The following is a 72,089-nucleotide window of genomic DNA, read 5'->3' as shown; positions in this document are numbered from 1 at the left end:
AAAAAAAAAAAAAAAAAAGAGTATCCCTTGTGTTTGGGAGAAACGTGTGGAATTTAATTCTTACTATTAGCCTGAGATCATTCTGTTAGAGGCATTAGATTTTCTTTAGTAATTGCACATACATCAGAGTTGACAATTTTTTGTCACACTTCCAGCTCTACAACTTTGTCTCCAGCCATGTGAAAGATTGAATTCATTCTCCAAACATTGTAAACATTTTCCTGTGAACAATATGCTATCAATTTTCTGCTAATGTTACGATTATAGTGCAGGGTTTCTTAACCTCAGCACTACCAATATTTTGGTTGGATAATTATTTGTTTTGGGGGCCACCTGTACATTGCAGAAGGTTTCACACCATCCTTGGGCTATATAGCATTGTTGATTATACTCACCACTGGATGGCAGTAGTAACTTCCATCCCCAAATGTGGACGACCAAAAATGTCTCCGGACATTGTGAAATGTCCTCTGGAGGGCAAAATGCCCTGTGTTGAGAACCACAAATTTGTTCTGGAATAGTAGCAAAGGGATCCTCTGGATGCTTGATACAAATTGAGATTCTAGGGCTTCACTCTGATTCACTGCATCAGAATATAACTTTTAACAAGATCCCCAAGGAACTTAGATGCACATTCAAATTTGAGAAGCATTGATCTATAATTTGCAAACGGACCTTTAACTGTTCTTCTCTCATTCAATTTCCAACATCTCTAGTCCATTTGACAGACTGCTGTCAGATTAATCCACTGGTATCTTCTCAGTGCCTTTACAGTAAAATTGAAACTATTTCCTCCACCTGGTTTGTTTTTTGAGGATTTTCATGATCAAGATCCTGAATAAGTTTTTAATACAATTCCATAAATATCTCAATCAAAAACTCTACATTCCAATCAAACTCTATTTCTATTTATTAGTGACTTGCATGTTACTATATTTCCTATTGAAATGGTATTCACAATCAAAGGCAATCCAACAAAAGCTACTTCTTCCACAAAACCTTCCATTTGATTCTTATTTAACCTTTCATACCTCTACCTCACATATTTATTTTGTGCATGTGTGTAGTACAAGTTAAAACAGTATTGAAGCCATACTCTAAGGCAACAGGGTTAAAATGTGATTTTGCTACTGGACGTGATCTTTGGCAAAGTAAATAGCTATCTTAAGCCTCAGTTGCCACATTCATAAATTGTATTTACTATAAGTACTTTCATCATGATTTTCTTTGACAATTAAATAAGATAATGCATGTAAGGACTGCCATATAGAAAACACAGAAAAAATCACAATTATTACCATTATTAATGATAATAATGAAAAATAAAGTAATTCATATACTTAAACAAACTAAATAATGCAGAAGTAGAAGGTAATACATTTCATATTGTCCCATCATTTCACTTAAGACCAGAAAGGGCTATGAAATATTAATATTAACTACCACTTACATATTACTTTAAAAGTGCCAAATTCATTTTTGCATCTTCATTGTATTTCTTTCTACTGGTATTTCTGCAAACAAAGTAAGCAGTTAATAAATATTTGGTATTGAACAAATTCAGGACATGCCTTAATTTTACCACCACATCATTACAGCCTAAAAGTCAGAATTTATGTCTGATTGCTTTCTGTATCCCCACAGTGACAAGAAAACAGGGCCGGAACACAGCAGAAACTCAATAAGTATCTGCTGAATATAAGCATAATTGACTAATCAGTTAGCTGTGGAGAGATATTTAAGTTAATGGGTGCTCAAAACCCAAAGGGAAGTGCTATCCTGGAAAAATCAGTCTATTTATGTTTATTTTTCACTCTTTGCTCTTCCCAGTGATGAGAAAGACATTTTTCCTACAACTAGGTAGTTTATGTTACAAACTTGACAAAATATTTTTCTTTAGCCATCTGCTTTCCCATTTACCACAAATGGAAACTTAATATTTCAGCATAAACAGTCATCTTAAAGAGAACTATTTGCATCCCCAAATGTTTTTCTCCTATTATAGATCCCAAGTAAATCACCTTCCTCTCAAAGATGCACACATTATAGATAATATGTCATAATTATTTTCTTCACCAAGAATCACTTGCTATTTGCCAATTGATAGGATACTACTTAACTTTTCCCAGTTGGAAATAGCAGTCAGCACTTGCTCTAGCATTACGTGAGAATGCATAATGACTTTCTATTAAAGACAGATAATTTTGAGGTCTGCTTCAAAGTGTATCATTATTTTCATTTTTTAAAAGCTAACTACCTTGTTTTCAAGAATCGTTGATAGAACCTACCTTTTAGATATAAAAAATGCCCACAATTATTCTACTTATCTCAGAAAATAAGCTATTTTCTTTGGTTGTGTTTAGTACCTGAATTCACTCATTATATTATTTCCAGGCATTAAGTAAATTATATTCACAGAGCTAAAGAGTTTCAGCCTCATCAGAACAGGCAGATGGTTTCTAAAGGGAAACACACGCAAGTTCTTGGTTTCATCTCTAAAGCAATAACTATTTTCTCTTCAGGAGGTAATAACAGGGACCAATTGTTTAATAAAAAGATGAAACAGAAGAATTGTCTTCCTCTTTTCCCCATGTCAACTGCTAACCAAATTTTGCCAATCATAATAATTTTTGTTTGTAACTTTTCCTTAAACCCTGCATATATCTGCTTATTTTTGCTGCTCAGTTTCTCTGCCTTGAAATACTGTCTTCCTTTAGCATTCAGGACAACATCTGCCCCTGGGTTCTTCTGACATTACTGGCTATTACTGCTATTTCTCTTTACGTTGTTCTCCCTAAGCGCCTTACCTTTGTATCACCTTGGATCTTTGTCCTTCGATGATGTATCTTTTCTGTCAACAGACAAATATACACAAAGATGATTTCAGTTTGTGTCTCGAGGTCAATTTCTATCCTGATCTCCAAGTACTTAAATACAATTGCCTGCTCTACATTCTTACCTAAGTTTATAATAGATGTCTCAAAATGACCATGGTGAAACTGAGCTTCTGACTTTTCTAACTAAATCCTCTAATTTCACAGTCTTTTCAATCCAAGTTGATGCCAAGTCAAACTTCCATGTGCTAAAACCAAACTTTTAGGAATCATTTTTGATGCTTTTCTTTCTTTTGTATCCTGAATCTAATCCATTAATCTTATGCCTCTACCTTCAAAATATATCTTTCTACATGTACTCTGGCATGCTTTCACTAGTGTCACAGCTAGCACCCTGGTCCAAGTCTTCATCATTCTTGGTATGACTAGTATTATAATAGCTTCCTTATTGGTCTTATTTTCCTGCCTTCTTTCACTCCCATCAATTCCCAATAGGGCAGCTAGGATAATCCATAATGATCTCTGGTTACATCCATATTATTGCAAATGTCTGAATCTCATTCTTTTTTATGGCTAAATAGTATTCCATTGTTTATATGTACCACGTTTCCTTCATTCATTCATCTGTTGATGGACACCTAAGTTGCTTCCACATATTAGCTATTGTAAACAGTACTGCAATACATGAGTGCAGATATCTCTTCAACATACTGATTTTCTTTCTTTAGGGTATATGCTCTGCAATGGGATTGCTAGCACATATGGTAACTCAAATTTTAGTTTTTGAGGAACCTCCAAACTGTTTTCTGTAGTGGTTTTACTAATGTACATTCCCACCAGCAGTGTACAAGTGTTCCCCTTTCTCCACAACCTCACCAGCATTTGTTATTGCCTATCTTTTGGCTATAAGCTACTTTAACTGGGGTGAGATGATATCTCATTGCAGTTTTGATTTGCATTTCTCTGATGGTCAGTGATGTTGAGCACCCTTTCATATGCCTGTTTGCAATTGTTTGTCTTCTTTTGAGAAATGTCTATTTAAATCTTTTGTCTATCTTCTGATCAAATTATTATTTTGTAAGAGTTGTTTGAGCTCCTTACATATTTTGATTATTAATCCCTTGTCAGATGCGTAGTTTGCAAATATTTTCTCTTATTCTGTCAGTTGTATCTTCACTTTGTTGATTGTATCCTTTTCTGTGAAGAAACTTCTTAATTTGATGTGATCTCATTTGTCCATGTTGCTTTGGTTGGCTGTGCTTGAGATGTATTGCATAAGAGGTCTTTACCCAGACCAATGTCCTGGAGAATTTTTCCCAGATGTTTTATTTTAGCGATTTCATAATTTGATGTCTAGATTTAAGTATTTAATCCATTTTGATTTGATTTTGTATACGGCAAGAGATAGAGGTCTAGTTTCATTTTTTTGCGTATGGATATCCAGGTTTCCCAGCACCATTATTGAAGAGGCTGTGTTTTCTCCAGTGTATATTCTTGTCATCTTTGTAGGTATGTGGATTTGTTTCTAGTTTCTCTATTCTGTTCTAGTGGTCTAGGTGTCTGTTTTTACACCAGTACCATGCGGTTTTGGTTACTATAGCTCTATAGTATAATTTGAAGTTAGGTAATGTGATTCCTCCAGTTTTGTTCTTTTTGCTTAAGATAACTTTGGTTAATCTGGGTATTTTGTGGTTCCATATAAATTTTAGGGGTTTTTTTTCTATTTTTGTGAAGAATGACATTGGTATTTTGATAGAGGTTGCATTGAATCCTTAGAATGCTTTGGCTAGTATGGACGTTTTAACTATATTCATCCTTCCAATCCATGAATATGAAATATTTTTCCACTTTTTGGTGTCCTTTTTCAATTTCTTTTATCAGTGTGTTATGGTTTTTATTACAGAGATTTTTCACCTCTTTGGTTAATACCTAGGTACTTAATTTTCTGTGTGGCTATAGGATTTTAAAAATTTATTTTTCACATTGTTCACTGTTGGCATATAGAAATTCTACTGATTTTTGTTTGTTGATTTTGTATCCTGCAAATTAACTGCATTGGTTTATAATTTCTAATAGTTTTCTTGTGGATTCTTTAGGTTTTTCTAAATGCACGATCATATTATAAGCAAATGAGAATAATTTGACTTTTTTCTTTCCAATTTGGAATACTTTTATACTTTCTTTTATCTGATTGCTCTGACTAGGACTTCCAGTACAATGTTGAATAGCAGTGGTGACAGTGGGAATCCCTATTGTGCTCCTGATCTTAGAGGAAAGACTTTCAGTTTTTCTCCATTCAGTATGATACTAGTTGTGTGTGTGTCATATATAGATTATGTTGTGTTGAGGTATGTTCTCTCTATTGCCAGTTTTTTGTAATCTTTTTGTTATAAAGAGAAGTTGAATTTTATCAAATGCCTTTCAGCATCAATTGAAATTATCATGTGATTTTTATCCTTCACACTGTTGATACTATGTATGGCATTGATTAATTTGTGTATGATGAACCATTTTTGCATCCCCAGGATAAATCTGACTTGGTCATAATGAGTGATCTTTCTACTGTATTGTTGAATTCAGTCTGCTAGTGTGTTGTTGAAGATTTTTGCATCAAAGTTAATTGGAGATATCGAGCTGTAGTTTATTTTATTTTATTTTTTCTTTCAAATGGGTCTTTGTCTGGTTTTGGTATCAAAGTAATACTGACCTCAAAGAATGAGTTTGGAAATATTTCCTCAAACTCTATTTTTCATAATAGCTTGCATAGAATTGGTATTAACTCTTCTTTAAATGTTTGATAAAATTCAGCAGAGAATAGATCAGGTCCTGAGTTTTTCTTACCATGAAATGTTTTATTATACTTTGTTCTTGTTACTTGCTACTGGTCTGTTTTGGTTTTGGATTTCTTCCTGATTCAATTTTGGTAGGTTGTACATATCTATGAATTTGTCAATTTCTTTTAGATTTTCCAATTTGTTGGCAAATAGTTCCTTATAGTAGCCACGAATGATCTTTTGAAATTCTGCGGTATCTGTTGTAAAGTCTCCTTTTCCTTTTCTGTTTTTATTTAATTGGATCTTGTTTCTTTTTTCCTTAGTCTTCCTAAAGGTTTATCAATTTTGTTTAACTTTTTGTAAAACCAAGTTTCATTGATCCTTTCTATTTTTTTTTTTATTTCCACCCTGATTTTTATTATTTATTTTCTTCTACTAATTTTGGGTTTGGTTTGCTCTTGCTTTTCCAGTTTTTGAAGATTCATTGTTAGGTTGTTTATTTGAGATTTTTCTTCTTTTTTGATGTAGGCACTTATAGCTATAAACTTCTTTCTGAGTGCTGCTTCTGCTGTATTCCATAGGTTTTGATATGTTGTGTTTCCATTATCATTCGTTTCAATAAATTTTCCAGTTTTCTTCTTAATGTATTCATTTACCTGCTGGTCATTCAGGAGCACATTGTTGAATTCCATATATTTGTATAGTTTCCAAAATTATTTTTGTTATTAATTTCTAGCTTTATTTCATTGTGGTCAAAGAAAGTGCTTGATATCATTTTAGTTTTTTTGGAATGTTTTAAGACTTGTTCTGTGACCTAACATATGGTCTATTCTTGAGAATGATCCATGTGCTGAGGAAATCAACGTGCATTTTACAGCTCTTGGATGAAATGTTCTGTAAATATCTATTGTTCCATTTGGTTTATAGTGCTGTTTAAATTCAATGTTTTTTGTTGTTGTTGATTTTCTGTCTGGATAGCCTGTCCAATGCTGACGGTGGAGAGTCTTGAAGTCTCCAGCTATTCTTGTATCAGGATCTATCTCTTTCTTTAGCTCTAATCATATTTCTTTATGTATCTGAATGCTCCAGTGTTGGGTGTGTGTGTGTGTGTGTGTGCGCTCGTGTGTATAATTGTTATATCTTCCTGCTAAATTGACCCTTTTATCATTATATAGTACCTTATTTGTCTCTTCTTATAGCTTTGTCTTGAAATTTATTTTGTCTGATATAAGTATAGCAACTCCTGCTTTATTTTGCTTTCCATTGACATGGAATATCTTTTTCCATCCCTTTAAATGTAGTCCATTTATGTCTTTATAGCTGAAGTGTGTTTCCTGTCAGCAACAGATCAATGGGTCTTTTTTTAAAAACCATCCAGTCTATGTCTTTTGATTGAAGAGTTTAGTCCATTTACATTTCATTTTGTAATTGATAAGTAAGGAATTACTCCTGCTATTTTGTTATTTGTTTTCTGGTTCCTTTGTGGTCTTCTCTTCCTTCTTTCTTTTCTTCTTGTATTCCTCTAGTCAAGATGATTTTCTCTGGTTATATGACTTAGTTTGTTGCTTTCTGTTTTATGTGTAGCCTTTGTGTGTTTTTTGATTAAAAGTTACCATTACACTTAAAAATATTATTATATAACTCGTGATTTTAACCTGACATCAACTTGACACTGTTTGCATAACACAGACACACAAAAAGAAAACAAGTGCTCTATGCTTTAACTTTGTCCCCCTGCTTTTTAACTTTTTGTTGTTTCTATTTATGTCTTATTGTATTGACTTTGTTTTGAAAAATTATTGTAATTATTATTTTTTATTGGTTTATCATTTAGTCTTCTATTTAGGATAACAGTAGTTTACATTCCATAGTTATGGTGTTATAATATTCTGTGTTTTTCTGTGTACTTAATGTTACCATTGAATTTTGTACCTTCAGGTGATTGTTTATTGCTCATTAATGTTATTTTAATTCTGATTGAAGTACTCCCTTTAGCATTTCTGGTAGAAAATGTATGCTGGTGACGAAATCCATCAATTTTTGTTTGGGAAAGTCTTTATTTCTCCTTCATGTTTAGAGAATATTTTCCCTGGATATACTATCCTAGGGTAATTTCTTTTTTCCTTCAGTATCCTAAATATGCCATTGATGCATGCTAAAATTTAAGAACTATTGTACTGTATCTTATATTCATTTATTTTATTATATTATAGTATATTTTATCACATATATGAACATGTGGTTTATTAATAGAATACATATATACATTTACATAAAATGCCTTCTTCCTTAAAAGTGTAAATATCATAAAAGAGGGATTTTTAAATTACTTTGTTTACTGCTGCTCCCAAAGCATCTTGAACAGTGGCTGGCCTATTTTGTAGTGGCTGGCCTCTACAAATCTTAAAATGAATAAATGAATGTAGGATTTTACATCTCCATGTCCCTGCTCCTGTTATTCTTCCTGTCTGGAATGCACTTACCTGATTAACTCAACTGCTTTTCTATACCTAATTTAGGTAATATCTTTATTCGTCTTGAAACCCCACACTTTCCTTTTGCAGCTCAGTCTTAGTTGGGACTTCACTATTTGCCTATGGAAGATTTTATGTCATATATAACAGAAAGCACAACACATATATTGAACTTATCTATTTGAATTTGTCCTTTTTCCACTACAAAATTATTTTTTTTTAGCGGGGGGGCAAGTTTCTTTTTTATCCATACCTACACCTTCCCACATACCAAATATAGAGTATGTCTTCAATCAGTATTTCTGAACTTACTGAATTGAAATTGAAAGATTGTTATCAAGGCAGTATGACAACTGAAGACCACTCAAATTAGCTTAAGGAAAACATCTTGATTGTTGTCAGGACACACAGTGTCCAGGAAACTCAAGAGCAGGAAGCCAGGCTTCCAGAAGGTCCAGGGTCAAGACCCAGATGCCTTTCTGAAACAAAGCAGCTCTTCCCCACTATTGATCAGTCTGGGCTTGTATGCTCTTCACAGGCAAGAGTCCTATCTTTTCCATCTCAGTGGTGACACATGGGAAACCAAACATATGAGTTCCCATTTCAAGTGCACCACAGTGAGGACTGACTGGCATTACTGTATTTCCTTTTCAGTTTTCCAAATGAGAGAATCTGATTCATCTGCTTCAGTTGGGGACTCGTCCATGATAAAATAAACTATATGCTTAAAGTTTACTCTCTGAGAATGGATGAGGGAATGGCAGGACACCAAACACATCCTTTGCCTACACAGACACACACACACACACACACATACATACATGTCTATACCCATATATATCATTGAATAACTTGTACTTGATAAGATTCTACACAAGTGTTATTACTATTAGACTCACTATGTAATCACTTAAACAAATGTAAGAGAGTTTTCATAATTTTAGCATACATGTAAGCATTTTTCAATATTTGTTGAAGTTTTAAATCTTTATAAAAATTGCATATAGAGGAATATGCACTCTTGAAATATTCTAGTAACCAAACAAGTCTAATTTGATGTATCTATGACTTCAATATAACTGTAAAAAAAAAAAGTAGATTGTTTCATTTTCCTCTGCATCTAATAAAGGATATTTTAGGAAATCTGGTTCCAACAATGCTCTAATTCATGGAACAAACACTTGTTGATTGTTGATTATCTCTGTTGTGCTAAGCAAGGGGCCGAGTATCTACCCTCAGATAAATTGCATCTTGCGTGTGGGGAATAAAATAAAGAGAAAGTAACAATAATATGAGGTTGTTAAGACTCTATGTATTGAAAAACAGTAGAAGATAGAATATTGGCCATACAGTTCTGCTGTTTTGGGGATAAGAGAAAAAGTCCCACATCATCTGCCTATTTTGTCAACATTCTTATGTAGGAAAAATAACCTCCTAGTCCCAGTGTGTTCTGTAGGTAAGGAGAAAGAACCAGTGGCTACAGAGAATCTCCTTGCAGCATTTTGCATCAAAATGCTGTATGCAGCTCACCTTCCTGGTGTTGGTAGTAATGCTGACCATGATGAGTCTCTGTGCAATGAGTGGCTGCCTTAGACAATAAGGGCTGTTCTAAATTCTTCTAATACTAGCATCTACGAGAGAATCAGGTAAAAAGAAAGTAGGTCAGTAATTTTCTTTTTTCTTCTCTGCTTGTACTCATGCACGTCTCCCTTTTAAGCAGGACAAAGTCAGAGATCAGGAGCAGATTTAGGAAAATGCTTTATTTTCTGGGCGTCTATGGCAATATGCTCGTAGCTTTCCTGGCAGAAAGATTAGGATCACATAAAATATTTCCAAATATATCTGTGCTACTGAATTACTTTCCAGATCCACTGCCTTATTAAAATAATGAATATGTTTGAAAGATTAAATATTTGCTAACCTTCAGTTGGTTAGTTTGACCCTCCATGATGTAATCTAAATAAATAATATTAAACATGTACATCTGGAACAGAGCACGTTTCTTGAATATTTTCATGTCCTATATTATCTAGATTCACTTGTCTTTAAGCTCCCTGAGACCAGGGACTATGTTGTAATTTATCTTTCGTGCAAAGCCTAGCCCAGTGCCTGGCATGCAAGAGGTCCTCAGTGAATGTTATTTAAATGAAATCGTATGTTGTGTTATTGCAGTTATAGAATTGATTGCATAAAAGATACCATCTCTACAACATAAACAAGAGGAGGAGAATATAATATTGTGGTTCTCCTGAAATGGGCTTAAATTCAGACATTTCCCTGGTTTTGTTTTTCAAAGAAGAGAATAAAATAAAATAATCATAGATTGTTCATTTACCTGTCAGTTCCTCTGACATTTCTCTGAGATCATTTAGTTCTAATGCAGTTCTTCTATTTCCTTTATAGATGCCGATGCTTTTAATAGAAAAAAAAAAAAAAAGACTCTCTTGAAGTCTATTTGGATTTTTCTGCTTTCTCTCCGACTCTTTGATGTATTTCAAGAAACACAGCACTTAAAAAGTGCATTGTGTCCTCATCCACATTTCTTCCCCCACCTGCCTTGTCAAATGAAAGAAAGAAAAAAAAAAAAAAAACGACAAGTGTGGGTCTGATATATTTAGTTCTTATTTCTCCCCTTTACATACCTTTTCACAGCCTCTCTGATGTAGTCACTCGTCCATCTCACACATACTAGGACTCTGGAAATTGTTCTCACTCCAGCAAAACCCCTGATGAAACATGCTTCACAGCCTGCTGAACTCTCTTTGTGGCTGTGAATATACTTTGTTCACTCAATAATTTTCCAGCAGGAAACAGTGAAGCATGTGACCCAGGAGGGTGCAGGCCTAACACTGCTCCACACAAACAGTTTTTATTCATGTACCAACAGGAAAACTAACACATTCACCCTTGGTGTAACATACTTTGAATGACAGTCAGATGGTCTCTGTGGGTAATAAGGCATTCTAAACATTTAACAACAGAGTTTTCATTCTGAACCTAATATTAAACTCTTCTTACAAAAGGGTAATTTCAAGAAACAGTACTATATATCTACTCTAGGTTTAATGTATAATCTTGAAATTTCTTGAATTACAAATATGTCTGAGCATTCTTGACATAGCTGTGGTCTTATATTTTCTTTCTTCCCTCTGCCAATGTTACTATTGAGTTTTCTTCATTTATTACTACCTGCCACTTTATTGATATGTATAGTTTCACCTTCAGTAAGTTCTCTAACTATGCTGTCTTCAAAATGTCTCTTTTTACACTGAACATCACCACACATACCAGGAATTATTTCTCAACCTTTCCTTTGCTACCATTTCCTTCATATCCAAATTCCAAAATCTCTGCGTGGCATACATTATGTTTAACTTACTGGGTTAAGTACCCTAGGATACATCAATGAAGGAATTTAGAAGATAAACACCATTTTAAAGCTGTGTTAAGTATAAGAAAACAATTTCTTTCTTTTTCTTTTTTTAGTTTTTCTGCTTATGTAGCACCAAATAAACATTTGTTAGTATAACAAGGTGTGAAATTTTATTACTTAGTATTTTTGATATAATATTACAGCTCAAGGTAGCATAAATATAAATCTGTTGGTCTAAGTGCCTGAAAAATTAAGGATACTTTAGCCTCAAGCATTGCTGGATCCAGGGCTCGAGTGATACCTTTAGAACTCTTTTTCTTTTAATCTCTTACACAGACTCTCTTCTAATAAAGGAAATGATGGTGGGCCATGACCTTCATCCTGACATTGTAATAGAATCTCAAAGCTTAGGCAGAAAACCCACGGTGGGACATTTCTCGGACCTATGTGTGTAGCATACCTATCCATGAAGTAATCTCTGTGCCAGGATGATAGGGTTGTGTGATCAGTCAAGCCCGGGTTATGTGCTCATCAGTGTTGCTCCCAGTAGAAATACATGTGTTTTCTAAAGGAAAGAGAGGTTTGTGACCAGAGAAAAAAAAGGCATCCTACACAGGCAACAGCAGCAGCAGGTGTCCACAGCTGACAAATAATACTATGCCTATTTTAAAGATGAGAAAACCAAGACACGAATTTGTATAACTAAACTAAGATTACACTGGCCTCAGATATCCTAGTAAGCAGTAAGATGAAAGAGGAAAGGTCTCAAAAAGCAGCTGAGATTTGAATAGGTACTTTCTCATACACATGTGCTTTCTCAAAGTCCAAAACCTGGTAACATTTGTATTTCAGTGACTTTATCAATTTCTTCATTGCTTTTCCCAAAGATTCACCCCTGCTTATTTTACATTATGCTGTCGATGGAGGATGCATGGAGAATAGTGAGGAACTGCACCTGTGTCTAACAAAGACTCTGAGGGGAAAAGGAATCATTAAGGACACTTGGGGTACACAAATGATTAATTATGATGGTTTAGATCTTACGTTCATGTATTAATTTCTTTTTAAAAATCTAATGTAACCCATACTTCCGGAATGTAGAATCCTGGGATTTTTTTAAAAAAATAGGATAATGTTAACAGCAAAAAGCTTTCTTTTTATAGTTCTTTTTTCCCATATACTGCCCCCATCCTAATACATGTCATTGCATATTAAATTCTAATTATTGGAAGGAAGTAATGTTCATATTTTCAGGTACTCGTAGTCAACAGTAGTGTGAGCCCCTCTCCTTCTCTCCTATCCTGGACTGTTTTGCTTGTACATGCATTTGATTTCACTGCTTAGGAATATTTGTGAAAGCTCCTGCATTGATCCCTCACTTGTTGTTTGCCCTAACAGAGAAGACATGAGAGAGTCTGTCTCCCCAAACTCCAGAAAGAGCACATTACTCTTCCCACGCTTTCTGTCTTATACATGCACTGAGATTTATTCCCATTGTCTGTCTTTTTGCTACTGAAATGAAGGGTATCAAGTTGCATGAATGTTACCAATCCCTTCGATAAAATCCCCTCTTACAAAATCAGCCAAAGCTTTTCCAAGTTTGCTGCCACCCTGATGGTGCTGATGTTAATATTTTATGTGGATAGCCCTCAAAGTCATAATGACTTGACTGTAGAGAATTTATTTCCCCAACTGTTGGAATAATCTCTATATTAGTTCTCGAATTCCCAAGGAAATAACTTTGTATTTAATATGTCTTTCAAATGTTAGCCATAACAGTCTCCATCCCAAATCACATTTACTTCCCAATGACTTCTTTTCCTTGGAGACTGAGCCAGATATATTCTAAATTCTCAAGCATTTATCTTTCCCTCTAATATGAGTTATCTTCTCTAATCCATCCTTCTGTGTTGGCAGGCCTTCAGTCTTGAATACCATAGTAAGCATACCATATGCCAGAGCCAGGTCAGGTACTACTAATACTACTATATTGTTTCTTCTAAATTCAATTGTAGCTGGGACTGAAACAACATAATGGAGTTTTACCCAGTTTCAGAGTTTTGTGCACATAATATCCATTCATTCTCAGAATAGCCATGTATGGAGATTCTTTAAACAATTCTGCAATTGCTTAAGGCTTTGTATATGTTTTAGCTTGTAGGTATTGTTTTAGTCTTTGAAAACAAGGAAAAGTAAAATATTGTTCATATTATTACTATATTGGTTATATAATTGATACACAACAAAATTTAAAAAGTTTGCATGCCATTTCCTGAGGCTGATTCAGGAGTATTTTTATTCTTTGCCCCTTTCTTCACCTCCAGTTGCAAATAAAAAAACAGATGTTTGGTTCTTTGTGACAAGTAAAAGAATGATTTATTTTTATCCCAAAATGTTACATGCTTTCATATAAGACTAGTCTTGCTAAATGAATGATATAGTCTAATGACAATGTGTTGAGTATTATATATGTACATAATATGTAATATATGTATCTAGTACATAGCCATATGGAGTCCAAATTCATTGTAGCTAAGGAAGTATAGAAAACTAAAAGGTTAGGAAAAGGAACTTAGAAATTAATAAGATGCACTTACCACAGGCGATTTTAGGTCAGTTGATAAACTATTTAAAGGTTGAGACCACCTAGTAGTTACCAAAATCTACTACATACTGCTACATATACTAATTCATAATATATGTTTTTGATGGAGTAATATAATGCAATCTTATGATGAGTCCCATCTTATATTTCAAACAGATCTTTGAAAAAAAGGAATATAGTAACTTGACAATATTCTATGGAAGCAATCACCTAGTGAAATATCATAATGCAATGCCATTAGTGTCACAGTGATAAAGATCCACTTTTATGAGGAAAGTGCTTGGTTTTGCCAATAAGTCTTGAGATATCTACATTAGTTACTTTCCCTTATAACCACCTGTTCATAGTTTTAGACAGTAGAACATTTTTTTTTTAACCTTCATTGGTAACAGGAGAGAAGAGAGTTAGAAGCCTCTCCTGCAGTGCTAAGAGATCATATAATTCTATCAACATATCATCATCAAAATCAGCATGAAATTGAAGAGCTAGAAACAATCATCGACTATTATTTATGAAGACAGCTTGGTGGATCAGTGCTATTTCTCAGCTGCGGCCCTGGAAATTATAGAAAAGAGTGGCAACCCTAACTGAAAATATAAATGACAGAGGAACTTTCCATAATAGTTATAAAGGTTAATTTTATGTGTCAATTTGACTAAACTATAGTATCCAGTTTTGGGTCAAACATTGACCTAGATGTTACTGTGCAGGTATTTTTTTCTTTTGTTTTAGATGCAATTAACATTTAAATCATTAGACTGAGTAGATTATCTTGCATAATTGGAATAGAACCCTTCAAATCAGTTGAAGATCTTAAGAGAAAAGACAAAAGCCCCTTGAGGAAAAAGAAATTCTGTCTCCAGACTGCCTTCAGACTGAACAGTGCAACATCAACTCTTCCCTGGAACTCCAGCCTGCTGGCCTGCCCTGCAGATTTTAGACTAGCCAGTCACCACAATTGTGTGAGGCAATTCCTTCAAATAAATCTCTCTCTCTGTATTTATATATATGTATACATATATAATGTATATATAATACATAGAGTAGTATATAATCAATATAAGTAATGCAAATATAAACGGAACTTATTTTACAAATGTGTATATATTACATATACACACACATCCTATTTGTTTTCCAGAGAACCCTAATACTAATACAATAGTTCTTAGTTTTGAACTATCTGTTGAACAAATAACAAAAAGTTGTGGATTTGCTGTGTTTATATTCTAACATCCAATAACACTGGATTTATACCTTTCAAATATATTTTTGGTATCCTTGTGTAGTAAAATATTTTAGTTTCTTATACAAGCTATAATAGTATGTACCATTCAATTTCTTCTTTAGAAAATGCGTGTTTTCTTTTTCACCTAGGTGTGTAGATGCACACTAAGATGAACCCTAGTAACTCATGCTCTTGTACAATCTCTTTCCCTATGATCTATGGCTTACTTCCAGTGAATAGAATATGGCAAACTTGATAGGATGCCATTCCATTGATGATTACCTTACATGGTAGAAGTAATATGATAGTCACAACCATGAGTATATGTCCTTGCATGACTTTGTCTTAGCAGACAATAGGCAGAAATTCTCATATGTGTCTCAAAGAAGTAAGCTGCCATGTTGTGAAAAGGCTTGTGAGATGGCCACATGGCATGAAACTGAGAGTGGCCTCTTGGAGCTAAGAGCAGAACCCAAACAATAACAACTAGCAAGAGAATGGGACATTAGTCCTACAATAACACAGAACCAAATTCTGCCAACAACCACATGAGTTTATAACAGGACCCCAAGCTCTGGAAAAGAATGAATCCTAACATCATATATGATATCTTCCTCTTCAAACTTTTAGCATAGAAGTTGATTAAACAGGGCCCAGACTCCTGACTCACAGAACTATAAGTTAATAAATGTGTGTTGTTAAGCCCCTATATGCATAGTAATTTGTCACTGAGCAATAGAAAACTAATATAGTAGATAGTCACTTTGTAATATAACAACACTGTAATATATTTATATACTGATAAAATAATTCTTGATTAATGATGGATAAAATGAATACAATTTTAAAAAGATATATATTTTACAGATTCTCCACTCACAAGAGTATAAAAATATGTTTAATTAATGTTTAATTGTAATCTAATTTAATTTAACAAAGTTTATTAAACACCTACTATGTATCCAAAACTATATTAGGTACAGGAAACGTGATTTTGACCAACAGGATCACTGTCCTCTGGATCTTATAAGGAATAAAACATATTAAATGACTGTCATCCCTATACCCTAATCAAGCCAACTAGTGACAAATGTGGTATTTACCTTTTTTTTCAGGAATATTGTTCCTTAATTCTGAAAATTAAAATCTTCAAGTCTAAAATTGCCCAAAAAATAGGAAATGAGTAACTATTAAGATCTGTTTTGTGGAATATTTCTTTCACATTTCCTAATTTAGTCTCACATTCAAAGATACTTGAAAGATTGAATTTAAAATAGACCCTAAAAGATTAAAATTTGAAATTTTTTTTGATCGTGTCTTTACAAATTTCTTATGGTTGGGTCCCATGTTCAAATATAAACCATTCAAGAAATAAGACAAAGAAGTTCTCATGAAATTAACACACATGACTTTTAGCACTGACAAAGAACAGGTTAAATAATTTCACCTATTTTTGTAGGCAATTATCTTGAATGCATAGTTAAGCAAACTTTACCAATCCAGTTGCAAGCAATACTGGACTCGGACAGGGCTTCTCACCTGCAAGACCAACTCCTGTGAGATTATGATACAGAGGAGAAGTTGGAAGCACATATTCGTGTGGCAGTGTAATAAGAAGTCTGACTTCATTTTCGATGATGGCTAAACCGCTTTTAAGTTCCACTCATTCCTTTTCTGTTCTTGTTCCAAATCTGGGAAAGCCTATGGCAAAGCTCAGATGCTCTATCCTTTGGCACTGGTAGACCATGCCTGCTCTGGCTTGTACATGTACACAGAAAGTCTCGCCCAAGCCCACCACTGAATACAACAAAAGTCAAAGCCACTCACTCAGCCTGGCTCTCTCAGGCTACTTAAGGAATTACTGAGGAGGTTGCCCTGATCTCCACAGAAAGCCTCATCATGTCAGTAACAATCTTTTTCATGCCCTATTGGTGTATGTGTGTATGATTTTATAAATTTCAACATTCAAACCAGATTTTATATAGGGGTCCATCCTGCCTCTTTGGACTGCCACAGCAGGCCATGTTCCCTTAAAAGAAAAAGAAAGATAAAGAGGTGAGATTTGCGCCAGGAGCAGTGGCTCACGTCTGTAATGCCAGCACTTTAGAAAGCTGAGGCGGGTGGATCACCTGAGGTCGGGAGTTCGAGACGAGCCTAACTAACATGGAGAAACCCTGTTTGTATTAAAAATGCAAAATTAGCCAGGTGTGGTGGCACATGCCTGTAATCCCAGCTACTGGGGAGGTTGAGGCAGGAGAATCACTCAACTTGAGCGGAGGTTGTGGTGAGCCGAGATAGCATCATTGCACTTCGGCCTCTGCAACAAGAGTGAGACTCTGTATAAAATAATAACAATAATAATAAAATGAATAAATAAAAAGAGGTGTGATTTGGGTATACAAACCCAGTTTTTTCTTCTAACTCATATGTCCCATTCTGTTGCTCTTTCTAACTCACATGTATTGTCAATTTTTTCCCTCTAGGCAGTGGCAGCAGTGAGTGAATTGGTAAAGAAAAACAAAAACTTTGAAGACATTGGTTGAAAAATTCTATATGGAAGGACATTTCAGGAATGGAGAAGAAGCATTGCCTCTATCCCTAAACTTTAGTTTTTCTTTCTGTGACGGTTAATATTGAGTATCAACTTGATCTGATTGACGGATTCAAAGTATTGTTCCTGTGAGGGTGTTGCCAAAGAAGATTAACATTTGAGTCAGTGGACTGGGAGACCCTGACCCACCCTCAATCTGGGTGGGCACCACCTAATCAGCTGCCAGCGGGGCTAGAATAAAGCAGGCAGGAAAAGTTGGAAAGAGCAGACTTGCTGAGTCTCCCAATCTTCATCTGTCTCCCATGCTGTATGCTTCCTTCCCTCGAACGCTGGACTCCAAGTTCTTCAGCTTTTGGATCCTTGGACTTAAACCAGTGGTTTGCCAGAAACTCTTGGGCCTTTGGCCACAGACTGAAGGCTGCACTGTTGGCTTCCCTACTTTTGAGGTTTAGGGTCTGGGACTGGCTTTCTTGCTCCTCAGCTTGCAGATGGCCTATTGTGGGACTTTATCTGGTGAAGGTGTGAGTCAATACTCCTTAATAAGCTCCCCTTTATATATACATCTACCTATTAGTTCTGTCCCTCTAGAGAACCCTGACTAATACACTTGCTCTTCCTAACTATTTGAGTGCCATTTTATGCCCCTGTACTCCAGCCACACACATACAACTTCTCTCGGAATTTTAGATTTCCATTCTCATATCCCTAGTTTTCCACACTCTTGACTATTCCGGCCTCTTCTCTTCTCAATAAATCTTTCTGTATGAACCTTTGTATGATCAAAGAATTTAACCAGTAAACTACATAATCCATGCATTTAGATAAAAGTATTTTTGCTGTAGAACTAACAGAGCGCTATTTATCCTAAATTTGTACATTTCAGCCTTATTCTTGGAGATCATGCCCACGTCAGGCAGGAGACTACTTTGGTAAAGAGTTTATGCACTCTACTTAATCAGTGGAAAGACCTTTCTCTGTTTCTCTGATCAAAACCTACCAAAAAGGATTGTTCTGCCCAAAAAAATATATTTCCTAAGCTCTGGGGTATATTCAAAGAGATAAATCAAAAACAACTGGCTTCTAAAGTTACTCTTGAAATGAGTGTCATAGCTATTTGTTAGCAGTTTAACAGAGCAAGAAATAAGATACCAAATAAAGTGTGAAAAATAGTTTTAAAGCTCTCATATCCTAGATTTAACACTTTCTGTTAAATATACCCAAAGGGAGTTTACATGTAATTTTAATGTATTTTAAGTAGCATTTTTTAGACTATTATGCTTTGTAAAACTTAAATATAAAATTTCATAGCTCCACTCTAAGAATTTGCATGTATCTTTTACAGGCAAATACATGAAACTTATTTTAATGTTATTAATTTTTTGTGATAAGAATGTGAGCTAGTTCAGAAAAAAGTATGATGTGCACAAGTTTTTTGTTTGGTTTTGAGTCACAAATATCGATCCTGAAACAAGCTACAATTAGTCATTTATTTCTGTTGTGTAAGTAATATATTATGCCCACTCCATAAAACATGAATCCTCATATGGTTCCTTCAATTTTTCTTCTAAAAGCTGTGTAATGCTTTTATATTTTCCTTCTTTTTCATGCCTGCGTTTCTCAAAAAAAAAAATATATACGTCAGCTAGTCCTCAAATAGATGACTAATTATTGTCTTGGCTGACAATACTTACTTAGCAGCTATAATATTGAAAGCCCAGTACAATTCAATGAGAATTTATAAACTACCACTTAACTGAATATTAGGCTTCCACAACCCTTTGATGGTGTTTCTTGTCATGATAGACTCATGCCTGTTGCAAAAAATCTCTTTTGCAAGCTTCTTTTCTTCATTTGCTTGCCCTTACAATGTTGCATTTTGCTTGGATTTTCCTTTTATGAAAGAAAGTCTAGTGTCTTCTGGAGATTTTGTTTCCAATCAAGGTTTCAACCACTGCCAATATGCTGATAAACTGCAAAAATTTACCTCCAGCTGACTCTGATACACATACAGATATGTAAAAGCCTCCATGCAGGACAGGTAAATGTCATATATTAAATTTGTTTTTGATAGATCTGACTTTTAACTTTGTCACAAAAAAATTGGTCTAAAACAATTTTTATTCACAAGATGATGGTGGTTTTGTGTTGGGAAGGCACTCTTTTCCAGGTCCTTTGTCTATGGGGAACAGGCTTTATTTAAAGCGTTTATTTGTCTGTTCTGATTGGCAATTCTGGATTTTAGGCTTCTAGAGCTCCCTTTCTGGCATATATGAGAGCATAAAGAAATCCAAAGAATTCACTATCATTTTGTTCTTCAAGTAAATATGGAGAACCCTAGGCAATGCGCTTTCTTCTTTTTCATCTTTCAGAGCAGTTTTGTTTGTTGCATTATGTCCAGGGTGTGTGTGTGTGTGTGTGTGTGTGTGTTTGTGTGTGTGTATGTATTTTCAATTATAAAATGAAGACTTAGGAGGAATGGATTTACTTCATCTTTGGGATTATATTTTTCCTCTTATTGGAATATATGTTTTTCTTTTATCACGATACTCTGTCCCCCTTCTATTGATGGACATATAGTCCCTTCTCCACACTTTCCTTTCTCCCAGCATCTTCTTAAGTTTTTCTTTAAGTTTTCTTAAGTCTTTCTTTAAGTTTTTAGAGAGTATTTCTTTCTTAGGTACTTTCAACCACCATGGGCTATCAGTCATTTTACCTTCCCATGAAGCCTTGTGAAAGTACACCCTTCTGCTTGTGCTAATTTTGATGACAGATTAAAAGAATCACACTGTCGTAGTTCTATCAATCCAGAGAAATTGTGCGAAGTATGGAAAATTTCTACCGCTTAAACCTATGCCTGTGTAGGAGTTACAGGAATTATGCACAATGTTAAAAGGAGTCACTTGAATTTCTAAAAGCTCACAAGGTTTTGTATGACACCTATAGTCAGTTGAAGAGTATCTTGCAAAACTTACCTTTTCCCAGAACCTATGAATATGATATTACATAGAAATAAGGTCTACTCAGGAGGCTGAGGTGAAAGGATCTCTTGAATCCAGGGAGGCGGAGGTTGCAGTGAGCTGAGATTGAGCCACTGCACTCCAGTCTGGGTGACAGAGTGAGACCCCATCTCACAATGAAAAAAAAGGAAAAGAAAGAAGGTCTCTGTAGATGTAGTTAGGTTAATGTGACATTATAGTTTGTTAAAGTTGACCCTAAATTCAATATGGCTGCTGTTCTTGTAAGAGGGAAATTTGAATAGAGAGATACGAAGAGAATGTGCTATTAAATGAAGACAGAAAACATTTAGTTAACTTCCATCCTGTGTCCAGGAAACTGAGTCTTGAGTTTATAATGCTTAGTTTTTATTGAGTAATATGTCTTTAATCTGGGTTGTTTGAGTCAAATTCTACAGCTCTTTTTTTATTACTTCTTTGCTTGAAATTGTTGTCACCTAGGTTTATTCCCTTGGTTATAATATATCTTTCCACTGTTTATTTCTGAGAAGTCAAAAGGGAAAGCACATAATAGAACTTAGCATCTGAGTTGTTGAGCTTAACAAATGATTGGAATGAAAAGACATTGAAAAGACAGAATGAAAACGCAAATGGTTTATGTCTGAGCCAGTGGGTGATCTTATCTTCTTTCCCACATCTCTCACATTTATCAGTTTATGCATTAAGACTTTGCCTTAATAGCAGCACATATTCCAGAGCATGCTCAATAGTTTTCTGTGGTTTGAACACAGATAGCTCTTTTATCATCCTGTCATGCCAGTGTTTGGCCCAGGATATGATTAGTGTGAAGACTGAATATCAGAATCAACTGTCCAATACAAACTAAGGAGAAAGCTAAGTGTAAAGTTTAGCATTGCACCTTTAGTAGATTTAGTGCCTAACTGAAGGCAAACCACAATTTCTAAGCTGTAGGTGAATTGAATTGGGGTGTGGGCATGAGATTTTCTTGGGGGAGGGTAAACGGGCTGGCCATGAGAATTGAAAAATGATGATTGATCCTTATGATTGAGTATGGAGCATAATGTAGATGAAGTTATGTATCTAAAGTTCATACATTTATGATTATGACTTTCTTATGGGCCTATTTATATAAGAAGTTTTCGGTTTGGTACAATATGTATGTGAAGATATATTAGAGATACAGAGCCATTGTCAGGCTGCCAGCAAGGGCCAGAACTCATCCATTCTGCTTCACTTAGACATGGATATGAACATAAAATCTCAGAACACTCCATAAGGAGTGCTAGCTTTGAGGAATCCCAGCTGTGTTCAGAGTTCAGTGAATTGTTTTCTCTTGATTGACTACCCATTGCTCACTATGAATTTGTTTTAACACATCAAGAGAATAAGGCTCAGATACTGTAAAAAACCCAGGTAGCTTTCAGAGAAAATCCCATTAGCTAAACACTGGGAAATAAAGGAGTCTGGTGAATCGTTTTTAACAGAAAGTGGTGAGATTTATACAATCCAAACAGTGATGATCCCACAGTACCCAAAACTTTGCCATGTCCCCTGTGGTCTTACTTGTCAAACAGAGAGAACAATCAAACTACTGACAAATTGATTCTTCGGGGCTCTCAGGAAAAATGGACACAGCTGCCAGAAATGTTCTAACATATGTTATTCCAATTCCAGAAAAGACAGAGCAGATTTAGACCTCTATACGAACTTATCAATGGAGCAAAATATTGATAAAGGAGGGGACTAAGAAAGAAATGCAATTGACAAATACCTATACACACATAGTCTCCGTGCAAGTAATGGGATTTCTGGCAGGTTCTTCTTAAATTACTCCCATTTTTCCTGCTTGGGATCTAAAGCATGTGAGACATAAAACATCTGGATGGCATATGGAGACCAAAGAACTCCTCTCTTACTGGTAGAGGCCAGGCTGGAAGACATGACGGTGTATGTTAACCATATGGGATTCCTAACAATGAACTGCAGAATTAATCACACTTCTCCATGTGGACCTGAAAGTGCTGATCTTGGGGCAGACTTCTCCATATGGGAGGAGTCATGTTAGCCTTTTGGAAAAGTGAAGGAGATTTCTGGCTCCTTGGAACATCTCACACACCCACCCCTGGACCCACTCTGAGAGAAAGGGGTAGGAGCTCAGCAAAGCATGCCTAGTTATTCTGCCCAAATTTATCAGTCGTACAATGACAACACACATCCACTAGGGAGGAATGACTAAATGAACAAAGAAGTTAGAGTAACAGTCTACAGAGATTCAGAAACATGGAACAACATCAAAACTGAAGATTTCCCCTCAATAAATTGTTCTTTCATGTCTCTATCTCTGTCTGTCTGTTCATCTGTCCATCTGTTTGCTACCTATTTATACTTTTGGTTTTCTCTGTTGTAGTAGGTGCATTCCAGAGAACTATATTCTAATTTACCAATTCTTGCATCCAGAAGTCATAACAGCTATTGAGTTGTATATACTAATTCTGTAGTTTGAATGTCTCCTCCAAAACTCATTTTTAAATTTAAGTGTCATTTTAACAGTGTTTGGGGGTGGGGTCTTTAAGATGTGATTAGGTCATGAGGGTTCTGCACTCATGAATGGATTAATGCCTTTTTCATGGGTGTAAGTTAGTTGTCTCAGGAATGGGCTCCAAACGAAAGAATGAGTTTGACCCCCATTTCCTCTTTGTCTACTGTGCTCACTTGTCTTTCTGCTTTCTACCATGGAATAATCCAGCAAGAAGACCCTTACCAGGTAGCCAAGCAGATGATGGCACAATGCCCTTGGACTTCCCAGCCTCTAGAACCATGAGACAAATAAATATTTCAATTTTTTGCTTTTTAAATGATAACATCATTGGTATTCAGTTAAAGCAGCAGAAAATGAGTTAAAAAATTAGTGACTGATTTTTTTTCATTTCAAGAATTTCTAATTGATTACTTTTTATATCTACCTACACTGATGTATTTTCTGCCTTTATTTGCTTGATAATATTTTGGTTTTATTTGTAAATATTCTTTTTTGTCCATTTTGCCTATACTATTGTGATATCATTTTTAAAGTTATTATTTTATTTTCTCTTTCATTTGGAGTGGTCATCCACTTAATGTTTACCTAGTTTCATCAAAACTTTATTTTTCCTCATGGGCTTCGGAATTTCTATATGCAGGCTTGACTTAAGGGGGGATATATATTCAGTTTTTGTTCTATTCTTCTTGTGTTCCTTCCTGTAATAATTTTGTGTTTGCCTCCTTTGGTCCACATGGACTCTAGTCTGTATGAACTCTCATTTCAGTGGCTCAAGCTACTGTCCCCATTGTGTTATTGAAAATGTTGTAAATATAGTCTCTGAGCCATTGGGAAACTTGGCCCATATTATAGCCAAAGATGTAGTAAATTTTTCTCTACCTTTTGAAGTGTACAGTATTACACAAGCTATAGCTAGAGACAAGGATCATTTTTAGCTATTTCCAACTTCCGTTCACAGCATGAGAATCCCATTATAGTCTCTAGATTAAGAAATAAGTTTGCCTCTGATATCTCCTTCTCTTGAGGTGGGTTTAAGTTAAGTTCCCTAGAAGACACACCTCCTGGGCTCCACCATCTACTGCTAGCCAAGAGCTCATCAGTTTAGCAACTATAGCCCCACTCAGTGCTTCAGGTTTACTCCTCCCACTCTTGTACCTTAGATATTGAGGATCTGTGGTCTGGGTTCTGAGATGCAGTTTCCTTGTACCCCATTATGTGTGTTACGAGTATGGGGGACTGGGAGAATGGGAATGATGGTAAAAGTTATTTTACATGCCTGGTAACCTTTTGATGAAAAGCTTGAATTATTCTTTGTTTGCTCAGTTAGTTTCTATTTGCTTACAGCACTGAGAGCCCAATCTAGAGACATTCTTATGTCCAAAGTGCATACGATTTTCCTGGACAGTATCTATGTTGGTCACACCTTTTGCCAAGAGTTCTCTCAGGTAGTCGTACCCATTATCTCATACCAAGAGTTCGTTTTTCCAATGCCCTGATAGAAAGAATCATAGATTCAACTGGCTTGGAACTATCACACCAGCTTCTTAGCTCCTGGCCCTTTTTAACTCCATGATTGTTCCCATGAAGCCAAATGAACCATTGTTTTCTTTTCTATAGTTGCAGAAAGCTGTGAGAAACTTATGTGGGAGTCACTTCATTTTTTTCCTTAGGCACAATAAACCGATTACCCTACTGACTGCTCAAGCAAATCTCCTGCCTTTATAAGTCTGCATTGATTGACGTACAACACACACAGTCTCTCTCTGTCTCTATCTCTGCATCTCTGCCTCTCTCTCTCTCTTGCTCTCTCTCACTCTTCATATATACCTCAAACTCTCCCAAGATCTTCATGACCATGTTTACTTTGCTTCATGACCAAATCAGGTTCGACTATGTCTTTGCTCTTCAGCATGCACCTGGGAAGTAAAAAGGCACCATCTCCTTTCTTGAGACCCTCTTATCTCTTTAAAAGTTTCTGTTGGTGTCTTTTAACCCATTTAATTCTTTTGGTGAAGGTCAGTGTGGAGAGCTATTATAGTCTCCAGGAGGCTAACATACCAAGATTCTGACAGTTTTTTTTTTCTTTCTTTCAAAAGTTATTTTTATAAATGAACTGGAAGGTAAATGTAAGTTATAGTTGAAAATAGTAGAGATAGCTAGGCTGCTTCTCAGTAGGGATGAAGGTAGGGTCTAGTTTCCATTGTTGGCAAGTATTTTGGAATATAGAATACCAAACAGCATCTTATCTTTTCTTGAGACACAACTCAGCAATTCCAAACAACTAGAAAATTTTACTCAATATCTTGTTTCCTGTATCTGAACCACATACTAAAACATGAGATAAATAGTTGTAGAAGTATGTCTTATTTACCTTTGAAGTGCCTGCCCATTGTCAAATGCCCAACAACACTTAATGAAAGTATCTGAAATATGTAGGGTAATTAATGTTAACTATATAAGCAGTGAGTTTGATATTTTATTATGAATTTGATTGTCTTGAATTATCTTACTTGAAGTTGATTATCTTCCAGGTAGAGGCAGAATAATTATTTCAGTTGGTTCCACTGTAGATCAGAACATAATGATGTCGTGAGATTTTATTCTGAGTGGCCATGCCTGATCACAAAGATGATGCCACAGGATTCCATCTCTACATGAAAGTACCTTTATTCTGTCCAAGAGGATGGTGAGAAAATAACCACCTAGTCTGTTCTGTAAGCCATAAACATTTCTTATATTTTATATAAACAAGATGTTCAGGATATGGCTAAGTGATAAAAAAAAGTTTAAGAATATAGAAGTCAAAACAGAAACATTTGGACTACATTTCACAGCAAAAGATGACTAAATCTGGAGGTTGGAAGGAGGGAGGAGATCAGGAAAAATAACTGCTGGGAACTAGTCTTAATAACTGGGTGATGATATAATTTGTACAACAAAACCCCATGACAAAAGTTTACATATGTAACAAACCTATACATGTACCCATGAACTTAAATGTTTTAAAAAATCAATAAAAATAAATCTCTAAATGTAAATCAACTGATAAAACATCATTGATTTATATCTAAAATTCTTGATACATGTTTTAGACACTAGGGGCAAATATATTTTGAGAGTATGCTTTCTCCAAATAAGAAATAAAATCATTTTAAAAAGCTGATCTATATACTCGCATAAGCACATCTGTGATAGTTATCTGTTGCTATGCAACAAATTACCACACAATTTAGCAGATAGATCAAAAACTATTTATGATCTTACATTTTTTGTGGATCAAGAATCCAGGTGTAACTTGGCTGTGTGCCTGTAGCTCATGTCTTCAGTAGTTTGTAGTCAAGTTGTCAGATGGAGACTGTATTAGCCTGCATTAGTCAGGGTTCTCCAGATTGACAAAACCAAGAGGGGGTGTGTGTCTATGTTGGTGCAGGTTGTATGACAAGAGAGGGGGGTGAGGATAGAGAGAGAGAGAGAGAGAGAGAGAGAGGCAGAGACAGAGAGAGATTTATTTTAAGAAATTGGTTCATGTGATTGTAGAGGTTTAGGGACTTCAACTTCTGATGGGCTAGGCAGGCAAGCTGGAGATTCAGAGTAGAGCTGCAGTTTGAGCCAAAAGGCAGTCTGCTGGCAAGATTTCTTCTTGCTTGGGGAGGTCAGTCTTTGTTCTATTAAGGTCTTGTACGGATTGGATAAAACTCACTCATATTATGGAAGGGAATCTGCTTTATTTGAAGTCCACTGACTAAAATGTTAATATCATTCAAACAAACAAACAAAAAAAGAAAATACAAAACACTATTACAGAAATATTCAGAATAATGTTTGACTGCATATTTAGGCACCATGGCCCAGCCAAGTTGACACGTGATATTTACCATCACAGGTCTGTGGTTCTCTCAAGGCTTGACTGGCAAAGGCTTCATTACAAAGTTCACCCTCGTGTGTTTTGGCAAGCCAAATTGCTGTAAGCTAGAGACCCAATTCCTCACCACACAGGCCCCTCTATAGGTCTGTTCACAACATGGCAGTTTATTTCTCCAGATCAAGTGAGCTGAGGGGAAAAAACAGGAAAAGACATCCATAATGAAAGCCACAGTCATTTCAAAACCTACTTTCAGGATTGACATCCCATCTCTTCTTTAATGTTCTAATTTTTGGAAATGAATCAGAAAACCTAGTACACATTTCATGAGAGAGGGCAGCATGAACTTGAATTCCAGGAAGCAGGGATCACTTGGGGGGTGGGGGAGTCACTGTAGAGCCTTCAGTATGTGTAGAAATTTGAATATCGCTAAGTATGTATTTTCAATGGCAGAAAATGTAAGTCCATTCAGTACATATTTTTTCTTCACTGTTTTCAGCATCAGAAAAACAAAACAACAAGTTTTATCTCTTTCATGTATCCCATTCCCTCTGCATCTTCACTCTCAGCGTGCTTGTTTTCAGGTGCATGTAGCATCTAACTTAAGAGCCAGCAATTTACAGCCCCAGGGTCACATTCAGCAGCAGCCTGTTGTTTTTTTTTTTTTAAGACCAACTTGTTAAGAGTGCTGCTTACATGTTTAAAGGGTTGTAAAACAAACAAAGTGAAAGAAACAAAAATAAAACACAGAAGAATAAATATGTGACAAAGATTAGATGTGACCCACAAAGCTTATACTCTCTGGTACTACAGAAAAAAACTTTGCTAACCTTGGTCTAACTTTCTTTTAGAAAAATAATGAAATTTATTTATGTGTATATATATATACACACACATACACACATATAGACACATACATATATAATAAAACAATGAAATACAAAATTTGTACAAAGTATAATTCACCAAATGTCACTTTGAAATTAATATTGAATGATAGAAGAAAGAAAACCATCATTTTTTTTATTAGTTTTATTCCAAGTTACATAAGTTCGCAAATAATCCAACATTCTGTTTTTCCCCTTTTTAGATTCCCCAACAGTGCATTTAATTTAATGAAAATTATACAAGATGGTAAACTATCTCCATTTGATGTTTGTATGTATGGAACACCAAGTGGAATAAAAGTGAATTCAGAAATCCCAGGATAAATAACTGCAGTTGATATTTGGGCTATACTAAGAGAAGATTGGATTCAGACATTTGTTTCTGCAGGTTCTTCAGCTTTTTTGACACAGCCCAGTAAGTGAATCCTTCCAATATGAACAGAGGGCTCAAGTCAGTAGGTTTCTGAGAGCAGGTTTCAAGGAACCCCTGCATTTTGTCCACAGGGTAGAGAAAGAAAGAGGAGGTTAACAGTTTATCGATTGTTTAATATTTACTGAGTAGTTACAAACATGGGGGAACTGTGATACTTTTGAACAAGCTCTGTATTTAATGAAAAGAGTTTGAAATCCTACACTAAACTCTGCCTCCTGCTTCAGGCCCTTGCAAGATCCATCAAGCTTAAGAAAGAAGCAGATCTGTTCAGTTTTCTGTCTCCTTTGTCTTACTTTGTCATTCCTAAGGATGTACACCTATGAATTCAGAGTAAACAGCAGAATTATCTCTTTTTTTTTGTTTGTAGATTAATCTTTGTAGTTTAAAATTACAATGCTCACAAAAATCTCAATAGCAATATCAGCTAATATTTATTGAGTTCCCATTATGTATTTGGCATAGTGCTGTTTGGTGGCACAGCTGGGTTCCAGAGTCCCCACCCTTCAAAGCATCGTAAAATACTGCTTCCTACAGCATGACATACATGATGCATTAAAGCTAACTTCCTTAGAACTGAAAATTGTTCTCTGGAAACAATTTTTGTTTAGAGTAAGAATCAGGGGCCGAGCATGGTGGCTGATGCCTATAATCCCAGCACTTTGGGAGGCCGAGGCAGGCAGATCACAAGGTCAGGAGTTCAAGGCCATCCTGGGCAACATAGTGAAACCCCATCTCTACTAAAAATACAAAAATTAGCCAGGAATGGTGGGGCGTGCCTGTAGTCCCAGCTACTCGGGAGGCTGAGGCAGGAGAATCTCTTGAACCTGGAAGTGGAGGTTGCAGTGAGCCGAGATGGTGCCACTACACTCCAACTTGGGCAACAGAGTGAGACTTCTTCTCTAAGAAAAAAAAAAAAAAAAGAGTCAGGGCTTAAGGTTTTCAGGTTCTTATTTTATTATCACTGTTTATTTTTGTTGCTATGATTTTGTTTCCTCCGATTTCTTTCTTTTCCTAACTGTTCCTTCTAGTTTTCTGGTTGAATGGTTTTTTTGTTTTTGTTTTGTTTTGTTTTGAGATGGTGTCTTGCTTTGTCGCCCAGGCTAGAGGACTGTAGTACAGTGGTGGGATCTCGGCTCACTGCAAGTTCTGCCTCCAGGGTTCACACCATTCTGCTGCCTCAGCCTCCCTAGTAGCTGGGACTACATGCGCCCGCCACCATGCCTGGCTAATTTTGTTTTTATATTTTCAGTAGAGACAGGATTTCTCCGTGTTAGCCAGGCTGGTCTCTATCTCCCGACCTTGTGATTCGCCCGCCTCGGCCGCCCAAAGTGCTGGTATTACAGGTATGAGTTGCCACGTCTGGCCGAATTGCATAGTTATGAAATAATTCTTATATTCTTGTTTTTTTCAATTAAATTTACTTTTATCTGGGATTTTTTAAATGGTACAATAATATTGTTTCAGAAGAAGGCTTGCTATCCCTTGTCCAAAGAAAATACTCTGTGTTTTCACATACAAAAGTAAATTATCTGCCTTTATTAGCTAGTTCAGGAAAACTAACAGTGCTTGTATTTACTTAACATTTCCCCAAAATTACATTTATAATTTATTTTTTGAAACTTTATTATTATATTTTCAGGGAATTATATCTTTAAATATCTATTATTTATTGAACATATATTTAATTTTTTAACACTTTTTTTTTCATTGCTCCTTTTTATGATTGTTCTTCAATGGGTAAAGGGGTTCAATGGTTAAGTAGCTTGTATTGCAAGGAATGCAAGTCTATTCTAACTGCTATGATACTTCAGTGATAATACGGTATAAATAACTTTATATTTATTTTTTGTTTTACATTATCTATTATACTACATTAATTCGAATAACTCTATTGCTAGTGATTGGAATGAATGAGCCAACTGTTACTAAATCGACTTTTGGAAAAAAAAAAATACTAAGGCTCAAGAGAGTCTTACTTGGTCATAGTGACCTGACTAAATCGGGCAAGATTTGGAAAAGAACTAGAGTCTCCCGAGTCATAGTCCAGTGACCTTTCTCTGGAATTGAATTATACAGCTGGATTTATTCGGGGGAGAGTTTTAATATATGAATAAAATCAATATATTTCTGCAAAAGTGATGAAGTAAATATTTTTCACAGTAATATGACAAAAACTATATTTTCAGGAAGAGGAGAATTCAATCTTTCCCAAACAGTTTTGGGTTTCTTTGGGACCCATTAGATTCACCATTGTTTGCTTGATCTTTTTTTTTTTTCTTCAGGGAATGCTGAAAGCTGTTTGCAGTTAAAACTGAAGGTTCTTGAGTTGCTCGAAGGCAATCTAGGTTGAACAAGAGTTTGACTATCCTCAATAATTTCTCTTATCTTTACTTAGCAATGGCATTTTTTAAAGAAAAATTATTGCCTTGGGTACCCTAAAATTGATATATTTTATACAACATGATTTTTACAATACTTTCAAATTATATTTTATGATGCTATGAAGACAAGAGAGTCATTTTCTCATATTGGAATAAGGAGAAAATATGGATAGATCTTTAAGTCAGTGAATCATCAGGTACCTGGAGAGGCAAGAGGCTCTTGTTTGATAGAAAAATAAGGGATTTTTACATGTTCCATTGTATAATCTGACTTAGTGGGTATTTTGTGTGTTTGTATTAAAAAAATGCTTAATTAAATCGTTTCACATATGCTAGATTTTGTAAATATAGCAATAAATAAGAAACTTCTACTGCCAAGGGCCAGTCATCAAGCAGAGGCAAACTATTGACTTTCACAATACCAAGTACTAAATGTGAGATCTATGTACAAGTTATGATAATGGCACCAGAGGGGAGCATCTAATCAAGTCTAAAAAAAAATGGATCAAGATGACTTTATCTAAGAAGTAACGTATTAAATTAAACTTAAATATGACTTAGTCCTGGAAATAAGGAGAAAAAAGAATAACCCACAGGAGTAGATACTACTAGTGCTCACTAAGAGTTCTAATTCCTCTTTTCTTCCAAGAAAATGCTATGCTGGTTAGGCCACAACCATGTAACTTGTTTGGCCAAGATGTTGTGGCCAATATGAGTGGGAAATGATGTATTTTATTGTTGGATAGAAGCAACTAAGGGTCACGTTGCCATGTTCCATGTTCTCTTCTCCTGCCACTCTGAAACCTGAAGACTCAGCTTGAAATAAAAGCTTCTTAAGATGATAGAGCCTCCATTTGCTTGAGTTTCTTTCAGTACAATGAGAACACTCTTATCAATATACCTTGGGCAAGTAGCATAAGAAATAAAGTTTGTGACTGTAAGCTACTGTTACTTTAGAGGTGTTTCTCCATGTGGTAGAGCTTATCTCATCTTGACAGATACATGCATGATTTTTATAAATAGCAAATAATTTAGAACAAAGAAGTAGAATAACAACAAATAATGTTGAGGTGTAAGCAGGGATTAAATTATAAAATATTGTATACATTAATTTGGTCAATTTTGTTTTTTTTTTCTGGTGAACAAATCATAATACTGATATAAATTAGTTGACATATAGTTAAACATAGAAGATGGTTTCACTATCCTGGTACTGTTGAGATATGGGATCAGATAATTCTTTGTGGTGAGGGACTATGCTGTGCATTGAAGGTGTTTAGCTACATCCCTGTCCTATACAACTGAATGACTGTTGCAGCCTCTTCCCTAGTTATGAAGAACAAAAATGTCTCCATACATTGCCAAATCTTTCCCAGAGGGTGAAAAGCACCTCCAGTTAAAAACTTCTGGCATAGGAGAAGGGAAAAATGGATGCAAGGTAAACAATAAAGGGTAGCCATCCTGGCTAGGAAAGAATACTTAACATTTTCTAAACTGGAGAGGACGTAATCTTATTTGAGTTTTAGAAAACCATCTTAGATTATTGCATCAAAAATGGGTTAGAAGAGACCGTTATTGATTGTAGAGATACTCCTTTGGAATGATATGAATATCATTTTGTTGCTGAAAAACTCAAAAGTTTCTATTTGTTACATAACTGCTCTGACTTTTATCTCATGTGTGACAAAGACTTATTTACAAAAGCTATGAGATTCACAGGCCTGAGAATGATACAATGGACTCTGGGGACTCCAGGGAAAGTGTGGGAGGTGAGTGAGGCATAGAAGACTACACAATGAGTTCAGTGTATACTGATTAGGTAATGAGTGCACTAAAATCTCACAAGTCACCACTAAAGAACTTACTCATGTGACCAAACACCACCTGTTCCCCAAAAACCTATGGAAGTAAAAAAGAAATAAAAATTAAAAATAAAATAAACGCTACTTGTTTTTAAATTTTTAAGCAATCTAATACTCTGTATTTAATGAAATTTTTTCTAAATATATTATGAATGATTATACCATACAACTAGGACTTTGATGTATGAATCATAAGTGGAGAGAACTGAATAATTGTCAAATCCAAAGTGACTAGGGCAAGTTGGAAATATAGTCCATTCCAATTAAAAAAAGGCTGATGTGGCCGGCCCGGTGGCTCATGTGTGTAAGCCCAGAACTTTGGGAGGCCGAGGCAAGTGGATCACAAGGTCAGGAGTTCAAGACCAGCCTGGCCAAGATGTTGAAACCTGTCTCTACTAAAAATACAAAAATTGGTCAGGTGTGGTGGCGGGCATCTGTAATCCTAGCTATTCAGGAGGCTGAGGCAGAGAATTGCTTGAACCCGGGAGGCAGAGGTTGCAGTAAGCCAAGATCACACCACTGTACTCCAGCTTGGGCAAAAGAGCAAGACTCTGTCTCAACAAATGAATAAATAAATAAATAAATATGCTGATGTATCTTACTGTGACCAAGAATGAAGTTAAGAACTGTGGATCTGAGTGTTAATGCTTCCTCTGCATTTACTGACTCCATAATTTCTGTCAAGGTTTTACCCTGTGCTTCAATTTTGTCACTTACATGATAGGGCTAACAACATTCTGTCATACACGGTTTTTCTAGATACTAAATAAAATAATGTTTTAATTTATAAAATCATGCCAAATTAAATATAATACAGTTGTTTATCTGTAAGACTCCTGGGATTTTAAAAAATAGTCATATTTCATTTCTTTAATATTTGAATGAAATTAAATTTGTAAGTTTTCTTATTTGTATCTTTTGCTTTGCAAGTCTTTGCTTTTATATCATCAATATATCTGGTTCTGCTAAAATTCCTTCTTTTCTCTAATTTTTCTGAAGTCTTTTGCCCCTCTTTCTTCTTCTTTCATAAAAATGGAGGAACATTGTATGTTTTCAAGGCTCTTAAATATTGTAACAAATTGTTTCAGAAAATACAGGATGACCAGAGGGAGTAAATAATATAGGGACCTATCGGCTAATCCTTTCATTTTAAAAAATAGTGTCTCTAGGTTTCAAGACAGAAGAAAGTATTTCATTAGATTAGTTTTCATGTGGGAAAACTCTAAAACATATTTTAGTATATTTATTAAACAAATATTCACTGAGTGTGTGTGTGTGTGTGTGTGTGTGTGTGTGTATACACTTACATTCCTAAGGGAATTAAAAGGTGTCAAGGCACTGAGCTATTACAGTGTAATAGTAAAGTCAAATAGAGGATTATTTTTGATGCATTGTCGGGAATGAATTGGAGAGTGCTGAGACCAAGACGGGCAGGTTAATAATCACACTGCTGTCACGTACAAAACAGTTGCTAGTGTTTCACTAGGTAAATTGGAAATGGAACTGCGAAATGTAGACAAAAGTATGGAAGATTCATATTGACTTGGTGGTTGATTTGATGTAAAATTAGAGAGTAGGAGCAATCAATGATATGTCCAAGGTTTCTTAATTCACCTGGGTGCATAGTGATGACGTTAAATGACAGAGAGCCTCAGAAAAAAAAAAAAAAAAAAAAAAAAAAAAAAAAAAGACGTGGTAAAAAATAAACTAAGTGAATATTAGAGTTTTATTTGAATTTCAAGCTGAATTATCTGGCTATTTAAGACTGAAGCTCAGGTAAAGAAATGACCTGAAGACACAGATTAAAATGAGTATGTCAAAGATTGTAATATTAATATGGGAGATTACCTGAGCAATATATAAAGTAATAAGAGGAGATAGAAGAAAGCTGCAGATAGAAGAAATTCTGAAAGCTGCAGATAGAAGAAACTCTGAAGTTCAAGGTGCAGCCGAAGAAGAATGCAAAATAAAGGCTGAGGGAGGAAGAAATAAAAATTGGCATATTGCCACATTTTGAAAGCTGAAGTAAACAATCATACATTGAGAAAGGAAAAAAAAGATCTAAATCCATAGATTGTAATACAGTAATAATTTTAGTCATAAAAGAAGTTACAGTACTCCTCAGGTAAGAATAAAGCAACTTCAGGAAATACTCCTAATGACTTCCTAATTAGAAAGTATAATTTCCCTTTAAATTATATTTAGAAATTCAAGATAAAAGGCTTTGGGAAATTTTCTGTATTATACCAACTCAAAAGTAAAGTGTATAATAACTTTTCATAGATCAAAGATATTGGATTGGGAGTCAGATTTTGAATTAAGAGCCAGATTTTGAAGACGGGTGGGGAAAATCATTCTATCATGTTTTGGTTAGATGTTTATTATTCTTAATGTTTCCTCACTATCACAGGATCTAGGAACACTGTACCATCATCTTTTCTGATGGAGACACATTAAAGAGATTCTTTTTCCCATTCCTCTCTGTGTGGTTCTTTAGAGTGAAATAGTGCACATATCTTCTTGATGCTAATGGTCCAGTAAATTGTAGCTCCACAATTTAAGCATAAAGAGTAAACTGTATCCTCAGAAACCTTGTGAAATGGGGTGGGAGAAAGGTAGCAAAATGTAAATATAGGCTGAAAAGTTCACTAATGATGTTTACTTCATTACTTAGCTGCTATTAGATAGATTGAATCATTTAAAAATAGCATTTTCTGTTCAGCTTTAATAACAGGTTTTGTGTTCCTTATTTTATTGTATGCATGGTGCAAGAGTGTCAGTTTCACAGTAAGCAGCTGGACTGATGCTATTCATTAGCAATTGGACAATGTAACATAGGAAAAAGTAATGTTCCATTTTAAGTATGAATTTCAAAACTTAAATTCCTCACTGAATCATTGTCTTATATCCAATATAAATAAATAGTATTTCTATTAATAAGATAAAAATAAAAACATTTTGAAATAACTTTAAAAACTTTAGGATAAACCTTTAAAAAGACAGCTGTGTGAAATCCTGTATATTACACTTCATGACTAGAGGGTAAAAAAAAATCCCTCTCATTAGCTAGATTTCCTACTTAGCCCAGCTGGGCCATTCCAAGTGATCTGGGGAGTCGAGGTGATCATGAGCCAATGATTATTCATTTGTATGAGCCGCCAGCATAACCTGCCAGTAATAGTTACCCACATTGAGCATCTGTGCATAGATACTGATAGGGGTAGTTGTTACGACAGCCAAAATGGCAAATCCCAGCGTGCCCTTTACTTGAACACAGTTATTTGAATGAAAGAACATTTTCAAATTTCCTGAACTGGCACAAATTCCCAAGAGAATTTGAACTATATAGTCAAGGGCAGATTATGGTTTTAAAGTCTGGCTCAGATCTACTCCAAATGGACTACCAATCTTATTAAGGAAAGTTGGATACAAAAACTAATGCAAATTTTGGGTCTGTAAGCAGCAGACAAAAATCTATGCTATTATGCTAGCCTTTAGTCTTGCATGCATGCTGTTCATCTTCTTTGTTAGGAACAAGGGAAGTTTCTCATATACATATATGCATATACATTACATATACGTGTATGGTCAAATGTGTATATATAAGTATATGTGTTAATGGGAGATTGATAAGTAAACTTGGAGCTCTATTACGGTTTAAAATAAGATTTTTCCAAATACTTATGTTTTATTTATAATGGTTTTTTTTTTTTTGGTAGTCTTGATTTCTTCTACCTATCCATTCTTTATGAAGTAACACCACCCATTAAATCGTTAATCCAGGTAGCCTTTAAACAAATGTTTATTGAATAATTATGATGTTTAACCAATGTCAAAAATGGTTGACAGCATCTCTTGAAGAAATTGTGTCCCTGAGATTCCTGTGACTCGGACTTCATGTGTCCCACAGCTTAAGTCTATCGTTTTCAAAATACATTTTTTAAGAAACATCTGGGTTGTTTCTTCAAGATATATATTTCTAGGCTCTATTAGAATATTTTCTCATTCAGTAATTCTAAAACACAGTTCAAGTATCTGCTTTTTTCAATGTGTATTCCCAGATGACAGTGACAGACTTGTTTGTCTACCTTCGGAGACACATTGAGCTCATTAATTTCTATGGTTTGTGTCCCCTCCAAAATTCATGTTGACACTTAATCCCCATTGTGGTGGTATTAAAAGGTGAGGACTTTTGGAAACTGATTAAGTCATGAGAGATCAGCCTTCATAAATGGATTAATGCCCTATGAAAGGGCTACAGAGAAGTCTCTCAGGCCTCTTTTTGTCCTTCTGTTCTTCCATGATGTGAAGACACAGTGTTCAAAGAACCATCTTGAAAGCAAAGTCTGAGGCCCTCACCAGACACTACACAGGCCCACAATTTGCTCTTGGACTTCTAAGACTTAACAGTTACGAGGAAATTGATTTCTGTTCTTACATTTAGTCTCAGGTATTTTTATAGCAGCACAAACAGACTAAGACATTAAATAAATTACAACACCCAGACAAAAGATAGTGAAAGAGAAAGAAATAAAGATGGGGAAACATCATCTTAGGTTTGCATGAGATCAGGAGTTAGAGATTTCATGTAGTATTTCCAGGACTGCCTCACTCTTCTTATTATAGGCACTCACCCAAATGTATTAAATATTTGTGTTTTTGAGTAAAAATGTTTGTTTTGTATATGTTTTAATTTACACATGGATTTATGCTGAAGATTGAGTTCATTTCTACTTTTTTGTTCAACAATAAAAATGAACATAATAAATTGCCTAACTGTTCAAAACATTTCTTTGTGTGCTCCTACTATATTTTATTTATTCATTTTAGATATGTGGCCTTCAACATTCTTCTGCACAAAGATGCTATGTAGAGCATGTCCTCCTATAAAGAGTTTGAGAGTTTCTCACTGTAGGTATGGAATGGATGGTCATAAGATATTATACTTTATCTACTATATTTAACAATACCCTCATTAAGTGAATATGGTTGATGCATGATGCCATGTTTGATTTTTCCCCCAAAAGTTCATGTGTTGGAAACTTGAATGGCATGGTAAAAGAATTAAGAGGTGGGGTCTTTGAGAGGTTATTAGGCCGTGAGGGCAGAGCCATCATGAATGAATTAAGGCCATTTTTGTAAAAGTAGGCTCCTGATAAAAGAACAAGTTCAGCTCCAATTTTCTCTCTGTCTTCCAGGCCCTTCCACTTCTTCCATAGAATGACACTTGCCAAATGCCAGCACCATGCTCTTGGACTTCCTGGACTCCATAAATATGAGACCAATAAACGTTTATTCTTTGTAAATTACTGTCTGTCATGTTCTCTTATAGCAGCAGCAAGATGACTAAAACACAAAGTAAGTGCCAATCCTTATCCATTGTGCCATAATTTATAAAATCTAGCATTTAAGATCATTGTTAAAGAATGAGTAGAAACTTATATTGTAGGCCGGGCGCGGTGGCTCAAGCCTGTAATCCCAGCACTTTGGGAGGCCGAGACGGGCGGATCACGAGGTCAGGAGATCGAGACCATCCTGGCTAACATGGTGAAACCCCGTCTCTACTAAAAAATACAAAAAACTAGCGGGCGACATGGCGGCGCCTGTAGTCCCAGCTGCTTGGGAGGCTGAGGCAGGAGAATGGCGTAAACCAGGAGGCGGAGCTTGCAGTGAGCTGAGACCCGGCCACTGCACTCCAGCCTGGGCGGCAGAGCGAGACTCCGTCTCAAAAAAAAAAAAAAAAAAAGAAACTTATATTGTTATGAAAGAGAGAAGGCAGCCGAAAACAGGAATTCCATATACAAAGGAGAGAAAAGTGAAAGGGCATGACTTGGGTCTCCAACATGTAAACAATAATTATATCTGAAAAACTGGAAATGGTTAAAATTTCAAGGATGCAGTTGAAGAGGTAAGTGGAAACTGAATTGTAAAGAGCCTCATCAAAAAAAAATGTAATAGGCATGTAATTCTGCTCCACTAGAGTAAATATATATGTTATCCATGTTATATATGCTATATATTCATGTTATATATTCATATGTGTTATATAAATTTAGCATATATAATATATAAGTTATATAAATTTAACATATATATTTATATATGTTATATGAATTTATATATAACATATATATGTTATATATACTTTAGCATGTTAAAAGAATTATGTTAATTTATTTGTGCTAAATGAGAAGGTACCCTGAATGAGAAAAAAAGGTAATGGGTTGCATGCTGAGAATAACCTATGGATTAATACTTAAAGTTTATCAAGAGATGATGTAATAATAAAATCCCTGGGACAGATAGTATAATAGAAATAACTATCAATAATTAAAATATTGACTATGTATACATGTAATGGCAAAAAATACAACTGACATTTATTGACCTTTACTGACCTATACTGAACACATTTATTATCTCAATTAATCCTTCCTCTAACCCAGAAAGACAGTTATTACTTTGCAAATGAGAAAACAAATTCAGAGAAGTGAAGTGATGGCATCCAGGGGACACCAGGTGTTGTGGGACTTGTACAATTTATAAAGTGAAGGTCGTTTAATAAAGAAAAAGGAATTAAATATGATAAATACAAAATTAGGTTTAAAACCAGTATGTATTTCTGATTAGAAAATCAAACAAAATAAATTATAAATATTATAAAACTAAAGCATACATATGTATTCCCCAAATAAAAACACACTGCTTACATTAAATAAATTCTATATTTTATAATACTAAATACAAAAGTATATACCCTAACAATCCCTTTCCTATATTTTGGGGAATATACAAGCTTTTATTTTTTCTTCAAATGAGAATTTTAAAATATTTTCTATAGAGATAAGATAATTTTTCTCACTTCTGGCATAATTGCTCAAAACAATTTGCTAAAAATTACTAATAGCATATAAAAATTTATTTTTGAACTGTAACAAATTTGTTTATGATCAAATTGGGAAATCTGTATCAAATTTTTTTCAGTTGAGTTTTATGATTTGTAAGTGCAAAAATTTAAATTGTTACCTTGCTATAACTCTATCTCTGTACCTTTTTATCATGATGCTGAGTAAGTCAGCTGTGGGGCATTGGAGGAAAACTCCTATAGTAGCAAGACTAGCAATAATATAAATGGAATTGACTACAAACCACATATCCATATCCCACCAAATCCTGATTAAATGTAACTCCAATTCAACTTTCTTCTCAGCTGTACACTAAAATTTAGTTCCTGCCACATGACACAATGAAAAATAAAACAGAAGTAAAGTCTAGATGAAAAAAAAAAGGCAATGGTTTAAACCAATTTTATTGAATTATCTTATTTGGGGAATTGCATATAAATATATTGTGATATGGAACACATTGCTATGACCAGGATCTTGGAAATGCCCATGCAATTGATTGTTCTTGAAACATATGCTTCACTAGCTTTATGGTAAATCTACTTCTGTTTGTAAGTAATTCCCTTGGTATCCCTTCAGGTATTTTAAGTTGTTCCATTGACCTAATTAAATCTATACCTAGGGCTAATGGAATAGAATTAAATACTTCTTCTCTCTTCCTAAATAGCATATTTATTATATTAGTAATCCTACTGGTAATATATTTGTTTGTCAATAAAATTAAAAAGAGAAAGAAATATTATGGCTGGGTTCCCTAGCCTTGATGTTCAGATTGCTATTTCTACTAATCCTGAGGAGACAGGAAGCTTTATCTGCAACTTTCTTTCTCCTTAAGATAGCTTCCATACTATTATATCAATTTGATGCAAAATCATTGTCTCTTTGAGTTTTATCTTGTTATTTTTAAACATCCAAATGACCATGTCATAATCACTTAGATTTAATTCTTAGTGAATTTCTTACATAGACAAGATGCTTGTTACTCAAATTGTGGTCCAAGCTTCCCAGCAACATGAGCATCAACTGGGGACTTATTAGAGATACAGAACGTCACCCTGACTCCATTTAATCATAATTTGCATTTTAGATACTGATATGGTTTGGATATTTGTCTCCTCTAAATCTCACATTACAATGTAATCCCTAATGTGGAGTTGGGATCGGGTGAGAGGTGTTTGGGTCTTGGGGGTAGGTCCCTCGTGAATGCTAGTTTCACAGTAATAAGTGAGCTCTTTCTTGGAGTTTATGCGAAATCTGGTTGTTTAAAATAGTGTGGCATGTCCCACCTCTATATTTCTCTTGTTTCTGCTCTCACATTGTGATATGTCTGTCTCTCCATCGCATTTCACCATGATTGTGAGCTTCCTAAAACCCCCACCAGAAGCAGATACTGCTACCATGTTTCTTGTACAGCCTGCAGAATTATGAGCCAAAATAAACCTGCTTTCTTTATAAATCACCCAGACTCAAGTATTTCTTTATAGAAATGAAAAAATGGGCTAACATGATACTAATTGGTACCGTGGAGTCGAACATTGCTCTAAAGATTATATCTGAAGATCTGGAAGCAATTTTGGAACTGGGTAATAGGCAGAGTTTTGAAGAGTTTGGAAGGTTCAGCAGAAGACAGAAAGGTGAGGGAAAGTTTAGAAGTTCTTAGAGACTGGTTAAATACTTGTGAACAAAATGGTGATAGAGAAATGGACAGTGAAGACCAGACGGAAGAGGTCACAGATGGAAATGAGAAACTTACTGGAAAATGGAGTAAAGGTCACCCTTGTTACACAGTAGCAAAGAATTTAGCTGCATTGTATCCATGTTCTAGAGTTTTGTGGAAGGGTGAACTTAAGCGTTATGAATTAGGGTACCTGGTGGAAGAAATTTCTAAGTAGCAAAGTGTTTGAAATGTGGCCTGCTTCTAATAGCTTATGATCAGTTATGAGAACAAATAAGTGACTTAAGTTGGAACTTGTTTCTAAAAGGGAGTCAGAGCATACAAAATTGCAGCCTGTCCTTGTAGTACAGGAAGAATCCAAGCAAGTTGTGGAGTAACCACTTGCTACAGAGATTTGCATGACTACAAAGGAACTAAGCACTAATAGCCAAGATAATGGGAAAAAGACCTCACAGGCATTTCAGATATCTTCAGCACAGTTCCTTCCATCACAGACCCACAGGCCTAGGAGAAAAGAATGGTTTTAGGGGTCAGCTCTGCCACTCCAGGAGGCTGCACTTTACATTCCTACTCCTCCAGAGGGCATAAGCCATAAGGCTTGGTGATTTCCACATGGTGTTAAGTCTGCAGGTGCACAGAATACAAGAATAGAGGAGACTTGGCAGCTTCCCCCTAGGTTTCAGAAAATGTATTGAAAAGGCTGGGGACCCAGGCTGGAGCTTGCTGCAGAGGCAGATCCCCCACAGAAAAACTCTCTCAGGGCAATGCTGAGAAGAAATGTGGTGTTGGAGGCTGCATACAGAGTCCCCACCAGGGCACTGCTTAATGGAGCTGTGGGAATGAGACTACTGCCTTCTAGACCCAGGATTGGTAGAACTACCAACAGCTTGCAACCTCAGCCTCAAAAAGCCACAGGCACTAGATTTCAACCCATCAGAACAGTAGCATTGGCTGCATCTAGCAAAACCAAAGGAGCAAAGCTGCCCAAGGCTTTGGGAGTCTACCCCTCACACCAGGTGTATTAGTCTGCTCTCACACTGCTAATAAAGGCATATCTGAGACTGGGTAATTTATAAAACTAAGGGGTTTGATTGACTCACAGTTCCACATGGCTGTGGAAGCCTCACAGTCATGGTGGAAGGCAAATGAGGAGCAAAGTCACATCTTACATGGTAGAAAGCAAAAAGCGGTTGTATAGGGAAACTCTCCTTTATAAAACCATCAGATCTGATGAGATGTATTCATTATCACAACAACAGCATGGAAAAGACTCACCCCCATGATTCAATTACCTCCCACCAGGTCCCTCCCACAACACATGGGAATTATGGGAGCTACAATTCAAGATGAGATTTGGGTGGTTCATAGCCAAACCATATCACCTGGATGCAGGACTTGGAGCCAAGGATAATTCTGGAGTTTAAGTTCTAATGTCTGCCCTGCTGGGTTTTAGAGTTGCTTAGAGACTGTTGACCCTTTCTTTTGACTGATTTATCCCTTTTGGAGTGGGAATGTTTACCCGATACCTGTACCATCATTATATCTTGGAAATAAATAACTTTTTTTTTATTATTATTTTACAAGACCATAGGTAGAATGAACGTGACTTGAGTATCAGATGAAACTTAAGACTTTGGACTTGGTATTTCTGAGTGATGCTGGAGTGAGGTAAGACTTTTTGGGACTATGGGGAAATAATTATTTTATTTTATAATGTGTAAGAAACATCAGATTTTGGGGGTCAGGGGCAGAATGATACAGTATGAATATTTCTCCTCTCTAAATCTTATGTTGAAATGTAATCCGCGACGTTGGAGGTGGGGCCTGCTGAGAGGTGTTTGTGTCATGGAGGTGAATTCTTCATGAATGGTTTCATACCATCTTTGTGATAATGAGTGTATTATTGCTCTGAGTTAATGTGAGATCTGGTTGTTTAAAAGAGTGTGACATCTCCCCCATCTCTTCGTCCCATTCTCACTATGTGGTGTGCCTGTCTCCTAGTCACCTTCTGCCTAACACCCCCACCAGAAGCAGATACTGGTACCATGTTTCTTGTGCAGCCTGCAGAACCATGAGCCAAAATAAAACTGTTTATAAATTACCCAGCCTCAAGTATTTCTTTATAGTAACATAAAAATCTAAATACACAGATACCTAAGAGAGTTTAGTGAATATTAAGATTTGGGAAGTACTGGACTTCATATGGTTAACCTGTGGTCACCTCCATGAACATTTTGGTACACTTGATTATTTTCTCTTTGACATTTTTTTTTTTTTCTTTTGAGACAGGGTGTCACTCTGTTGTTCAGGCTAAAGTGCAGTGGCATGATCACAGCTGTCTGCAGCCTCGGCTTCCTGGGTTCAGGGAATCTTTCTGCCTCAGCCATCCTAGTAGCTGGGACCACAGTTATGTGTCATCATGCTGGCTAATTTTTACATTATGTGTAGAGATGGGAGTTCACTATGTTGCACAAGCTGCACTTTCTATCTTTCATAGTTAAGAATGCATTATGACTTTGGGTATGTGAAGTAACACTCTCAGTAGTGAATAACCACACAAATTCCAAGCTTATTGCTTTGCTTCTACAACCCTTTTCAACTATCTGTTGAAATCTTCTGCCATTTGGCTATATGACTTAACATAAGGTGTATCTTATTTTATTATAAAAGTGCGCTATTTTCAGTGTAGAAAATGTAGAAAAAATAATAAATAATATATAATATAATTACATATATTTACACATACATAATATATGTATATATTTATGCCCTCTAGCGATTGACCTATTATTGATGTTTAATAAATGAGTATATTATATATGTGGGTAGTGTTCATACTTAACTTTGCACACAAGTATTTTTCCATATCACTGTAAGCTCTTTTTAAGAAGTTATAAAGGTTGTAGGAAGTATCGTAAGTTTATAATCATTATCGTAGTTTTTATATTATTAGTTTTTCTCAAGATATAACTGTGATAAACAAATTTGCTCAGAACTTTTTATATGTTTCAGGTTATTTCTTCTTCTTCTTTTTTATTTTTTATTTTTGAGACGGAGTCTCGCTCTGTCACCTATGCTGGAGTGCAGTGGCCGGATCTCAGCTCACTGCAAGCTCCACCTCCCGGGTTCACACCATTCTCCTGCCTCAGCCTCCCAAGTAGCTGGGACTACAGGTGCCCGCCACCTCGCCCGGCTAGTTTTTTGTATTTTTTAGTAGAGTCGGGGTTTCACCGTCTTAGCCAGGATGGTCTCGACCTCCTGACTTTGTGATCCGTCCATCTCGGCCTCCCAAAGTGCTGGGATTACAGGCGTGAGCCACCGCACCCGGCCCAGGTTATTTCTTTAGAATAAATTCCTGCAGATGGAATTGCAGTGCAAGAAAGAAATGAGTATTTCAACTGTTCTGATACAGATTTACCAATTACTTTATTTGATTTATTTTCTATTCTACTCATAGTCTATTCTCTAGCTGTACCATTCACCTCAGTCTTCATAACCTCTGTCATCTTTGCCCACAGAAATGAAACTGGGATCTAATCTTCCAGAAAAATGTAATAGCCCACCAAGCGTAAAATCTCTAAAACATCAACTTTCCACTACTTTTATACTTAACTATGCTTATATCTTTGCTTCTAGTCTCAGATGAGTGACTACTGCCCCTGCTCATGACCTAGACTCTTGATGCCATCATTTGACATCTTATCTGGAACTGCAATTCATCAATTATGTACTTTTCTTATTTTTGTTCAAAATGCTAAAGTAATAAACCATTCAATTTTAGCAAACCTGGCATACACCTGTAGTCTGCAGCATATCTATTTTTTATACACAAATATCACTAAAAATAGTTACATTAATTTGATCCACTTGTCTTTCCCACTGAGTCCTCATTCTGCTTAAAATCAAACTGTTGCCCTCATATCTACACAGAAAAATTCTCAGTATGGTTCCACTGGTATTCACTAATTGTCAAATGCAGTAATTTGGTTTTAGTCCTTTACCTGATTTGAGTAACTCCTTTCTACTGTCACTGTGATTCATTCCAATACTGTCTTCTGTGAATGTTTTCTGGGTAGAGATGACTGCTTCTTTCATTGTACTGTTGCTGGCTCCCAGGTCTTCCTGTAATATAGGATCCTTTATTCTATTTTGAATGTTTTATTTTCTCGTTAGACTGAAAGGACCTTGAACATGAGGACTATGTTGTTCCTCAGTTTCTCTACTACTTTGGCAAGTCCTGGACACAGTGCAATGTGCTTAACCAAAGCTGAATTGGACTGGGCTCATCTGAGGTCATCTGTGGGCTTTTGACCCTTTGATCACAGGAACTTACTTTGACTTTTGGGATACTCAGAGTCCTGGAGCATTTCTTACTACATAGGTGATTTTATTTATCTCTGTTATTTGTCTACTACTTAATCCTAATAGCTACAGGTGGATGCAGGATTATGAACAGCTAATGAGAGTGATGCTTAGGGAAATAAAAGAAAACTGAATATTTATTATAACTAAGTAACCACTAGCTAGATTATACTATAATGTTGCTTGCATGTGAATAATAGTGGCATACAAAAATTTATTCTTTTCATATCCAACATGACTCTGGTTTAATTTTGCTCCATGTCATCTGGGCTTTTGGAGTCAAACTAAGGAAGAAACCTCTAGCTGCAACATTGTCTTCATGACAGAGAAATAAGAGAACTTCACAAGCCATATGCTCACTCTTTTGAAGTTTCTCCTCACAAGTAACATTCCATGGCCCAAAGCCAGTCGTATATTCAACTCTGACGTCAGAGAGAAGCAGCAAGTACTTTCTTTTTAAAAAAATAAAATAAAAATAACACAATGGTTATCACTGTGTCCTATAATATAAGGTACAAAAATTATTAAATCAGTCTGAGGAATAGGAGTTTAAAAATACAATACTGTTAATCCTAGAATCGTTGTTCATAAGTCACTTTGTCAGTTCAATCTCTAGAAACAGCCTCAAAAACAGGTGGAAATTTATTGTCTGAAGATAAAAAAATTCACCAAGTATTATTTTCCATATTGGACACATGTACTTCAGAATATCTGAAGAAGTTTGAATTTAGTTTGTAATTATCTTTCATTATTATTAAGTCTCTAGTCCAAGTTTATATCCACTTAATTATAATTTAATGAGTGTCATCACTAATATTTACAGAACAAGAATAATATTCTGGAGCTATGCTAAAATTATTCTATTTATGTTGTTATTTTATATTCACAGCATCCTTTGAAGCTAAGCACTATTATTATCTCTATTTGATAAATGAGCAAACAGAGGCAGAGAGATGGAAAATAACTAGCCCAAGGTAAGGTAGTCTTTATATAAAATGGTTAAGAAAGTTTTAAAGTTTGAGTCTGTTGATTTATACTACTGTTGAACTTCCTATTACATATAACCTTAGCACTTAAAAATACTTTCAACTTATATTTTAGATTCAGAGGGTACATGTGCAGGTTTGTTACATGGGTAAATTGTGTGTTGTTGAGGTTTGGGGTACAGATGATTACATCACCCCAGGTGGTGAGCATAGTACCCAATAAGTAATTTCTCAGCCACCACACCCCTCTTTTCCTCCGACTTCTTGCAGTCCCTTGTGTCTACTGTTCTCATGTTTATATTCTTGTGTACTCAATAGTTAGCTCCCATTTGTAAATGCGAATATGTGATATTTAGTTTTCTGTTAACATGTTAATATGTTTAGAATAATGGCTTCTGGCTGCATCCAATTTGCTTCAAAGCAATGATTTTATTCTTTTTTAAGGCTGCATATTATTCCACAATGTGTTTCAACTGTTTTCTTTCTTTATGCCATCTACCATTGGTGTGCACCTAGATGAATTCCATGTCTTTGCTACTGTGAATAGTGCTGCAATGAATATAACGAGTGCTTGTGTCTTTTTGGTAGAAAAATTTATTTTCTTTTGGGTATATACCCAATAAAGAGATTTTTTGGTTGAATGATAGTTCTGTTTTAAGTGGTTTGAGAAATCTCCAAACTGTTTTCCACAGTGGTTGAATTAATTTGCGCTCCCTGAAACAGCGTGCAAGCATTCTCTTTTCTCTGAAATCTCACTAGCATCTATTATTTTTTGACTTTTTAGCCATTCTTACTGGTGTGAAACAATATCTCGTTGTAGTTTTGATCTACATCTCTCTGAAATGCAATGATGAACATTTTTTTCATATATTCATTGGCCTTATATATGTCTTCTTTTGAGAAGCTTCCATTCATGTCTTTTACCCAGTGTTTTTAAATGACATTGTTTTTTGGTGGTTGATTTAAGTTCCTTGTAGATTCTGGATATTAGACCTATTTTGGATGTATAGTTTGTGAATATTTTCTCCTCTTCTGTAAGTTTTCTGTTTATTATGTTGGTAGTTTCTTGTGCTGTGTAGAATCTTTTCAGTTTAATTAGGTCTCACTTGTAAACTTTTTTGTTGCAATTGCTTTTGGGGACTTCGCCATAAATTCTTTGCAAAATGGGTAAAGAATGTCAACATGGGTAAGTCATGTCAAGAAGAATGTGAAGAAGAATAATTCCTAGGTTTCTTTCTAGAATTTTTATAATTCAGTGTCTTAAAATTAAATGTTGAATCTACCCTGAGTGAATTTTTCGTATGGTGAAAGAGAGGGATCCATTTTCATTCTTCTGCCTATGGCTAGCCTGTGATCTAGCACAATTTATTGACTAGGAAATCCTTTCACCATTGCTTATTTTGGTCAACTTTATTGAAGATCAGATAATTGTAGGTGTGCCTTTGTTTCTGGATTCTGTATTTCGTTCCATTGGTCTATGTGTCTGGTTTTGTACAAGTACTGTGCTGTTTTGGTTTCTGTAGCTTTGTATTAGAGTTTGCAATCTGATAATGTGATGACTCCTGCTTGGTTTCTTTTGTTTCATATTTCTTTGGCTAATCAGGCTCTTTCTAGGTTCCACATAGATTTCATAGATGTTTTCTAATTATGTGAAAAATGACAATAGCAGTTTTATAGAAATACCATTGAATCTATATATTGCTTTGGACTGTATGGCCAGTTTAATGATACTGATTCTTCCAACCCATGAACATGGAATGCCTTTCTATTTAATTCTGTTGGTTCCAACTTCTCCCAGCAGTGTTTTGTAGCCTTCATCAAGAAGTTAGAGAGATCTCAAATTAATAATCTAACATTGCACCTAGAAGAGCTAAAAAATAAAACAGTCCCAAATCTAAGAGAAGAAAAGAAATAACTAAAATCAGAGAAAAACTAAACAAAATTGAAACATAAAAATCTATATAAAATATTAATAAAATTATGAGTTGATTCTCTAAATGCATAAACAATATTGATGGACCACTAGCTATATTCACAAAGGAAAAAAAAGAGAATATACAAATAAGCACAATCAGAAATAACATTTATGACATAACAGCCAATTCCAAAGAAATATAAAATATCTGCAGGAAGTATTGTGAACACTTCAGTGGAGACAAATTAGAAAATCTAGAGGAAATGGATATATTCCTGAAAACACACATCCTCCCAAGATTGAACCAGGAAGACAGTGAAAATGTGAACAGAACAGTAACAAATTCTATTACTGAATTAGTAAGAAAAAACTTCCCAACCAAAAGAAACCCTGAACCAGATGGACTTACAGCCTAATTCTACCAAACATACAAAGAAGAGAATTGGCATAAATTCTACTGAAACTATTCCAAAACATCAAGGAAGAGAAGATTTTTCCCTAACTCATTCTGTGAAGTCAGCATCATCCTGATAAAAGAAAAATATAGCAAAGACATAATGAAAAAAAAAAAAGCCACATCTACAAGTCAATATCCCTGATGAACATAGATTTAAAACTTCTTGACAAAATACTAGTAAATCAAATCGAGCAGCATATCAAATGTTAATTATCCATGATTAAGTAGGCTTCATTCCTGGGTTGTAACATTTTTTCAACATATGCAAATCAATAAATGTGATTCACCACATATACAAATTAAAAACAAAACCATAGGATTATCTCAATAGATGCAGAAACACTTTTGATAAAATCTGATATTCATTCAAAATGAAAAATCCTCAAAAGACTAGACATTGAAGGAAAATACTTCAAAATAATAAGAACCATCTATGACAGATTCACAGTTAACATCATATTGAATGGGCAAAAACTTGAAACAATCACTTCATGAACTAGAATAAGACAGTGATGCCCACACTCACCACTGTTATTCAATCTAGTAATGAAAGTCCTAGTCAGAGCAATGAGGCAAAAGAAAGAAATAGAAAGCATACAAATAGGCAAATAAGTAGTCAAACTATAGTTCTTTGCTAATGAGACAATTATACACATAGAAAAATCTTAAATACCCTGCTAAAGGCTTCTAGAACTAATAAGGCACTTCAGTAAAGTTTCAGTTAACAAATAAATACACAATAATCAATAACATTTCTGTACATCAATTACATTCTAGCTGAGAATCAAATCAAGATCAGATTCCATATACAATAGCCACACACAAAAATGAAATACTAGGAACACAGCTAACCAAGGAGTAAAAAAATCTCTGTAAGGAGAACTAGCACTTTTTTAATATATATAAATGAAATGTGCTTGGACTTTGCTTATTATGTACTTTTTTTGTTTTAAAGAGCCGTAACATTATGTCAAGAAGTAGCTTTTAAAATTAGCATTATTTACCATAGATTCTGTGAAAATTAATGTTTTATCTTGATGCCTAGGATTAAAAAAAAAGTGTGCTGAAAACTTACTCATTCCATCACATTGCCATATAGGTACCTGTTTTTCCAAAATTAACAACTGTTCATTATACATTAGTATTATTTTTTTAAAGTAATATAGTCAAGTTTTCATGGTGACTGCAAGATCCTTCCTTTCATTTGTGGGATGTTCTTTGCTGTTTGTAGCAAAATATAGGTATAGCTGATGCATTTTATGAGACTCTCTTATTGCAATGTAATTCTATTTCATACATGATGAAATTCAGTAATTTCTATTATGTATGTACATTTTTAATTTCACAAGATTTTTTTCTCATGAGAGAATGCTTATAATTTTTATCTCTGCTATAATGAATTTTATGTGCTTTAAAAGTACACACAATTCATAAAAACGTATACATTATTAAAATGTGCATTTTTCCTAAAATGCTACCTTATGAATTAGTTAACCCTTTCTAATTCCTCATTTTGTTGGATTTCTCCAATTATCTCTGAGATCATTCTTCAATTTGCTAAAAGACTTAAGAAATTATTTTAACTTTATGACTTTTAAATACTTACTGAGCGCTTTAAAATTTAATGCTCTCTATATTAAGAAGGATGTTTTTACCTTTGAAAAATTGTTTACAATTTGGTCTTCTTTCTTTTATAGCAGGTTTTATATTTGAATCATTAATGTAGCCATTTTAGGATAATTTATTCTAGAACACTTTTAAATGTTAGTGTCATTCTATCTAACTATAAATATTTTGGATAAGTGGAGATATATATAATTATCTCTTTTGAGTAGCACAAATATGTTTCTCGTGTGCTACAAAGAAGCAGATTAACTTAATACTGAGAAGCATGGATTTGAAAATTACCATGTACAAACTGTCTCATCTTGGCCAAATGTGTTCAACTCTCTAAGCCTCAGTTACACCATTTGTAAGACAGCAACCTACTACATGAGGATTCTGTGAGACAATTCTAAAAAAGTACCTGCCCAAGTCTGTGCATAAGATGTATGCTCTCAACATAGGTAAACTATCTTTATAGATATAAGAATTCTATTTTAAATATTGAATGAAACAAATATAAGGAAACTTAATTAGGTGATATTAATAGAAGAATGCAAGCACAAATACAATCAATTAGGAAGACCTCTTTCAAGGCGTTGATACTTTGGCTTGTGACTGGGACATTCAAGGGGATAATTTTTCCTTCCACACACACACAAATGTATCCAGGATTTCAAAACTGTTATCTCATCTTGCTGCTCTTTCTGTATCCCAGCACTGTTTGCTTTTGTGCTGACTTCATTCTTCAACAGGCTTATTCCACTTGGTGCTACAAAGGCACCAACACCTCCAGAGATACACAGTTCTTATTTTTTGCTAATTTTTCTGTTTACCTCTCTCACTTAGAATGTATATTGTATGCATGGATGTATGTGTGTGCATATATATGTGTGTGTTTGTATAAATATAACATTCACACATACATGTGTGTGCATGTGTAGTGTGTGTGTGTGTGAGAGAGAGATAAACCGAATGGCTTTGCCAGACTCTGTTGTCCATGGTTTGGATGAATCACTAGCAGGAGTACCCTGGTTAGTGCGCCACAGTGACCAGTCGTGTATCACAAAGTCATACCTGCATTCACAGGACAAGTAGACATTTTGAGGAACAGTACCACCAGTGCTGTGTGTATTGGGACCCAGAAGGTTAAGGATGGCATACATTTATTAAAATATTACATTCTTATTACAGTTTTTAAACCACTATTACAATTTTTAAAAACTTGTAACCGGGCCGGGCATGGTGGCTCATGCCTGTAATCCCAGCACTTTGGGAGGCTGAGGTGGGTGGATCACGAGGTCTGGAGTCCGAGACCAGCCTAGCCAATATGGTGAAACCCTGTCTCTACTAAAAATACAAAAGTTAGCTGGATATGGTGGCAAGCACCTGTAATCCCAGCTGCTCAGGAAGCTGAGGCAGGAGAATCGTTTGAATATGGGAGGCGGAAGTTTCAGTGAGCCAAGATTCCGCCATTGCAATCCAGCCAGGGCGAGACTCTGGAAAATAAAAAAATAAAAACAAAACAAACAAAAAAGCCTTATAACCAGAATTTTGGTTAGTATGACCATTATTTTCTAACTCTAATATAGTCATTTACACAATTATGGTCCTAAGTGTCACCTGAGGGACATGGTAAAAATGCAAATTCTGAGTCTTCTACCACACTTAGAGAAAAATGTGTTAGCAAAAGTCAAAGGCAAATATCCCTGAATTTGTTGCTTTATTACAAGGAATATAGAAAATCTGCACTTTGAAAACAACCTGCTTTCTTAAACTAGGTGCAGAAGGTGAAATTAAAAGTTGTTTATTAATGATGCGACCTAAAGTCACGTTTCATAACATTACTTGTGACACTTGCAGTCTTGTTGTTTTCTGTGTTACAGTATGACAAGATAAAGAGGAGTGTAGCTAATTTGACACGAATGCTGAATCAGAATTTATCATAAGATGCCTCCTGTGTGTTGGGCGTCTATTCGGGTCATTTCTTTATGGTTTGAGAAAGGCAGCCCCTCATTCTTGTGAAAGTGATATCATTCTTGAAAAAAAAAATAAGGATTTGTCAATCTTAAAGCGGGGATGTTATTAAGATGAAAAAATAGCAGCAAAAGAAAAACTGATGTCTTAATGTTAAAAGACTCAATGCCTTCAAGATGGCAGAAAATTAGCTTTCTAAATTTCATTATATATTTTACCATCTTTATTTAAAAGTGTATGAGTTTATATGTGTGTGGCAGAATGTGTCTGGGGGAAGCTTGTTTAAATTGAGTTGCAAAGTCAAGCCATTTTGAGGAGCTTTGGGCTAAATGAAAAGAGATAATTGCAAACACTCAAGAAAGTGCTTTCTAGACAGAAAATGGTATAAGAAAGAAAGACATATGCCCAATATGTTTGGTAATTATAAAGAAGACACTATGCAGAAATTAGCTGATGAGGAAGATGGTGCATGACAAGGTCAGTGAGGTAAGCAAGTGGCAGATCATGTAGAATCTTATAGGCTAATGGAATGAATTGGGATTTCATTCAATGACATGTGAAACAACTTTAGAGAACTTTAAATTCTATAGGAATCATAATCTTGGCAGGGTGCTCTCACCTGTAATCCCATCACTTTGGGAGGCCGAGACGGACGGATCACGAGGTCAGGAGATTGAGACCATCCTGTCTAAAAAGGTGAAACCCCGTCTCTACTAAAAACACAAAAAAATAGCCGGGCGTGGTGGCAGGCGCCTGTAGTCCCAGTTACTCGGGAGCCTGAGGCAGGAGAATGGCGTGAACCAGGGAGGCAGAGCTTGCAGTGAGCTGAGATCAAGCGGCTGCACTCCCCCCTGGGCGACAGAGGGAGACTCCATCTCAAAAAAAAATAAAAAAAAGAAAGAAAGAAAAGAAAAAAGAAATTATAATCTTATTTATATTCTTAAGAGCTTTTTGGCTAACATTGTGAAACCCCATCTCTAGTGAAAATACAGAAAAAAAAAAAATGCCAGGCGTGGTGGTATGTACCTGTAATCCTAGCTACTTGGGAGGCTGAGGCAGGAGAAGCACTCGAACCCAGGAGGCGGAGGTTTCAGTGAGCCAAGATCACGCCACTGCACTCCAGTCTGAGCAACAGAGTGAGACTCTGTCTCAGAAAAAAAAAAAAAAAAAAAAAAAAAAAAAGACCTGAATAAATAGCAAAGATGAAGAACATAGAAGAGCCGGATTGTTTTTTGCGGATGAGACCATCTTGGTTCTGGAGGGACTATAGGGAAGGCGGGATCATAAAGAATGAAAAAATCAGGGCAGTATTTTCTGTGTGTGCTACTGAGCAGAGGATGACACCAGAGCCTGGAAGAGAAACAGGCTGGAGAGGAACAAAATGCTTGACTGTGTTTTCATTTGAGATGCTTTTCATAGGTAATGTGAAAATAATACAGAATATACTAAACTGAATTCATATGAAGTTCATATAGTAATAAAAATGATGAGTTACTAATTAGATCCAGTAACAACTAAAAATATCCTTTCCTGCGTTAATCGTTAATAACAGTTTGATTTGATTGTACTATTGTTCATAATTCTTTCAGAGAATCCATTTTCTTCCTCTGTTGAGCTACACTTTCCTAACTTACCTTTCATCTTTTCCTAAACCAAAAACATGCCCCAAATCTCTTGTGTGTTATTCACCTACAACATAAGAAGTTTCTCCCTTTGGTGCCATTGAGAGTTGCATTGTTCACCCTCAGATTTATTTTGCATTGTAATCAATGAAATCTTATTTTCCTCTGATCATACAGTAATTTATTCATACATTTTAAATATATTTTCTGTGCACTGAAGGCATATTAGACTCTGTATTAAGTGATATACATGTGTAACTAGAAAAAGTCCACCCCAACACAGACCTAGAAGTTAATTTTAGACAACAGTTTACAAATACAGATAATGGTTTTATTTATGAGAGAAGTATTTATTATTAAGGAAATCTTTAGAATACGAATTCTTACTTGATTTCAATATAACCAATAGGTGATGTATGTGTGTGTGTGTGTTGTGTGTGTGTGTGTGTGTGTGTTGTAGCTGGTATTGTAGTTTGGTAATGCATTTTCATGGACTGGTTTTCTATCCAACAGTAAGCTTCTGAGCATGATCTTGAATCCACAGAGGGCAATTGACACAACTTTACCTAGGCATATAAAACGCTATTTCCATTGCATTCAGAATACATATTTTAAGGTTGTATCAACCTATTAAAAAAGAGAAGAAATACTTCTTTTCATATCTTTTGGTCTAACATAAACTGTTCTGTTTTTACATATCATTGTTGATTTCCCCTGTGACTGGGAGACAAGAAATAAGGTGAATGTGTTCAAGTCTCTCTTTTTTCCTTTTCTTAGAAGCAGTGGAGTTGCAGTTTGACAGAGACGTCACACAGTATCTCAGCACCACATGTGAGAGTGTTTCTGTGAACAGTGGCCATCGCTTAGGTGTCTTTTGTTTTTATGGAACAGAAAATGCAAATCCAAAAGTAAAATAGGGTTTGTTGCTTCACACTAATGAAAAGCCCATAAAAGAATGCCTTCAGATATTGATAGATAAATATTCAAATAATAGTCCTAGATTCCATTTACTATCTCTCATTTTCAAGTCTCCTCAGATTGGTTCTTATCTCATGGTCCCAGATGGTTGCAGAAAGTGCCTCTCTTACTCCCTCAGCTTCATTAAACATTAGACAGGTTTTGTTTCCTGACGATAGATGTCCCTGACCTCCTTTGGGTTAGGATATTTACTTTGGAAAAATTGCAGTAGTTTTTTTCTCTGCCCCTTTAAGATGTAAATCTTTTGACAGACTCTTGTCATTTTTCTAACCCAGATATATTTTTCTTAAAGACCTAGAAGCGACCCCTTTGAAACATAATCATCAACAAAGGCAGTGCCCTTATTGACCAACAGCACTCCTTGAATATTTTCCAGTACTTTAAGTGCTAGCTCATGCCAACATTTAAAAACTCTCACACCTTTGTTTCAGAGAAATGGAGTTTACTCTTTCCCCCATTGCAGTAATCATGAATAAAGTCTCTCTTACCATTTAACGTGTCAAGTACAAATTTTTTTGACAGAAAGAAGATTATATGTCATATATCTGTTAAAGACAGAGGAAAAAACACCCGCATTTTTGAATATTTTCCTGTATCTCAACTAGAAAGGCAAAGAAAGGAAGAAAGAAAGAAAGAAAGAAAGAAAGAAAAAGAAAGAAGAAGAAAGGAAGGAAGGAAGGAAGAAAGAAAGAAAGAAAGAAAGAAGAAGAAGGAAGGAAGGAAGAAAGAAAGAAAGAAAGAAGAAGAAAGGAAGGAAGGACAAAAGAAGGAAGGAGGGAGGGAAGGAGGGAGGGAGAGAGGGAGGGAGGAAGGAAGGAAGGAAGGAAGGAAGGAAGGAAGGAAAAGAGCAACCAAGAAAGAAGGAAACAAAGAAAGAGAAAAAGAAAGAAGAAAAGAACAAAAGAAAAATAAAGATAAGAAAAGAAAAAAGGAAGGAAAGAAAAATAAAAAAGAAAGAAAGAGAAAGAAAAAAGAAAGACAAAAAAGACGAAAGAAAGAAAAAGAAGAAGGAGGTGGAGGAGGGAAAGAAGGAAGGAAGGGAGGAAGGAAGGAAGGAAGGAAAAGGAAGGAAGGAGGGCAAAAAGGAAAGAAGGAAGGAAAAAAGAAGGAAGGAGGGAGGAAGTCAGGGAGGGAGGGAGGAAGGAAGGAAGGAAAGAAAAAAGGAACCAAGAAAGACAGAAGGAAAGAGAAAAAAAGAAGAAAAGAAAGAAAAAGATAAGAAAAAAGGAAGGAAAGAAAAAAGAAAGTGAAAGAAAGAAAGAAGGAATGAAGGAAAGAAAGAAAGAAAGAAAGAAAGAAAGAAAGAAAGAGAAAGAGAGAAAGAAAGAAAAAGCATATCATTCTTAGCAAAGATTTTTGGTGAAGTACAGACAGTAAGCTGAAGCCAGAAGAGTGGGCCATGGGAAGAGCCAGATGTAAGTCAGAGGGTGGGGATGGAGGGAGGTGGTCCAGTTTCCTTATACTTAGATTGTAACTTCACTGATAAACTTGGAAATAAATCTAAATGACTTGTTAGTGTTCCAACCACTCTACCCTTCTTTTTCTCATAAGGACAAGAATGAGAAAGAAAGTAAGATAAAATGTCGTGGTTCCCTTTATCTTTCTTTATCTTTTTAAGCTGTTATTGCTGCTTAGAAATAGGGGTAGAGATACAAGGGTGTGATATGATGGGAGATACATAAGTTAAAGTGGGAATATGTAGACTCTTTGTTAGTGCAATCTTTCATAAGTTAAGTGGCAAAACAAATGGGGAGACTCTATATTTTTTTTATAAATCAACTCTAATTATTTGTAAGAAAACTAGACTTGTGATCTAAGCCTAAGAATAATGAAATAACAAAACTCAAAACAATCATCTTTCTATATATTTTTAATGTAATTAAAATCCTCTATAATACAGTACAATTTTCCAAATGTCTAATAGTAGATTATACCTACATCATGTTAAACTAGTAATATTTGTTTAAATCAGCACTATAAAAAAAACAAAAGATTGGCTATGTCTCTTCAGAGTTTTCTAATTCTGTTTGAGTTTATTATATTTGATATCTAGAACCTAAGGTATGTAGCAAAAAACACAGTAGTTTTTCTTATCCCACATTTGTTCTCTCAAAGAAACAAACGTGCACGTTGTGCACATATAGCCTAGAACTTAAAGTATAATAATAAAAAAGTGCAAAAAAAAAAAAGAAATCTCAGATGCACATGATTGAAGAGTTACAAATATGCAATTAGAAGTTTCATATGCAATATCTTGTGATAACACTAATGTGTCCTAATTTACATTTCACTGTAAAAATAATTGCCTAATGAATAGAGTTTGGAATATGTTTTAATATCAATTAAGTGACCAGGCATGGAAAATATAAACAATTTATATCACAAGAAATGATATTAATCTTCCTTCCTCAGAATGGCTTCCTTAAAATAAAAGGGTCATTTTTACAATCTGTCTGCATATACCTTCGGTTAGAGATTTTACCCAATCAAACTCTTCATCGTTAAAGTGATATTATGAAAATTTAGACAGCAATTCAATTTCCTCTAATTGATGATATATTTAATTTTTTTAATGTAGGAATTTTCAGCTGTTGTGTTTCTTTTCCTACCTATGATAAATTGTCTTATGTTTTTCATTCCATGTAAGTAGAACTGGTAAAAATTGAAGGACGACCTCATTATCAATAATTCATGCTCAGTCACGTTGCCTCGCATCTGATGAAAGCATTGTGCTGTGTATTCTTTTTGACTTACTATCCCATAATGCTACAATTTGAATATGAGATTTAGGATTATTAGAAAAGAATCAACAGATCATACCCAGATGTACAATGATTTATTCCAATGGTACTATTAGGATTGTAAAGCTTTCAAAGACAATCATTAAAATTCCCAATCTGTGATACAAAAAAAAAAAAAAAAAATACCTTGTCTAGAAAGAAAAGCATTTTCAGGGGAACAAAACCATTTAAGGTATTTTCTAGGTAATTATTCTTTGTTAAACCACAATGCAATGTTGATGATTCTTTTCACTAGCATGATGGTGATAGAAGGTGCATGTAGGTTCATAGAAAGGCATAATTTTGACTAATCTTTTTCTTGCCTCTTTGCTGATTTAATCACAGCAGACACATTTTATACCTATATTTTAGGGCTATTTGAGGGATTTAATTGTATGGTACTGACCACAGACACATTTCCAAGTTTTCTGCTATAATGTCATTGATTACTTATTCATGGAGCTCCATGAACTAAAACACTAGTTTTGATGTAGGATTTGTAGAATTATGCTAGCCACGTCAGTGAACGAGGGAGGACTTTTTGAATGGCAGGTAGTAACTACAATTTAAGCTCTTTTCTTTCTTTCTCCTGTCCTTCTTTTTTTTTTTTTTTTTTTTTTTGAGGAATGGGGGGTTATTTTCTGATTCATTTTACTGCTTATTTTATCACGACATCTTCATTTGAAATATGAGAATTGAAGTAAGTCATATTTTCTTTTCCTTTTTTATCAAGTCTTTCTGACTGACAGCTCCTGTTATCACATTAAAATTCATCTCACGGTAATTTTAGAAAGTTATTTAGCATATATTGTCTAATTTCACAATTCCATTGATTTCTTTGGGGAAGGCATTATTCTTTTAGAGATGGAAGTTATGACACACAAGGGAACCTCAAAAACTTGTTGATTCATTTTAGCCTCTTCCTGTGTTAAAGAGAGCTGTGTATACTTTGTCCACCTTTAAATACACCCCAGTTTTGTTACTAGTGCTTCTATCAAAATATTTTAATATTCTATGAATAGAAATTCTGAAACCACTCAAAAAGACATTGGATAGTAATACTCTTGACCCTAGGGAGCCTCATTGGCCTTCCTCAAGGGAAAATATAAAATTCCTGGTAGGTGATTTTGGTTAGTTAGGGAGCTGTGCACCTTCAGTTCAGCCTTGCACTTTTTCTGTTTTGTAGACAGTTGCACTTTAGAAAGCAGGTGCTCTATGTCATGTTTTCCAAGGCATTCTGCCATGTTGGAAGACAGTCTGGAATTGTCTCCCTGAGACTGGATCAATAATTCTTTCTGACTCTAAGGGTAGAATAAGTAACGCTTGATTTGGTAGTTACCAGTAATAAAGATAATATACTTATCTCCATCTGTCTTCTCCTACTTTATCTCTTCATTGATTCAGAACTCAGGTGGAAAATAGTGTGACTTTATAAGACACAAAGTCTTGGGCCTTTCATGTCTCTATAATGCTTTTGAGGAAACCACAAAACAACATATGTATTGCTTAGGTTATTCCTGAACCAGTTTCCAGACATGAAATGGAGTGTTGGTAAGAATATTAAAAGGAATCTGATAATTAAAGTATCTTTAAAATATTAATGATTTAAAAAGTCTGGGCATTGTGTGACCCATAGTATACTGTGTGAAATAAATGAGTCTTACAATTATGTTGCCATTTCCACGACATTGATTTGTGTATAGAACAGTGAGTAGCTACACGTTGGAAGTAGCACCACGGGAAGGGCAAATGACTGAGCTGTAAGATAGAGGGGTCTATACAAGACAGTATCTTAGGGGTCAACTGTGGTGGCTCATGCCAGTAATCCCAACATTTTGGGAAGCCAAGATGGACAGACCTCTTGTAAGGAGTTCGAGACCAGCCTGGCCAAAATGGTGCAACCCCTTCTTTACTAAAAATACAAAAATTAACTGGGTATGGTGGCGTGCACCTGTAATTCTAGCTGCTCAGGAGGCTGAGGCAGGAGAATCACTTGAGCCCTGGAGGTGGAAGTTTCAGTGAGCCAAGGTCATGCCACCGCACTCCAGGCTGGGCAACAGAATAAGACTCTTGGGACAAAGCCACCAGTAGCGCATGCAAGACCTTGGGCAAATACTTTTGTGGAGCCTCAGTCTATACAAACAATTTGAAGAAAAACTATATTTACAATGCATAAATCTATGTTAATTATAGGTATTTGCCAATGAGGATTTTGAATAATGGGTAAAAGGAGATTTTTTTTTTTTTTTAATTCCGATCAGTGAAAGTGCCTCTGTAGCCAACTCTTTCTACTCCTGGGCCCAGGAATCAATTATTTCTATTTGTTACTGCCGTTTTTCATAATTCCTGGCCAATTTCATGTCTCCCACTATAAGAAAAGATGGCAACACTATTAATCACAAGTAGGTAGATCTTTGGAAATAGCTTTTATTGAAATGAAATAGATCTTCTTATCTCTGTAGTTTATTTCTTGCTGGTTGTATCATTACTCGTATGATGATGCATCAAGATCCATTGGACCATCATGACTACTGGTTTGCAGTGGCTCTTTCAAGGGTTGTCGTACATCACTGGTGAAGAATACAAATGCAAATCTTGCCTAGAGTATAAGGAAAAATGTGAACAAAAATTTATTTTTCCTGGGGATGTTAAATTAACCATCCAGAATGTCTTATTATAAATACAGAACAACACATGCTCTGTATCACCTTTTGAATTATTTAGGCACTAAACATTGCATTCTAGAGAGTGATCTCTTTTAATATTGGCCATTTCGCTGGCTTCCTCACAATACTTCCATTTTGTACAAAGAATATCCTTCCCTCATCTGGCATGTCTCAATACCATCCAAGAAAAGCAAGAAATCTCCACATGGATCAAAGTCAAGAGAGGACATCAACAATAAGGATCCATGGGCATTGAGGAGCAAAGCCATTGAAGTGATAGGAATGAGTTCTTTCAGAAGCTACCTGATATATGGCATAAAGCCTGCAAATTTAGTAAGCTGACTCTCTTGCATGCTAGTGGTGGAGGCCCACAAGATCAAAGATGCTGTCTGTTTTCAAGACTTTTGGTGTAATCCCTGTAGACTGGAGGTTCACCAATGACAGAACACAGATGGGCAAGAGGAAAGAGCTTCACTTAAGTCCAAGGTGAATGATGCAGTACATATTAGAGAACTATCCACAACCTATGTCTAAAATGACTGAACATGACTTCAAATCAGAATGTCAGCACCATCCTGGTATTCCAATTTCAAATGATCCTGTGAAAGAAAGAACATACATAGTGAGAGATAACTGCTTTTCAGGCCATCCTGCTGGAACTAGAACTCCATTGGTGTGACTCCTAAAGCTCTTCAGATATATGGACAACCTTAAATAAAGGTGAGTGGGACAAAGGAAGAAAATGGTTTAAAAGTACCCTAAGTAAAAGAAACAGGACTGGTATCCACACATAGGTGACACCATTGACCATGGCATGCTCCAAGTCCCAGAAAGAGACATCCTTCAAAGAAAGCACTCCAAAGCTTCAAAACAGAAGAGGGAAACCCAGAGCCCATATGTCTAGCTTGATTTTAGAATGTCATTGGTTTAGGTTTGAATCCTAAGTCTGTGGCTTATGAAATGTGCGAACTTAACCAGTTTTTTAATGTTCCAAAGACCTTTTTTTTTCATATTTACAATAGAAATCATAACCACTGGGAAATTTGCTGCAAGAAAGAAATAAGAATTAAGTGGGTTTGTGACAGTAGACCCTCATTAAATAATAATACAGTGATCCGCCAACCTTAGACAAAAAATAACAGCAAAACAGAAAAAGGATAGAAATTAAAAAGTAATAATGACAAAACAAAATCATATTATTTGGTGGACTTACAAGTGAGATTTGAGGAACACTTAAGCCAGGGAAAGAAAGAATACCATGAGGTAGATTGGAGGTCGTCATTCAGGGTTTTGTTTAAAAAAGCCCATTGGATACTGGAATTTTTTTCTTATCTGTGGGTATTCAAGAGATGCTACGTTCTGAGAAACTACAGGAAGCAGAAAGTATAACAGTCTGGCTGTTATAATCATTTACTTGGTTGTGTTTTTTCCCATTAGGTCAAGGAGTTATAGTCCCCATTTTGGAGAACTATAGCTTGCCTAGCTGCATTTTTACAAATTGAAGGTTCACATTTTGGCCTTAGGATAGCACACTGGTTGCTTATAGGAAATAGGACACTAGTTGCTTACAAGAGATAAAATTGCATAGTTTCTTAAAAGAAACATCATGGCAATGTCACCAAAATGTAAAGTATCTTTTTAGAGTATAGTGTAATGCAACACTACATGTGCAATTACATCCTTTAAGTATCTCTGTTGTGCTCCCTGAGAGGCTAATTGCTAGCAGACTTACAGTGAATGGATGCAGCCATTACCTATATGAAGACTTTATCTGCTATTTATCTTTCTTTTGTGTGGGTGTGTGTATATAAATAACATATATATGTGTGTGTGCGCGCATATGTATAATATATATGTGAATATATGCTTATATATGTGTATATTTGTGTGTATATACATACATATGTGTGTGTGTACACATGTGAATAACTACACGGAAATAGCACTGCAAATGTTGTTTTCAAATAACAAAAGCATCATTCATTTAGCCTTATTTCTCACTGCCTGAGGAGTCAGACAATCTATAGCAAAATACTGTCAGAGTACATTAGATGAATAGGTCCCCATTGTGTCTGTAAAATAGAGGGAAAAATGTTGGCAAATGTGTACTTCATTAGTTTATACACCTAAGTGACTATTTTATTTATTTACCACTATATATATATATTTTTATTTTTTAGTGTATTTATTTAGAAGTGGCCAGGCAACACATGGCAATTTATTAGCTCACCTTTTTAGCTACCTCAGGTGCCTAAGGCAGAATATTGCAAATAGGATTGCCATGTCTGCTTAAAGATGTATGGAATAACACTATTGTTTTCATTTCATAAAATTCATTTCATTGTGTTTGAAAGTTTGGGAAGATATCGAATTTCCTAGTATAAATAAGTTCATTTTAAAAAGTAAAGGAAAGTAAATTTAAAATATACTCATAGTTTTGACTACCTTCCATAAGGGAGTACATACTCTGGTAACACATGATTTGATCACCTTTTCAGGATTAGAGCCTGATTAGAGCTACAAAGGCTGAATTATTTGTATATTTCAAGTTATATTATGAGGATCCTTAAGTCTAGGTGATGTACATCCCTATATGCCACTAGAAATTGCTATGAGTGCTCATGATCTATCCTATATTTCTGACCATATGAAGTCTGGTCTACCTAGTTCTTCTCCTTTGCTAATTAAGGAAATGTAACAATATCCAAGAGAGGAATATTTAGACTTTCATTCTTTCAACCTATCATTAATTCATTTAGTGACTACATTTTAAGTATCTGCTATACATCATTGTAACAAGATGCTTACAATTCAGAGCAGCTATTCTTATCAAAGATATTGGTATACATTTATGTTTCAGGGATTAGTGAAAACAAAATTACAGTAGTAGTTTGTGTTCAGCAATAACAAATGTTAAAAATGGGATTATGAAGATAAAGAATTCTGCTTTCCTGGTATGTAGATGTAATGAGATGATTAAGAATACCTTTCAAACTTATACATACACTGATGTCTATTTTAAAAAATACTTTGAGAAGTTTTACATGTAAGGAAGCAGAAGTTTGGTAAAGGTCATGTATTTTTCCTCTAATTTATTTGATTGTATTGCTAACTTTAAAACACACGTATCATTCATCCACTTGACCTGAGCACTCCCTTCTAGCTTTCACATTCAGTCTCTGTGTATGTTTCAGTGTCTAGCTATCTTTTTCTTTCCTCCACAACTCTTTATCTAATACCTACTGATCTTTCATGTCAACACAATTTCACATAAGCAGTAATTTTTAAATATGTTCTTAAAGGAAGGCTAGGTTTGAAATCAGGATGGTTTTGGAGAAGGAAGTTTCCATATAGGCACAGAGACAGGCCCAACATGAAGCATTTACTGATCCATCCCAGCTACAGTGTAAAGGTTGTCTCATGGAAGAAAAGAAAATATAAAGAACAGGTGAGCTATTACTATACCATAAAAATTTAGTTTGATAATGTTTTAAGCATAATTCAAATTAGATAGATGGAAAATGGACAGTCAATTTTTATAACAATTCCAATTCTATATGTGAACTCTCCTATATTCAAAATCTCTTATTTCCAAAATTTTAATTCCAAAACATACCAAAAATATGTCATTACTTTAGCATTTATCTTTTTATCTTTGTCATTTATTGATTTCTAAAATATTATTTAGAGTCTATTTTTCCTCCTCACTCAATAATCGCTTTTAATAAGCAATGTGTTTTTCAATGCCTTTACCTAATAAAGATAATGAGCAAAAATAAAATGAAAACGACAACAGCTGATGCAATGGCAAACCATCCAAATGCTTGATTTTCTTGACTTAAACCTGGTGCTGCTATAAAAGCAACTATTAGCATACTGACAGATGGTGCCAGAAACCATTGTCTCTTTCTCTTTCAGCCTCTTTCTCTGTCCTTCCTCTTCTCTTTTCCATTCCATGTCTCTATTTGTGACAAAATCATCCTGCTTGGAAGTGTTAATTTTTTTGAGCATTATGTTAGTAACATTGAAACTCATCACAGCTGAATATTTTAGTGGACTCACAATAACAAAAAAAGTAGTCTTTCAACATTGACTATTTCACTTTTGTTACAATATGCAATGAATTCTCTTTTCACACCAGTAACTAGAGTTTAGCATCCATTAGAGTAACAAAGAATAAAAGAATAAATGTATTTTTGTGGTTCCTTCACAACTGCTATTTTTCTCTCTGGGGCCTTAATGGAAAAGGAAAGTAGGTACGTTCTGTGCAGTAAAATACTATATATGGTTCTTTTCCTAGAAAAGTATTCCCTTTTCCACAAAAGAATAATAAATTCACCAAAGTTGAAATGAAGGAAAAACTGTTAAGGGCAGCCAGAGAGAAAGGTCGGGTTACCCACAAAGGGAAGCCCATCAGACTAACAGCAGATGGCTTGGCAGAAACTCTACAAGCCAGAAGAGAGTGGGGGCCAATATTCAACATTCTTAAAGAAAAGAATTTTCAACCCAGAATTTCATATCCAGCCAAACTAAATTTCATAAGTGAAGGAGAAATAAAATCCTTTACAGATAAGTAAATGCTTAGAGATTTTGTCACCCCTAGGCCTGCCCTACAAGAGACCCTGAAGGAAGCACTAAACATGGAATGGAACAACCGGTACCAGCCATTGCAAAAACATGTCAAAATGTAAAGACCATCAATGCTAGGAAGAAACTGCATCAACTAACGAGCGAAATAAACAGTTAATATCATAATGACAGGATCAAGTTCACACATAACAATATTAACCTTAAATGTAAATGGACTAAATGCTCCAATTAAAAGACACAGACTGGCAAATTGGATAAAGAGTCAAGGCCCATCAGTATGCTGTATTCAACAGACCCATCTCACATGCAGAGACACACATAGGCTCAAAATAAAGGGATGGAGGAAGATCTACCAAGCAAATGGAGAACAAAAAAAAGCAGGTGTTGCAGTCCTAGTCTCTGATAAAACAGACTTTAAACCAACAAAGATCAAAAGAGACAAAGAAGGCCATTATATAATGGTAAAGGGATCAATTCAACAGGAAGAGCTAACTATCCTAAATATATACAAACCCAATACAGGAGCACCCAGATTCATAAAGCAAGTCCTTAGAGACTTACAAAGAGACTTAGACTCCCATACAATAATAATGGGAGACTTCAACACTCCACTGTCAACATTAGACAGATCAACGAGACAGAAAGTTAACAAGGATATCCAGGAATTGAACTCATCTCTGCACCAAGCGGACCTAATAGACATCAACAGAACTCTCCACCCCAAATCAACAGAATATACATTCTTCTCAGCACCACATTGCACTTATTCCAAAATTGACCACATAACTGGAAGTAAAGCACTCCTCAGCAAATGTAATGTAAAAGAACAGAAATTATAACAAACTGTCTCTCAGACCACGGTGCAATCAAACTAGAACTCAGGACTAAGAAACTCAATCAAAACCGCTCAACTACATGGAAACTGAACAACCTGCTCCTGAATGACTACTGGGTATATAACGAAATGAAGGCAGAAATAAATATGTTCTTTGAGACCAATGAAAACAAAGACACAACATACCAGAACCTCTGGGGCACATTTAAAGCAGTGTGTAGAGGGAAATTTATAGCACTAAATGCACACAAGAGAAAGCTGGGGAGATCTAAAATTGACACTCTAACATCAGAATTAAAAGAACTAGAGAAGCAAGAGCAAACACATTCAAAAGCTAGCCGAAGGCAAGAAATAACTAAGATCAGAGCAGAACTGAAGGAGGTAGAGACACAAAAAAACTCCTCTAAAAATCAATGAATCCAGGAGTTGTTTTTTTGAAAAGATCAAGAAAATTGATAGACCACTAGCAAGACTAATAAAGAAGAAAAGAGAGAAGAATCAAATAGACGCAATAAAAAATGATACAGGGTATATCACCACTGATGCCACAGAAATACAAACTACAATCAGAGAATACTATAAACACCTCTACACAAATAAACTAGAAAATCTAGAAGAAATGGATAATTTCCTGGACACTTACACACTCCCAAGACTAAAACAGGAAGGAGTTGAATCCCTGAATAGACCAATAACAGGCTCTGAAATTGAGGCAATAATTAATAGCCTACTAACCAAAAAAAGTCCAGGACCAGATGGATTCACAGCTGAATTCTACCAGAGGTACAAGGAGGAGCTGGTACCATTCCTTCTGAAACTATTCCAATCAATAGAAAAAGAAGGAATCCTCCCTAACTCATTTTATGAGGCCAACATCATCCTGATACCAAAGCCTGGCAGAGACACAACAAAAAAAGAGAATTTTAGACCAATATCCCTGATGAACATCGATGCAAAAATCCTCAATAAAATACTGGCAAACCGAATCCAGCAGCACATCAAAAAGCTTATTCTCCATGATCAAGTGGGCTTCATCTCTGGGATGCAAGGCTGGTTCAACATACGCAAATCAATAAACCTAATCCAGCATATAAACAGAACCAAAGACAAGAACCACATGATTATCTCAATAGATGCAGAAAAGGCCTTTGACAAAATTCAACAGCCCTTCATGCTAAAAACGCTCAATAAATTCGGTATTGATGGAACATATCTCAAAATAATAAGAGCTATTTATGACAAACCCACAGCCAATATCATGCTGAATGGGCAAAACCTGGAAGCATTCCCTTTGAAAAGTGGTACAAGACAGGGATGCCCTCTCTCACCACTCCTATTCAACATAGTGTTGGAAGTTCTGGCTAGGGCAGTCAGGCAAGAGAAAGAAATAAAGGATATTCAGTTAGGAAAAGAAGAAGTCAAATTGTTCGTTTGCAGATGACATGATTGTATATTTAGAAAACCTCATCATCTCAGCCCAAAATCTCCTTAAGCTGATAAGCAACTTCAGCAAAGTCTCGGGATACAAAATTAATGTGCAAAAATCACAAGCATTCTTATACACCAGTAACAGACAAACAGAGAGCCAAATCATGAATGAACTTCCATTCAGAATTGCTTCAAAGAGAATCAAATACCTAGGAATCCAACTTACAAGGGATGTAAAGGACCTCTTCAAGGAGAACTACAAACCACTGCTCAGTGAAATCAAAGAGTACACAAACAAATGGAAGAACATACCATGCTCATGGATAGGAAGAATCAATATCGTGAAAATGGCCATACTGCCCAAGATAATTTATAGATTCAATGCCATCCCCATCAAGCTACCAGTGAGTTTCTTCACAGAATTGGAAAAAACTGCTTTAAAGTTCATATGGAACCAAAAAAAGAGCCTGCATTGCCAAGACAATCCTAAGTCAAAAGAACAAAGCTGGAGGCATCACGCTACCTGACTTCAAACTATACTACAAGGTTACAGTAACCAAAACAGCATGGTACTGGTACCAAAACAGAGATATAGACCAATGGAACAGAACAGAGTCCTCAGAAATAATACCACACATCTACAGCCATCTGATCTTTGACAAACCTGAGAAAAACAAGAAATGGGGAAAGGATTCCCTATTTAATAAATGGTGTTGGGAAAATTGGCTAGCCATAAGTAGAAAGCTGAAACTGGATCCTTTCCTTACTCCTTATACAAAAATTAATTCAAGATGGATTAGAGACTTAAATGTTAGACCTAATACCATAAAAACCCTAGAAGAAAACATAGTCAATACCATTCAGGACATAGGCATGGGCAAGGACTTCATGTCTAAAACACCAAAAGCAATGGCAACAAAAGCCAAAATTGACAAATGGGATCTAATTAAACTAAAGAGCTTCTGCACAGCAAAAGAAACTACCATCGGAGTGAACGGGCAACCTACAGAATGGGAGAAAATGTTTGCAATCTACTCATCTGACAAAGGGCTAATATCCAGAACCTACAAAGAACTCAAACAAATTTACAAGAAAAAAAAACAAACAACCCCAACAAAAAGTGGGCAAAGGATATGAACAGACATTTCTCAAAAGAAGACATGCATACAGCCACCAGACACATGAAAAAATGCTCTTCATCACTGGCCATCAGAGAAATGCAAATCAAAACCACAATGAGATACCATCTCACACCAGTTAGAATGGCAATCATTAAAAAGTCAGGAAACAACAGGTGCTGGAGAGGTTGTGGAGAAATAGGAACACTTTTACACTGTTGGTGGGATTGTAAACTAGTTCAACCATTATGGAAAACAGTATGGTGATTCCTCAAGGATCTAGATGATACAGACTGTCACAAATTTATTCATGTATGTGTAGCTGTGTACTTTAAAATTTTGAGTTTCTTTGTATCCTTTCTACCCTCTGATCCAGATAATAATACTATAAATTGACTGGGTAGATATCAGCCTGTTTTACTCATAAGGAATCGTTCATAAATTCCTAAATGTTTTGTAAAGATTACTCTTTTCACAATAGTCTTTCTACTGACAAATTATATCTCTCCGATTCTTAGTCACTAAAGGCAAATATCCATCTTAAGGATCTCCAGTGATTTCTGTTAACTTATTATTTAAGCTTATTCACCCTCATTATATCCATTACATATTAGCCAGATATGAAGGATGTACTTAAGTGTGGCACTGAAGAAGCTGAGGGCAAAATTTTCCTCACACATAGGTACTTTTCATCTTCTTAGTGAATAGTCGAACCTGTTAATGTCCATGCAGTTCATATATATTTAGAAATGCACCTTAAGTTTAATGACGTTTTCCTAAAACATCCTAGAGGTAAATTAATGTACCTTTTTTATAATTAAACGTTTTGTCTTTTACTTGAAAGCCAATTACGCACAATCTCCTTTTTTTTTTTTTTTCTGTTTTAGACTATCTGATGATGGGCATAGGAGTAGACAAAAACCTTTTATTGGCCTCTGCTTCTGAATTTTCAATAATGAGAGAGGTGATGAGAGGCATGGGCTGTGGGGTCAGTCAGGCCAGAGCTGCCAGACCAACTTTGCAACCTTAGGAATAGTTGCTAAATCATATTTTGTAACTTAGATTTCTTCTTGATAACATGGAAGAAAATAGTACTATCTTGTGCCGATAATCATTATGAAAATAGTTACCCAGAAAACTATTTGATCATCTGTTGTAGTGTTGCCTTGGTTAATTAATTTTCTTCCCTACCATGTCCCCGCAAAAATGTTGCGAAACTCTCCATTTATAGCTACTACTACATTAAGGTAGATCTCTTGTAGTTAATATATTTTAATAGATATATGATGAAATAAATAAAAGATCCAAACATTACACTTTGGTAATTATGGAGGGCTAATTAAAGCAATCTTTATTTTTACTCACTCAGAAATTGTGGGGAATAATTAAATTAGAGTAAAAGTGAACACTAAACAAGCAGAAGAGAAGATGTTTCTAGGCCAGTGCATTGTTCTGTCCACAAATATAAATGGAACTGAAGTCAATTATACCCACAAGCCAAGCCTGTGGCTTTGGGGGCACTATCACAGTTTCACCCACGTGCCCCAGATCCATTACTATTTTGGATCTCATGTGCTCCCAGCTTTTATTCCCAGCACCCATGCCTCCTACTAAAGAAGCTGTGCTCAAGCTGCCAGATGTGTTTGTCTGCACTTGGAGCCTGCAGTGCCTGAGTATGTGAGCCTTCCAGCTGGCAGTCTTCAACCAGCGACTAGTGGGTGGGAGCATAGACACTTCAGCTCCCTTGCCTCTGAGGCCAAAAGGTATGGGATGTGGCTTTCATTGGTCTGAGCTCTCTTTTGAGACTGGGCCAAATTCACCTACATCTGATTTGATACCCACCCTCGATTGTTCTTTTTCCCTTTCTTTTCCACTTGTTTCTACTATTTTACACATACCTTTCTCAGGGCTAGCTCAGGGAAACTCAACTTATAATACCAATGCTGCTTCAGAGTCCTCAGTGTTTTTGCATTGCTGGCCATTCAGATAGAATTCATGGCTCTTTGTGATTTGACATTTTATGCTTAAGTGATAATGTAATCTGATGCAGACCTCCCAACATGCCAAGTTTTTTGTCTGTCTTTATGCTGCCTCGTCTTTCTGTGACACCTTTATTTTATTTTTTGCCCTAATACCACTGCATTCTTCAAGAATGAACTCATCTTTGAAAGCCTCCTTGCTACTTTATAAACTTGAAGCTGACACCTTCCTTAGGTATTCTTCCTTGGTATCTCCATGGTAACTGCTCATAGCACTGATTATAGTGTAGTAAGCTCCATGCTGCCTCCTAGGGGCAGCACAGCATAGTGTTTTAGACAACTATCTCAAGTCAGACTAAATTCCAGCTCAGCCATGAAAATTGGGTGAGATGCTTAATCCTTTTGTATCACTATGACTGTATTTTTTTAGGTGAGGCTTATGATAGTTTTCACTTAATAGAGGTGTGGTATAGATTAAATTAAATAATCTAATACAGCGTGCTTAGAACAGTATTAAATATATAACATGTAATAGAGTGTAATAAATATAATAAAAATAAAGAAATGCACAAGAGTGTTGAGTGCTTAAGAAGATGAAAGAAGTGATTTTTAAATTGAGAAACTGGAAAATTTGAGTTTTTCAGTCCTATGAATGGGGAAGACTGTGGGTGAGGCAAATTTTCGGTGTAGGGGTAAGTTCAAGAATGCAGGTCTGGCTATGTTTGAGAATGGAAGTATGAGGCTGGTTCACAGAGGAAAGGTCTATGCTCGACAAAACTGTGAAGTGAAAGCAAATCCATAGTATTTAAATTAATGAATTCTCCAAGACCTAAATCCTGTAAGAGGAGGTGGGGAAGAAAACAAAGAAGTAGCAAAAGGGATTGAGAAAAACTGTGGCCTGTAGATAAAAGGTCTACCACTAAGTGTATAATTTCATCTTATTCTCTACCAGGGGCAACATGGCCTTACTTCAAACTTAATATTTTCCCCTTGATACTCTAATAATGGAAGCAGAGTAAAATTCATGTTGTATATTTATTTTTTCCCACCCCTAGTGCTTGGCACAATGTGCAATACACACTAGACATTTAAATATATAAAATGGCATCATATTGAAAGTATCTCAAATGTGACAACATAGACCACTGATGTTGAATTGTGCTCTCAGTGATGAGAGTCATGCTTTACTTTAGAAACAAGTAAGAAATAATTCCATTGGTTTTCATGTACTTCTTCTGTTTTTAACTAGATCTAAAGCCTAGTATGTCTGTCAGTCTGCCTCAAGTTCCTAAAATAGCTACTAGCAAGAAAGGGCCAATACAGAAGACAACAGCAAAGAAGAACAATAAGTTTTTTCCCCTTTGCCCCATTTAGACACACGTATGTTTCTGCCAAAGTTTTATGCTAAGAAAATGTTCTTCAACAAATTTCTCCAT

The sequence above is a fragment of the Trachypithecus francoisi genome, unplaced genomic scaffold (assembly GCF_009764315.1).
Source record: "Trachypithecus francoisi isolate TF-2019V2 unplaced genomic scaffold, Tfra_2.0 Lachesis_group1, whole genome shotgun sequence".
Classification (NCBI taxonomy): Eukaryota; Metazoa; Chordata; class Mammalia; order Primates; family Cercopithecidae; genus Trachypithecus; species Trachypithecus francoisi.
This window is presented reverse-complemented; position numbering follows the sequence as displayed.